Source organism: Diplotaxodon limnothrissa, linkage group LG6 (genome assembly GCF_057381915.1).
Source record: "Diplotaxodon limnothrissa isolate DT_005_m linkage group LG6, D_limnothrissa_male_GT1.1, whole genome shotgun sequence".
Lineage (NCBI taxonomy): Eukaryota > Metazoa > Chordata > Actinopteri > Cichliformes > Cichlidae > Diplotaxodon > Diplotaxodon limnothrissa.
The window spans coordinates 29,809,825-29,881,913 of NC_140601.1; the positions used below are offsets into that span (position 1 = coordinate 29,809,825).

A 72,089-nucleotide genomic window follows, 5' to 3' on the forward strand; every position below is an offset into this window, starting at 1 on the left:
AACAGCAACAAACACTCACTGTTAGCGGACAATGAGAGCCTTTTTATTTGTGCAGTTAAGTGAAAACAATACATGTGTAAAACAATGAAAAGAAAAGTGGATGGTAGGACGGATGAGGTAACAATAATTAATCATAATCAAGACAAAGAGAAACAAGAAAGGAAAACAAGGCAGCAAAACCAGTCAGACAGAGAGAGAAATTAAACTTTGCAGGTTTTAGCGTTGTGCAGGTTGTGCTGTCGCTGTCTGCTCGCTGCAGTTGCTTGTTGGTTTTCTGCCATGCTTGAGGGGAAAGCAGTGTCTGCCTGATCCACAACTGCGGTTCAGACTGAAGTATCAAAAACTGAGTTTATATATATATTTAATGATGTAATATGCACTCACCAGACATTAGATACTGTAAACCTTGCTGGTACCAGGTTGGACCCCCTTTTGCCTTCCTGACAGTGTCACACAGCTCCTCTTCCATGATGTGAATGTCCTGTTTCACCACATCTGGATAACCTTGGATGCTATGCTCAAGAAACCACTTTCAGAAGACTTGAACTTTGTGATATGGAGCAGCTGGAAAGAGCCATCAATAGGTGGGTACACTGTGGTCATAAAGGGATGGACATGGCCAATAGCAATATTCAGGTAGGCTCTGATGTTTAAAAGATGTTCATTTGGTACTTAGGGACCCAATGTGTGCTGAGAAAATATCCCCCACACGTCAAAGCACCACCAGCCTTAACCATTAATATAAGCAGTGTTGGGTAAGTTACTTTAAAATAGTAATTTAGTTACATTACTAGTTACTTCTCTCAAAAGTAACTCAGTTACTTCAAGTTACTCGTTACTTTCAAAGTAACTAGTTACTAGGGAAAGTAACTTTGGTTTTACTCAGAATTCTCTTGTTAATGTGTTTCTTCCATAACTTTGCCAGTCTTCTAGCTTGCTTACTTGCCACAGTGCACTGTGCCACCTACCAATAGAAAGGAAAAGATAATGTGCACATTTCCACGAGAGAAATCCCACGCCTGGACCGTCATTGACTGCTGCCATGATTCTAGCCTACGTCACAGCGTCATGTGCGCCTTTTACATCCAACACAAAAACTGCAGTCGTGGTGCTTTCGATTGTACTCAGAACTCGGAAATTCTGCCTTCTGAATAGGAAGATGTAGGTAACACCAGACTGCAGATGAGCTGCATACAGGGCTGGACTGGGACAGAAAATTGGCCCGGGCATTTTGACTAGAGACCGGCCCACCATTATAGGAAAAATCATAAAGCCTTTGAATGAAAATAAACACTGTTGTGACAGTGATGTTCACTGTTTTGATGGTATATATGCATCAATCTATCAATCGTTTGTTGTAAGATTCAGATAATAATTTTTTTAAAAGCTAGACATTTTAAATGAGAATAAGAAAGAAAAGTATTTCTTTGTGCCCCCCATTCCCCGTTAATGCCCTACCTGCCCCCCTGGCAACACTTTGCTAGATCCGCCCCTGCACAGTTACCAGCTGTCAGCTACTTAGAAAAGGATCCTGGTGTTATTTGTCTCTCAGAAACAGTTCATAACTTCCCTTCAACTCATTCATGTCACCTAAAAGGTAAACCTGTTTCTCCATCACAGCTCTGATGATCCAGTAAGGACATCTCCTGGTTTCATCTTCATGTTTCCCTCTCACCAGATAACCAAACCATATCATGACCAGCAGGTTTACAGCTGTGGCTCCAGCAAACATCAGCTGATACTAGAAATTAATATTAAATAAATTCTAACAATAGCTGATCAAGCTTAAACGTGCTGCTGTTGTTTAGCGCGACATCCGCTGATTTCTGGAAACCAGCGGTGAGTAAGCGATAAACAAACAAGAGAGCCGATCAGCTGATCATTGATCAGTTTTCATGATTGAAGTAGAAACGGGAGAGGGAGGGGGGAGAATGAAAGAAGAAGAGGCGGCTGTGCAGCAAAGACACAGAATAACTCCAGCTTTGTGCCTTTTTCATTGTAGCTGAATTACGGGACAAACTGTTCCCTTTCACCTCAATAAGAAACGCGTAATATTTTCTCTGAATACCAGACGGGACGGTTGGCAACTCTAATAACTTATGAACAAAATAAGGTTCAACATCAGTAACTTCATAGCACCACCCAGCTGTATAGAAACTCCGTCATGCTAGCTAGCACGCAGTATGGAAAAAGTCAGAATAACGAAAATAAACTCCACCTAAACTTGGTTTATATCTGACCCAAAGAGACTGCAGGTCATAACTTCTTACCTGAAGTTCAGTTCACACTTGGCCCGGCGGCCGCCTCGGGTCTCTTTTCCTTCTGCGTCCCTTTTCCTTCATCCACCTGCTGCCTCCACCACCTGCTAATGTTACTGAATCTGTGGAAGCTCCGCGATAGCCACCACACGAAGTAACGAATAACGAGCCTATCTAAATCCCAGTAACGAGTAACGCGTTCCTGATTTTGGCATAATAACTAGTTACTGTGCTCGTTACCACAATAATAACGTAGTTACTGTAACGCGTTACTTAATAACGCGTTAGTCCCAACACTGAATATAAGGCAGGATGAAACCATCCTCTGCTAATTTCTGACTGTGCCATTTGAATGTTGCAGCAGAAAGACTCAAGACTGATCAGACCACGCAACATTTTTCCAAACTTCTACTGTTCAATTTTACTGAACCTGTGTAGCTTCGATTTCCTGTCCTTGGCTGACAGGTGTGGTCTTCTGCTACTGGAGCCCATCTGCTTCGTTTGTTGGTTGGAACAAGGGATTATTTCAGTTACAGTTGTGCTATCAGCTTGAAGCAGTCTGGCCATTCTCCTCTGACCTCTGACATTTCTCCCAGAGAACTGCCGCCCACTGGATATTTTCTCTTTGTTGGACCCCACCTTCATAAAGCCTAGAGATGGTTCAGTGGAAAAATCCCAGCAGATCAGCACATAAATATTCTGAAGTACGCAGAGTAGCTGATATGGCACCAGCAACCATACCACATTCAGAATCACTCAAGTCACCTTTTTTCTAAGTTTTGACCCTTTGTTTAGAACTTCAGCAGCTCATCTTGACCATGTCTCCTAATTGACTGGGCTAATGCAATATGATTAGCATAATTAGCATCTTCTATTTCTAATACAGTTTGAAACCATAAAATATGCATTATTTTTTGGTATAGCAGAAATATGTATCAGCACAGACAGACAAAGAGCTCAACCATGTATCCCAGTGTTGCAGCCATGTCATCTTGCATACTTGCTGACATTAGAATTTAAACACATGAAAAATTCCGAGAGGAGGGAAAAAAAACTGTCAATCTAATAATTAAAACACTTTAAAAGACTTCTGAAATCTCCCACGGTAAAAATGATCCTGCTGCTGCTCCACAGGCAGCGACAGAGTGCAACTGAGCATGTGCAGAGTAATTGTCACCACTCTACTTCGTTTCTATTAAGGGTGTCACAGCAGCCTCCACTGCAACTGCCCCCTTATGTTAACATGCTGGCATCAAAGCACAACAGAGTCCCTGCAGCTTCACTGAGCTGCTAACACTACACAGGCATATATATTTAACTTTCCATGAAGCACACAGCCAATGACAACTTTATTAATTTTAAATGATACATTTCACAATGCGTGGGTGTACATTTCTCATGGTTATCACCATTAAACCTATGATTTCAGAGCTAGAAATATTTCATTGTTTGCCAGCAAGCGACAGCTTTACATAAGTCTTACATAATTATGGCATCTCCTTGACAAAGGGGAGGGTGGGCATCCGAAGAAACAGAGCAGAATTAAGGGGCAACTGAAGGAGAGTCAGGCAGACAGGCAAAACCTTTCTGCGAGCCATCAGTGCTAAGCGACCCAGACAGGGAATCTGTCATGTTGGATGCCAATGCAAACTAAATTCTGAGGTATATGACATTCCTTCCTCCCACTCAGTTATCTGTCACTGTGTTTGTGTGCGCGTCAAGGGTGTGGGGTGGTGGTAGGGCAGAGTAGCTCTCTGAGTTGCACGTTATATAAGCAATAATGAGGGTAATGTATCGACTGTATTGATATGCACTAAGCTGACATCTGCACCGAGTTGCCCTAACAACAGATAATGGCTGCTTATCAGTTATTAAGCTTGTGCCAATGGGTTCATGCTCAGGAGATGAAACCAGATGGTGTGGATAGCTAGTGATGGCAATTACATCAAACCAGGACACGTGGAAGCATACAGCAAAGACACGATCGTGTTCATTGGCCTTTTTGAAAGGAAACCTCTCGAAACTATATGCTCAATCTCTTGTGGGAGTGACAGCAGTGTCTCACAAGTGGCATGAAAAACACCGTGTGCAGGGACGGCCCTCTTCCCCTCCTTCAATACCAAGCGGCAATAGTGCTCACAGCTGGAGAAGGCTGGAAGTGAGACTCTACTGGCTCCTGTGCCGCTCCTCAGCTGTGCCATTTTCAATCAATAGCTTTTAGGAAATAAGCATCTACCCTGCAGTTTGGATTGAAAAGGCTCTTTTGTTGTGAAGCCCAGAGTGTGAGTAATGATTTTGCGTTGTACGTTTTTCAGAGGCATTTTCTTTTCCCCTTGCAGTAAATTACATAATATGTTCATGTTCATAGTGAACCCTGAATGTCAGCAGAGAGGGGAAAAAAAATTATTCACAGCTAAAGCAGCAATAAAGGTGATGCCTGCCTATCTTCTGGTGTGAAGTGGATGAAAAGCTGTGCAATTTTAGCAGCACAAGACTTGCATGTGAATAAGATCATCTCATTTCCCCTCTGGCTCCAGGTGTTTACTGGGACCACTAACTCCCATCTGTATAGCTATATGTTTACCTCCTCCTCCTCCCACTCCCCTCCTTCCCTCTGTGGATGATGTGCCAGTGCCGGGAGCAAAATGTGAGAACGACTTTGATTTGACCAAGGAGAAATCAGGCAACTTCTTATTATCTTCTCATCTTTCTCCTGCAATAATAAGACATAACGTATGTTGACAGAAATGTATTATAGCAGCGCCGATGACAAAATACATTATGCACTGCACACTGAAAAGTAATAAACTCATGTACTGAAAGTGATCTTTTGCACAACAAATGCACCTCGTATGATGCATTTGTTGTGCACAACAAATGCATCATACGAGGTGCATTTGTTGTGTGGAAGGTAATCAGGTAAACCGCCAGTGCTAGAAAACATACCTGAAACAACTGCCTTTGAGGTTTCCAGATATCATTTGTGAAAAACGAAATAAAAAATATGTTCATTTGCACAGCTCAGAAATTTTGTTCAGTTTTTCATGTTGCTTGGTGGTAGTCACATTTAAAAGTCTGTGTACTTTAAACCATCTTTTGTGGCCATCAACTGTCTTTTTCTAAGGCTAACACTGCCATCTGTTGGCCATCTGAAGCAGCTGCTGTGTTCATATGATAAGAAAGATTGAATACAACATTTTTATTGTACCTGCAGAGAGGAAAAGAAAGGAGACTAAAGATAATAATGCAAATTAATCCACAGGTGTTGCATTCAAGAAAGAAATGGCACCTGTTGAGCAGCCGTTCTTAAGGAAGGGAAACAGGACTGAAACTGGACTGAAAATTAGTGGAAACAAGTCTGATGGAAATATGAGGAGAAGGTCAACAGAGAGGCACCAGAGTGAGTGTCTACAGCCATCTGTAAAACTCTGTGGAGGCTGTGTTGAGTTTTTTTCTGGGCTTCATTTAAGCCGGTAGTGATGGAGATCTTGTTCAAATTGATGGAGTTATGAACACAAAAAAGTACCACCATGCAATATTACCTGGAAAGCGTCTGATTGGTGTACTCTTCAGCATGACCATGATCCCAAACACACTTACAAAACTGTGCAAACTCTGGTTTTTCTTTTCATGCTGCATTTCCATGCATGTTTGCACGTTTCAGTAAATACAGCTAAAATAGAAGCACACTTCTGTATATTTGCTACTAGCCTCATCAAGTAAAAGCCAAACGTTTAGAGTTCTTTATATTTTTTTAAATGGACAGCCTATCATTACACCAGCCATTATGCTGTAAATGAGAAGATAATGTAATCCCCAAATGACACAGTTCAAAACTTTTGGGTCTCTGGTACATGTTTATGCAATATTCTATTCTAATTCCTTTTTGTTACATTTTTATTTCATGCTCGTTTAACTATTCATGTTTTAGAATAGTTTGTTGCACTACTCTGCCTGGTTTACACTCAATGTCATTTACCCTTACCTGAATATTGTATATTGTATATTGCATAGCTTTCTTGTTAATTTGTATTGTATTTATTTAAATTTTTACTTTTTAATTATTTTATTTGCATTTTTTTAATCACTCTCTTATATTTAAATGTTCATTTGCTATTTCATCTAGGGTTTGAGAGTAACGAAATTTCTATTCTCTGTATGTCCTGTACATGTGGCAGAATTGACAAATAAAGTTGACTTTGACTTTGACTTTGACTTTTGTTGTTATACATGTATAACAAGAACTTTTCCAATTCATTAACACCGTGGGTCATTAAAAAGAATAAGTATAGTTAGTTGAGCTGTGACAGGCTGGCGACCAAAAGCGAACACATACAAAAGTGTGGACTCATAAAAGCACAAAGTATCTCTAACTACAGTAGAAAGAGAAGAGGAAGCCCATAGTACAAAACAGACTAACAAGTGCATCTCCAGTTAAAGAAACAGGTGACCTAACAAGTTTTCAGCCAAAAGCTTCAATACATAAAATACCCATCAAAGTGTCATGATTCTGGGATTTGAATCTGAGGTTTTATTCGTTTTAGAAATGTATGAATCCAAAAACAGAATTATTGTCTGTTTTTGGATTTCAGGGTGTCTTGTCCTTAATGTTGTTTATTGTGTAAGTGTGATTTCAAGCTTTTTCACTTGTATTCTCTTACTTTTATGTTCTGGGTGTTTTTTCTCTGTTAGCAGTTTGAGTTTATTCGTTCTTTCAGTCCTTCATCTGTTGCATTGAGGAAATCAATGACTGGTTGTGCCACAATTTTCTCCAGCTAAACAAAAACAAAACTGAGGTAATAGTCTTTGGCGCCAAAGAAAAACGATTACAGGTCACCAGAGAACTTCAATCTATACATCTAAAAACCACAAACCAGGCGAGAAATTTGGGTGTAGTGATGGATGCAGACCTAAACTTAGAAAAACACATTAAGACAATAACAAAGTCAGCTTACTATCACCTCAAGAATATATCAAGGATAAAAGATCTGATGTCTCAACAGGACCTGGAAAAACTAGTCCATGCATTCATCTTTAGTAGGCTTGATTACTGTAACAGCATCTTTACAGGTCTACCTAAAAAATCAGTCAGACAACTACAGCTCATTCAGAACTCTGCTGCTCGAGTCCTCACTAAGACCAAAAAAGTGGACCACACTAGTCCAGCTCTGAGGTCCTTACACTGGCTGCCTGTCCGTCAGAGGATAGACTTTAAAGTTCTGATGCTGGCCTATAAAGCTCTGAATGGTTTAGGACCAAAATACATCAATGACCTCCTGACCCAGTATGAACCTTCCAGATCCCTCAGGTCATCTGGATCCGGTCTTTTATCAGTTCCCAGAGTCAGAACCAGACACGGAGAAGCTGCATTCAGCTTTTATGCTCCTTATATCTGGAACAAACTCCCAGAAAGCCTCAGATCAGCTGAAACACTCAGTTTATTTAAATCCAGGTTGAAGACTCACCTGTTCTCAGCTGCATTTGAATAAAGCACCAAATCCACACTTTAAGCTTAAATTTCAAAACTTACATTTAACTACTGATTTTATCTACTGTTCTGATTTTATCTGTTTTGATTTTATATACTGTTTTGTTTGTTTGTTTGTTTGTTTGTTTGTTAATTAGTTAGTTAGTTTATTTGCTTGTTTTAATCAATTTTAAATCATGCTTTTTATTTGTTCTTGTTTCTAATGTCTCTGTAAAGCACTTTGAATCACCTTGTTGTTGAATTGTGCTATACAAATAAACTTGCCTTGCCTTGCCTTGTAGTCATCCATTCTGTAAAGTCTCTGTGAACACCTGTTTCAGTTTTTGTTTCTTATTTCCTGTTTTATTTTGGTAGTCGTGTATCTCCTGTGTTTTGCACTTATTTTTACTTCCTCTGTGCCGTTATCCTCATTAGTTTCACCTTTGTCTTGTTTCCTCAGCATCTCATTCTATTGATTAGCCCTCAGTGTGAGCGAGTGAGTGAGTGAGTGAGTGTCACAGTCATGTCATTCCCTTGTGGACTTTTACAAGCCGTCTCATCAAACTCACAGTTTGCTCACTTTTTGTTAATTCTACTTGTCTCCAGAGTCTTCTTTTGTGTCCTTGTCCTGTGAATGATGACTCAAAGTCAGCACTGATGAAATGGGTTCTGGATGCTGGACTTGTAACGTTGCAAAATGGGCCATATCTGAGATTGGAAAGAATTAAGCTAGTTAAAGAACACAGACACTGGAGAGAGGATCTTTGATAAAAGTTGGAGGTGTTTGGGTCAAAATGTGGAAAAACATAAACGGATACTGGACGAGTGCTGGACTCCATTTGATGAGGGTGATGGAGGAAATGTTTGGTGGTAAAGTGCGAGTTATGCACAGGATAAAATTGATCTTGAACAATAAAGTCTGTCATTCCATTTTGCAAACCTTTGCCAAAACACTGTGGCTGCCACTTTGTTGGAGACAGTTTTCTCAAACAACAGGACAATGACCCAAAGCACAGCTCCAAACTATGCAGGAACTATTTAGAGAAGAAGCAGTGAGCTGTTATTCTGTCATGCAGTGGCCTGTGCGGTCGCCGGATCACACACTGGTGGAGGCAAGCTACAGTAGTAGCCACAGCTGCCCTGGGGCAGACTGGCAAAAGCGAGGCTGCCATATCGTGCCATCGGCCCCTCTGGCCAACACCAGTAGGCGGTAGGGTAAAGTGTCTTGCCCAAGGACAATAAAAAAAATACTATGATCGTAGCTTTTTCTTCATGTTGGGAATCCACTCTCAGGTTTTCTCTTAACGTTTTTACAAATGTGCATTCCCCAGAAGGTTTCAGTAGATCTATGGACTGCCTGCTTCTCACTGACCATAAAACAGACACAAAGACAGGCAGTTTAAAAGGGTGCAGCAGCAAAAGAGACAAATATTTCCCTTTTGAGTATGTAGAGCGCAGAAAACAAACAAACAAAAACAACAACAAATGAAACGATGTGTGTAAAGCATCACATCACGTGAGACCCACTTTCAACAGGTCTGTGGTCACAACAAAATTTTGCTTGGCCCAAATGGCCCCACAAGCGATTATCAGAAAAGGGCATCCTTAATCCACAATAATTATTCATCGTTTTTCTTAACAAGTGGTCTCAGATGAAATTAGACTCCTCCTCTCTGTTTCTGTTTTCCAGCCCACAAAGAGATATTTGAGCTAAACTCATTTTTTTAAATCCATCCATTCATTTCCATTTCAGATAAGAAAACAAAGTGGGAATGCTGTTTGAACAGCGCCATGTTAGGTAAACCAAACACAGCATATCAGCACAAACACACACCAAGCACGGTGGTATAAAGGTAAGGATTTGGGCTTGTTTTGCATCCACGGGATCTGGACACCTTGCAGTCATGGAGATCATGAACTTATCTACATACTAAAGTATTCTACGGGTCAATTGTGAGGCCAAAACTGGGTCAGGTAAAGGAAACAATTGCAATCACAACAGCAAAATTACAACAGACTGGCTAAAATACCTCAAGGTGTTTAAATGGCCCAGTGAAAGTAAAGACTTTAATCTGACTGAAATGCTGTGGCAGGACCGTAAGAGAACTGTGCATGAATGAATGTCCGCAAACATCAATGAAATAAGCCAGGTTGTAAGAAAGATGTATTTTTTAAAATGTAGGTATTTTACAAGCTGCCACTTAAAGCAGTGATGTCCTTAACTATTTTATTGGCAAGCTATATGATGTTTATATTTATTTATTGTTTTGGGTTTTTTTTTACATCCTGGAAAGGTATATAAAATAAAGTAATAATACTATATATTAAAATTCAGTAGAAATACTATAAATGTTTTATAGTAACTTGATATAAAATTTGTAGACGATTTTTTACAGTGCACAGCCGCCTCCAAAGGAAACATAAAAAACATGTTAAACATTTCTCTATAGGTGTGTTCAGGACAAGTAAGTTGTGCAGGTAGTTTCTTTTTTAACTCTTAAGTTATTCTTCATGTGCTTGTTTAAAAACCTGCATTACTGAATGCCTCAGTGGTCAGTGGTTTTCTGCTGTGATGACAGTGATGACAGGCGCGCATCTGTTCTATGTTTGTGTTTTGTTCGTAATTGTTACTCAGTTCAGTTTTATTTGTTCAGGGACTTTTTTTTTTTTTTTTTAAATTTTACACAGTTACTCCACTCTCATAAACACTAGGGGGCAGCATACTGCGACTTTTGCAGCCGGAGAAAACTACTGCACAGCAAAGTTCAGTGAAAACTGAATATGAAGCCAGCGACAGACAAAGAAAAACACCGACAAATGTGGGGATGAATTAAAAATAAAAGCTGGATTTTGCGTAATACAAATCACATACAGCGGATGATGAGGGTATATCTGTAAATAAATAAATAAATGTGCATGTTTCACGGACCTGAATAAAGCTAAAGGAAAACAGGTTTTGATTTCACCAGGACTGTAAATGCCATTATCTATGAAATCGCATAAATAAAAACTCGGTAAACACAAAACAAAAAATATAAGGTTTTTGATTTAAGTCGATTAAGCAATGTTAAGTTGACTGATTCTCCTATAGCAGAAACTTGTTTTTAGCTGGCAATAAAGGAAAAAGAAATAACATTTTATTGGAATATCTTACTTTTTAGAGATATTTAATTGTTTTTTTCTTAATTAAACTTTCAGTCATCAATTAGTTATTTTATCTTTATCCTGTTAGTAGTTTGAAAATACTTTTAAAATTTGGATTTCATTTAGTCATATGATCCATGAAATACCAGAAATGGCTCCACAACAAAACAACAAACTTACATTTTTGTAGTGTTAAATAATTTTATTTATATTAATATTGTGACTGCGTGAAATATCTACGTTTTTATTTTCTGACTATAAGCCATTGACTAAACCCTGGCAATTCCTAAATAACTATAACTTGAAACCTTAGGCAGCGTCCCACAAGGAGCTGCAACGCTTTCAGTGTTGGGGCTCTTATTTTGAAATGTCACCGGATATGTAGCGTTTGATTCCGTCAGCCTTCACAGCGGTCCGGAGCAGCCTGTCAGTCCTCCGGTCTACTTTGCTCGCATCATTCACGTTAGCTATGTGACTGTGTGGCTGCTTCTTCTGCTTCCCGGACCCCCTCTGCGTCCCGGTCTCTCCGGTCCGGCGTCTGTTCAGGATGGATCAATGCAGAGCTAAACTGGAGTCCACCAGTCTGGTGAAGCTGTACGGGGAATTTACGGGGACCAGTAACCGAAAAGGCAGGTGTGCCGTCATCCTGACCGAGAAGGACCTCGTCGTCCAGAGGCTCACGTCGGCACCTGTCGGACGGAACAAGGTGGTGCTCAGTCTGAAGGACTGTGTCGGCTGCCGGGCTTACCGGGGAAATGACAGTGCGGATAAGGCAGCGTACTTAGTCGCCTACTTTTACCCGCTCAAACGGCGGTGGATGAGTTCCAAGGTATCGCGGCAGAGAGTGGAGCAGGGCTTTCGGCTCGCCTCGCTCCAGGACCCGCAAGCTAACCTGGAGGAGGCAGAGAAGTGGGCTCGCGCTGTCCGAGAGCGCTCTGCCCGGCAACAGTTCCCTAGAAACGGTGAGTGTTGGATAGCAACGACAGCGGAAAGTTTGCAGGTAGTGATAGAAGCAGGATCCCACGCTGCAATTACATTCATCTCTGAATGAGTATACCACTGTGATACTGAGGCAAATATGAGTTTCAGTCGTCACCAAATGACTGTTAACCCACACCTTTGCTCACTGGTGAAAGAGAAAGGTTAGTGAAACGAGAAAGGTGCCGCCTTTTTTATGTATATTTTATCAAAAAGTAGGCAGTTTGCGTATAAGCAAAATGCTAACATGTTAAAAGCTAGGCTTAATCTAAAATCAGTATGCTCAGTTGTCCTCGCCTCGTTTTGCTGATATAATTTAAAAAAAAGACTAAAACAAGACACTTTTTAATATTTTATTCTCTTTTACTTCGTTTCTTCGTTTTGTAAGTGCAAAACATCGTGTAAGTCACCTTCTATTTCTATTTCTTCTATTTCAGTTAATTACCACCCCCCCCCCCCCCCCCCCACACACACACACACACTATTTAACCTACTTCAAAATCTATGTAGGTGTTGACCTACATCTTCTTTTAATCCAGCATATAAAGGCTTTTAGTGGCACACAGTGCACTGTGTTTAAAGGTAAGCTCAAACATATTTGTGGTCTGTAAAATGTTAAACAGTCCAAAAAGTTAGAAGTTTGCTGTCATATGAAAAAGAAAAGCGGTGCATCCTCACAAGCTGGAAGCTTTGACCTTAAAATGTTGAACATTTTTGAAAATTAATTGATTTAAAATTAATTTTACTCAGAGTAGCTTATTATCTTGTTACAGTCATACTGTGTTATTTATGGTCATGGATTGTAGTGGGAGGAGCTTTAACTGCTTTTACCCTATGATTAAAAAAGGTGATGAATCACTAAGTCTGTTCTTTGTTGTTGTTGTTTTTTTTTTTAACACAATTACACAAATACCAGAAGCATGATTAAATATAAGGTGGCTTTTATTTCTGTTCAGTTTCTGTTAGATTGTTAAAGCCTTAAGTGGTTATTAAAAGCAATGCAATGTACCATTGATGAGTCATCACCTTAAAACTTCACCTTTGTCTTCCTTTTTTTAAAATGCATTTCTCACTTTTCAGGTTCTATGAAATTGTAAAGTACAACTTAATGTTTACTATACAGGGCCCACTGGTTTTTCTTTCTTGGCTTATTCTTGTATCACTAAATTTTTCCCCGAAGCACCACTGTTACTTAGCTGTTAGTATCCTTATTCATTTCCTATACCAAACAGGTTTCTTGGCACTTTGTCAGATCTCTCCCGAATACCTTTAAACTAGGGCTGAACGATATATCGCATTTGCGATAATATCGCGACATGATCAAGTGCAATTTTCTAACCGCAAAGGCTGCGATTATACTCTGGACATGTCCAAATTCATGGGCTGCATCCTCCTGAGGCCGCATTTGTAGACCGATTACGTCACAGCGACGCGCCGAAGGCTGTCCAAATTACTACCATATCCCAGAATTCATAGCGCGGCCCAGCCAAACTCCAGTTTCCAGCAATGGCGGCCGCTACTAAGTTTTAAAATTACTCATACTAATCTTTCTGGGTCACAAAATAAACTTTTAACATATTTTCAGGCGAGAAAGTAGTTGTGTAAACATCAAATATCTGCTCGGTTTATCAAGATATCCCATATTTGCAAAAGTGCTTCGACGTTTTCAGAGGCGTCTGCTACCCACCAGCTCGACAGCTAGCCGGGAGCTCGAGGGTTACTGATGCGGCCGAGAACGGCACAACTCCCGGCACATCATTTTCAGATCACCGCGGAGTTTCGCTGCTCGGGTTAAACGTAATATATAAGTCACTTAGACAACCTAAAAATGTTATTGTTGGGCTTTTTTCAGTGTTTTGTTTGTTCGTGAGTAAATCGGTTTGGCTGAGATTAAAGTTATTAGATTAGATAAAATAAAACTTTATTAATCCCCCGGGTGGGTTCCTCCTTGGTTTTCACACAGCTGACTAAACGTCAAACAGAAAACTTATTAAACAGAAGTATGAGACAGTCGAGAATTTACACCAGTGTCTGGTTATATTTTAGATAGCAAGAAGCAGACGGCCGAGTTTATTAAACTCCACCGAGACAGCGGTGACGCTAATCAGAACTAGACCGTCCAATTTCACGCCTTTAAATTTTAAAGGCGTGTTTGTGTGTGTGTTTATACAATTGCTATTATGTTTGCACTTTATGTGTAATGTTACTGACTGCAGAGATCAGTAAGATGTGTGTATTTTTTATTTATTAGTTTTATTTATTTAATATTATTTTTTAATTGAATGACTGTCTAGTAGTTCACAGATGTCGAAAAACTGAGTGTGGTAAAGCCACTGATTTTTTTTATGTATATTTCTGCAATCTGCACATTGTACTGACTTTCATTTTAATGTTTACACCAGGGTTCCTTGTCAGCACTTTATGCTCAGATGTTTGTAAGCTAAAAATAAACTATTGTGTATGTTCAAATATACTGTTGTGATTGAAGAAGTTAAATAAAAATGTCAGTCATCAATTCATGCATCACCTCATGTCATCATAACAGAGGTCTGTCTTCCAGGAAAGAACAGTTTAAAATTAATGTAATATAGTATTGGCCATACTATATGATGTATTGCTTGTCTTTGTTTAATAATACAGAAGACAAAGACCTTAAAAAATAATCGCATATCGCATCGCAATCGCAATATTGGGGCAAAAAATCGCAATTAGATTATTTTCCATAATCGTTCAGCCCTACTTTAAACTGCTCCTTGGATTAATAAAACAAAAGAGCCAGTCTAAACAGAGTCGTGTTTCAGGATCTTTTAAGAAACCTGAAAAAAACCACAAGGGATTATTGCTGCTATTGAGTTAAGGTCCAGTGAAGAGGTATGTCTTGTACAGAGTCCTTACTATCAGTTCTGCTTCATCATATTTAACCTCCTGCTTACATGGATAAAACAATTGTCCTGGTGTGTTATGGAGAGTCACTTTTCAGTTCAGTATTTTCAGCCTCCTGCAAACAAACCCACTTGACATAAAAACACACCTGAGAAACATGAGACAATATTGATTGCTTCTTTTGTTAACGTAATGCTGAGACGTATGATCATTCCAGTGGGAGCTATTCTATAACCCACGATTATACTAAAGATAAGTAAAGAAATTATTTGTCCTTAAAAAACAAAAATCCAAAACACTTTTTCCATTTTCTGTCATACATATTATTTCCTTCACACAGAGCACTGTGACCCAGTTAGCATTTTCCACAAAATTTATTTTTAACAAGACAAAATATACTGCAATTCTGCTCTGCCTGTCATTGCCAGAAGAGAAGAGAGTAGACTTTTAGTAGCTCTGGAAAGTTTTATTTGCTTTGAAATGTCTTGTAATATAAGTGCACGGGTTGTAATCCGATACAGTGACTGAATGAGTGTCCCAGGTTGGGACAGCAACCCAAATAAAAGAGGCTCAATGACTTCACCTGATCTAGCTCTGCCTCTCTTATTACTGGTTTATTCAGACCAATGCTTTGTTTTTGGCCTAGTTTTTGCTTCTCACGCTGTATACTACTGACTAATTTAACACATCAAGTGTCATTGTTGCAATGATGGTTGCTCAGTTTCAAGCAAAAGTAAAGAAAAGGAGATAAATCATTTTGAAGTTCCACTGAATGCTATTTCTTTTTGGTTGTAGTACTTGTAGTTTGTTTTTTTTTTCATGTTTGCATGAGGTGTTTTGTGAAACAATAGGTTTGATTTATAATATAATAATGATAATAATAATGATGATGATGATAATAATAACTTAGATCTGTATTGTGCCTTTCAAGAAACCTAAGGATGTTTTACATAATAATACAAACGAGATGGGAAAAGCTTTGTTAGATAAAGAGTTTTTTGATAAAGATTAAATTTATCTCACATGTTTGTAAGAGGCGTTGATGTGTAAACCAGATAAAGAGTTGCTGAGTTTTTTCTAATCTCTTACACTTACCTTGACTACCAAATACATAGGTTTTACATAGTCAAAAACTTTCCTATTTTTGGAATTCTTCTTCTTTTATTGTTGTTGTTGTTATTGTTATTATTATTGTTCAGTAATTGTTCAGTAGCACCATCACCTCACAGCTGGGGCCTCTCTGTGTGGAGTTAGCATGGTCTCCACTTCTCCACAGTCCAAAGACATGCATGTTAGGTTAATTATTAGGATAATTGCGTGTTTGGTTTACTGTAAATTGGCCATAGGTGTGAGCGTGAATAAATCTGTGTTAGCCCTGTGACAGACTGGCAACCTGTCTCACAGGTGGGGTAGACTCCAGCTCCATTGAAGATGGATGAAGTTAAGATAACAAACACTGAATATTGTTCTTGATTCTTATACATTTTCCAGTTGATCTTGATTGCCTCTTTCCTTGGCTGTTTTTGCGTGCAGTTGGGATTCTCGGTCTGCGTCCATGGCCAGCTTTTCTGCTGCATTATGTATGCTTACTAGGGATATACTCCCTGCTGAGGTTAGATCTGGATGCTATGCTTTGGTTGCTACTGTTGGTTGCAAACTAGTTAGCTGGAGCTGTTACAGACTTACAGTATGTATATTCCTTTCTTACTTTCTGTGTGAGTTGGAAACTGTTCATTACACTGACAAGCAGTAAAAAATAGTATGCACGAAGTATTGTTTTTACATTCACACCACTTCAAATGTGGAAAAATAGACAGGTTGATTGTGGCAAACTGTGTTTATGCTATATATGATTTGCTGGGGTAATTTTTTAGTCAGTTGGTTTATTGGTACCTTATATTATAATAAATTGTTGATATTTTAATTTTAGTTGCTAGTTACTGATTTGGGGGTCTAGAAACATTGGAGTGAGGAAGTGTTCCTCTTATATTTGATAGTTGTAGTAATAATAAAAGATTAATGACTCCTCGATGAAATCACCTGAATGCTGATTTTCAATTATTGTCACCTGTCTGGGTTTTGTAGGATAAAGAATCAAATAGAAGTACTGAGAATAAAATATCAGCTGAAAATGAGTCTATTTCAGCGCTACCTGCTGATGTGTTAGATTTCTGAACATTTTCACAGTCAGTTGTGGTAATTTCAAACCTCATTGTAGCTGCAGGGTCTTTGGTATCTTTGGAACAGGCTAATATGATTGCAGCCTGAAAGGGTGTCTCCAGTTAGTTACTCATTGTGCCCGAGGCCTCATGAACCATACTAAATCATGTTCAGGAGCTCTGCATCCAAACCATTACTCTAAATGAGGTCAATGCAATCCTTTCTGACCTCTCCATCAGTATTGATGCTTGTGTCATTGGCTTAATGTCAGGTGTGCTCAAAGAGTTATTCAGAAAACATCTATTTTCTATACACTCATTTTCCTTGTGTTTGTTTCCTTGTGAGATAGCTTATATAGGCATATTTCATGTCTGCTCAACTTGTCCAGTATTGCTTCTCTGCTCTAATGGTTGACACTGAGTCAGCTGCACTTTAGATCACACATACTAGTTTGCATGATAATGATCATTTATCCAAACATCTGTTAGAGGCATGACTGAAACCACCACTTGGTGCTTTTTTTGTGGCTTAGAGAATTGGTTAGGTCACAGGCTGATCATGATACCGCTGTAATTATGCAATGAAATAGTCTGTCGTACTTATTCTCACTGTTGTATTCCAATTAAAGTATTTTCATTGAGAGACATTGAACACAGCGTTGCTTGCTCAGAAAAAGGAAGTGAACAATACATTGCAGGTCATTACCAGCTGTCGGTTAGCTCTGTGGTGTGATGATGTGAAACCTTTGAAAAAATGACACGAGGTGACAGATGAGTCAACAACTCGCCACGATGGCGCCAAAAAAGACTGATACATTCCTTCTTTGGAAATTACAACTGACACCTCAGCTGCATTACCTGTGTTTTTTTTCTTAATGGTATTGTCCTGAGGTTACAAACATAAAATTTGAATGAAAAGACTGAATTCACTTGTTGACAGCATTATGATCATAAGGAAGGCGATGGTATCAGACAGAGAGGTTACAAGTATTGATTAAACCCGACAGAATATATTGTCATCTCGCTCGAGCATGTGGTTGCTGATGTCAAATGATAATGAACTGCAGCACTGCAGTGCAGTGTATATAGTGGAAGTGTAATCAGCAGTTATTGTAATTCCATTTAATCTGTGAACGAAAATGTTACTGGTGGCTACACAAATTTCCAAAAATGGCATAAAAACCTGAAGATTGTGTGACACAACAACACACATCTATGAGAGCTTTAAAATTAGACAAAAATGATGAAACACAAAGAAATGACAATGAAAACAGGCTATTTCTCAGAAAAAATGGGCCCGTGAAAGAGAACAGTGTGCTATTCAAAAATGCTGCTTAAGGATACAAAAACCTTAGCTCAGCAAACTGACCCAATCAAATTACAGAGATCTCAACCAGGTGGTGTAGCTGTAGCCCTGTGGTTGCTCCAGTCTACATGCCCATGTATCTTGCGTTATATAAAAACAAGTTCATTTACCATTGCCATTTATATTAGCAGAGCAAATCATAATAATGGTAAACAGGGAAATTAAAGGGACAATAGCTAAACTCAAAGAAACTCTATTCCCCTCCGTATTGTCACAGCAGATGGTTCTGTCCATTTGTTTGGCATCTTTAGTGAGATTTTGCAGACATAAGTCACTTTGTTCACACAGGTTGAGAGACCTGTACGCAATCATTTAGTAACTATCAGTCATGAGGGGAAAAATGATCATTCCCCAACTGGCTGTGTGTAATTGGTGGAGGTTAATGGCAGTCTTTGGCAAAAGGATCGCTAAAGTCATGCATGACTGCGACTTGAACCACCAGCTACCACCAGTTGCTAGGAAAAAATATATATTCCAATTGGTTGGGAAAAACTTCCTTGTGTGTTTGGTCCCAAGTATATTGCTGTGGACATAGTTTGAATGGCTGTAACAGTATAATATAGTGTAGTGTGATAAAGGGTTTTGGAACAAATCGACCATATTAGCAAAACCAAACAAGCAAACTGTTTATTCACAGGGATGACTGAATGGGGCACATTGTAAACCTGAATAGTGTGTCCTTGAGGAACAAACAAAAAAATGAAAACGTGATGATACTAGATGGATGATAATATGGGAGCAGCTTGTTTTTCGTGATGTTGGTGGCTCAGTGTCAACTGTAGAATGATGTGCTGTTTGTGTAGAAAGAGACACTTTTTGCTTAGCATCATGCAGTCACTAAGATTGTCACTAGGATTTTGCACTAATTTGTAGAACAACAACATCAGCCATTGAATTTTTCTAACATTTAGTTTAGAGTTGCAGTCCTACCACTACTACATTTATTTTAATTAATTAATATAATATATATATTTTTTTAGTATGGGTTTTGTAGTCAGTCAACATCAGTGCAGAGTTGAACTCCAGGGCAGAGCGGTGTCATTGTTTGGCCTCTTGAGACAATGTCATTGTCACTTGTAGTTCCTCATTGTCTGGATGATTTTGCTTGTGTGTGTTTTTACCATCAGACGTTTTTGAATTTCAGCATCTGCTACAGCCATGACCCCAATTTCTAGTTTTCCTTTACAGCCTTCGTTATTTGGACGATAATTTAGGTATTGTGTGTATAGAACAAACAACACTGCTGTGACTGTTATTATTTATCTCTGTAACTGAAATCATGAGTAAGGGTTTTGTTCAGGTAGTACTGTAGTGATACACTGAAGGTAATGTTTTGAGTCACTACAGGGATAATGATTTGTGCTAATGCAGTGTAACTGAATATGAGTGTGAAACAATGCAAATGGCTCTGAAGGATCTTATCTGACGTTCTCGAGGGGACTGGCATGGCTTCTTTTAGCTGCAAAATCCAGGCCTCTCTCAGCCAGTCGATGCCGTTACTAACACGTTACCTCAGGCTGAGAAAGTTGAAGCTGGGACACTGGTTTTTGTCCTGCTGCAATAGTTTATAAGTGCAAAGTAGAGTTCTATGTTATATGAACAAGTGATCAATCTTTAGAAGCGACCATTTGTTCTTATTAGCAAACTCAATGTTTTTATTCTTGGACTGTACCAGAGATTCACATCTGTAAATAATGCTTATTTGTCTTAAACTGGGTCTTGGTGCTGCACTCCCGTTCAATCACTGTATGAAATAAGCAGTATTAACTCCTCTCCATTTAAGCCAGCTTTCTTCTAATTGGCTGCCCATTACAAACAGAAGGTTTGAACAGCAGGTGGGTGGAGCTGTGTATTTGAGATGACTGCATTAAGGAAAAGAGAAGAGTAGAAACCATCTGTCAGAAACCAAACGTTTAGAGGTATTTGACTACCAGGGAGTGCTCACAGGATACCTTTCATAGTTAAAATCACGTACAGCATTGTGCTACTGTAAAATCTTGAGTCACCTCTCATTTCTTTATGATTTGGTAGGAAAATGGGACATGGGTAGTAGTTTATTAAAATGTGCAAACATACATGGAATGACTGTATAAAAGGCAGAAACAGAGTTTGAACAATGCTAAGAAGCTTGAAAGTCTATATTTAGTATGATCACCTTTATTCTTCAACATAGTCTGAACTCTCTCACCCAAGCTTTCTTGTAAATTCTTAGTCAGTTTATCGTCATTTTTGGCAAGATCTGCAACACCACTTGCTGAAATGGAGGCTCAAACTCTGACAGAGGCTGGATCCATCGTTGTTGTTGTTTTTTTGTTTTGTTTTTTTACAATTGGCTGTAGACATTCACTGCTGTACTTCTCCTGCATACCAAAATTTTCAAATTTGGGTTCATTACATCATAAGACCTGTATTTTAAAAATACATATTTTAAAACGCAGATCTTTTTTATAATGTAGTAAATACGTACACAGTAAACACAAAGTACAAAAAGTGTGGGTGCATATGCAAACACAATAAGTACATTTGATAATTAGACACAAAAAAGAGCAGGTGCCATTATTTTACAAATACATGTATTTGTATTTCAAGAAATTTATGTTTTCATCTGATTTTTGCCTTTGTCAACTTTGGTTTGTCTATTGCAAGTCGTTTGAGAAAGTGCACTCATTTCTTTGACTTTTTTTTTTTTTTTTTTGGGATGGTCATATTTGAACTAAAAGTTATGTACTGTAACCAGTCTTTCCCCTAAATTAACCACTACCTTCTCCACCCTGTTTGTGGAGGGGAAGCATACCTAGACACACAGGCTAGGCAGGCTTTTTGGTGACACTAATTTAATGCATCATTTTCAAGCATGTCACCCCTAAATATGATGTTCTCAGCATAACCCTAACACCAAGTCTTAACCCTTAAAAAGGCATATTTGCATTACTTTATAGGAATGTAGTTACACGCGTTCTATGTTTGTCTTTGGTTTCCTGTGACAAATGAGTTCAGTCATTCATTCATTTTTAGATGAGCGGTTCTCGAGAAAGCTGCAGACTGCAGTCTGCCCATCCTGCACGTCTACGTTTTGAACAGATGCAGTCACACATCGAACACACACACACACACACACACATCGAACACACACACACACACACACACACACACACACACACACACACACATTCAGCAAGTTTATCGTTATAGCTGTCCTATATTTAGAACAGTAACTCTGTGTTTTCTTGTATGTTTAATGGGCATCTGTAAATTGTAGCTACAAAAAATAAGATAAGTTACGCTCACTAAATAAGCTCTGCATTATTATTGTCGTAGCCACAGTCTCCACTGTAATTCATCCCAAAGATTATCTGTTCTTTTTGGCCAGCCAAATTCTTCCACATCAATCTCACTCATCCGTGTCTTTATGGACCTGGTGTGCAGTCATGTTGGAATAATGACAAATTGTTCAAATAAAGAGGGGAGCGTGAAATTGTCCAAATTGTTTTGATATGCTTAAGCATTCAGGTGCTTGACTTTATAAACCCGTGGCCATGGAAGCGATTTGAGCACCTGATTTAGATTGATGAGTGAATAGTTTGGGCAGTATAGTGCAGTTTTACTGTTCTTCAATCGTGGCATTTGTTTAGTCAGATTGAAGAAGTTCAGAACAACAACCCGGGTGTGGTTTTTCTCACATTTAGAAGCATGTTTAATTTAGGTTCACACTCTTCTGATGAATCGGTCGTGAACTGTCAGTAGTAATAACGCTTCTCAATTCTTGGAAGTGAACCTACATATTTTATTCATAGCAGGTTGTCTGTGTTGTACAGGATCAAAAGAGAAGTCTACAATAAGCAGAGCTTCATGAGTTCTCACTGCAGCGTTGGAGGCATTGGTGTGTGCTAGGGCTGAACGATATATCGCATTTGCGATAATATCGCGACATGATCAAGTGCAATTTTCTAACCGCAAAGGCTGCGATTATACTCTGGACATGTCCAAATTCATGGGCTGCATCCTCCTGAGGCCGCATTTGTAGACCGATTACGTCACAGCGACGCGCCGAAGGCTGTCCAAATTACTACCATATCCCAGAATTCATAGCGCGGCCCAGCCAAACTCCAGTTTCCAGCAATGGCGGCCGCTACTAAGTTTTAAAATTACTCATACTAATCTTTCAGGGTCACAAAACTTTTAACATATTTTCAGGCGAGAAAGTAGTTGTGTAAACATCAAATATCTGCTCGGTTTATCAAGATATCCCATATTTGCAAAAGTGCTTCGACGTTTTCAGAGGCGTCTGCTACCCACCAGCTCGACAGCTAGCCGGGAGCTCGAGGGTTACTGATGCGGCCGAGAACGGCACAACTCCCGGCACATCATTTTCAGATCACCGCGGAGTTTCGCTGCTCGGGTTAAACGTAATATATAAGTCACTTAGACAACCTAAAAATGTTATTGTTGGGCTTTTTTCAGTGTTTTGTTTGTTCGTGAGTAAATCGGTTTGGCTGAGATTAAAGTTATTAGATTAGATAAAATAAAACTTTATTAATCCCCCGGGTGGGTTCCTCCTTGGTTTTCACACAGCTGACTAAACGTCAAACAGAAAACTTATTAAACAGAAGTATGAGACAGTCGAGAATTTACACCAGTGTCTGGTTATATTTTAGATAGCAAGAAGCAGACGGCCGAGTTTATTAAACTCCACCGAGACAGCGGTGACGCTAATCAGAACTAGACCGTCCAATTTCACGCCTTTAAATTTTAAAGGCGTGTTTGTGTGTGTGTTTATACAATTGCTATTATGTTTGCACTTTATGTGTAATGTTACTGACTGCAGAGATCAGTAAGATGTGTGTATTTTTTATTTATTAGTTTTATTTATTTAATATTATTTTTTAATTGAATGACTGTCTAGTAGTTCACAGATGTCGAAAAACTGAGTGTGGTAAAGCCACTGATTTTTTTTAATGTATATTTCTGCAATCTGCACATTGTACTGACTTTCATTTTAATGTTTACACCAGGGTTCCTTGTCAGCACTTTATGCTCAGATGTTTGTAAGCTAAAAATAAACTATTGTGTATGTTCAAATATACTGTTGTGATTGAAGAAGTTAAATAAAAATGTCAGTCATCAATTCATGCATCACCTCATGTCATCATAACAGAGGTCTGTCTTCCAGGAAAGAACAGTTTAAAATTAATGTAATATAGTATTGGCCATACTATATGATGTATTGCTTGTCTTTGTTTAATAATACAGAAGACAAAGACCTTAAAAAATAATCGCATCGCAATCGCAATATTGGGGCAAAAAATCGCAATTAGATTATTTTCCATAATCGTTCAGCCCTAGTGTGTGCAGTCAGACAGCAGTGGCAGCAGCAGTTTTCTCCCAGTGGACCTTACCCAACATACGCAGCAATAGAACTTGATGTGCTGTCTGTAGCTCGAGTTCAGTGTCTCGTTCTCTCACCGGAGCTCACTGTAGGTACTGAGGCTCGCTGCAGCTTTGTGTCCGTAATGCCCCTCTCTGTCTAACTATGAAAAAATGCAAACAGTACAATACATTTCAAAGAAACCCTGTGAGACTTGGATATAGATGCAGGAGCTGAATACAAAACAAGAAGATGACTCTCTGTACATTATAGCGGTGAGTGCAGAAAGTTTTCTGTGCTTCGCCAGATTTCTATTCTCAGAAAAGGCTTCTCAAGTCATTCTTTGATACGCCGACAGCAGCAACCACAGTCCATTCAGGCTACAGCAGAGCAGCTGCTACACCTAAGAGTAAGTCAGTCTTTCCTAGTTTAAAAAAAAAAATGTGGTTATGGGTTTTTTTTAAGGTGGAAAACATTTACATTTCTTCCAAACAGCAGCAGTGTACACTTTTTCTTGTATATTGCTGCATTTTAGTTTTGTTTTTTGTGCTCTTGTCTTGTGACTTTACGTAAAAAAAATAAAAAAAAATAAATAAATTTGAACTAAAGGCCAGTTTGGATAACGTTAAGTATCTTACTTGTTGGTTGTTTTCTAACCTCCCTTCCCCAATCTCACTCTAGGGCCTAAAATACACAGACAGACAGCTATTAAATCCTCTTTCTCCTTTCACAACCTTTCCATTTATCTCTTAGCTCAGGATACAGTAAGGGCAACTGCGTAATATACATGCAGGGTGATTTCAATTCAAACCTCAGTGTCGTAAACTCTCTGCCTTACTTAATATAGATTTACAGAAGGCTAACCACTGCCACCTCCTCCTGCTCCTCAGCCTTCCACACCCTTTGTGGTTCTGGCTCAGCAGAAATTTGCTTGTGAGCTTGAGGAGCTTCCACTCTTTGATTTACAAACCGCTTGAAGAGTTATCACCTCAGTGCAGCTAAGTGCTCCTGCAGTTAGCTCCAGTCAGACGAGATGTGGTTTCTTTAAAGGCAGAGCCTATGATTCAGTTTCAAAAGGAAAGTCTTAACCTAAAATATCACTTTAAAATATTCTGTCAGGGCCTTTAATGGACACTTTGTTTTCTGAAGCATGGAAAGTTTCATTTATTTAAATTGGTAAACACAGATGGTAAAGCTGAGTATACACTGTGCTGATGAAAGATGACTAGCGTGAAAGATACTGTTTGTCGTGGCTTCGAAACTCACACAGTCTCCTGTATGAGGTCGATCTTTCTACAAAAAGAATTTTAAACAATGGCAGAAATTTGGGATGATCAACTCACAATGTGACTGCCACTATGACCTACAGCTGCTAACCAGCCAATAGGAAAGCAGCAGCAAGCATGCAATAGTGTGATCAACGTCACAAAGACACAAACAATAACAAACTCAAATGGAATGTATTGTAGTAAAATATGCAAAACCAAGTGTTTGGAATTCCAACAAAGAAGAAAATCTAGTTTAGGTTTGGTATCGGAAGCTCGTCTGCACGATATGTCATTTAACACTTATCCAAAGTTAACTTTCTAAAGAAGACAAATAGTTGAGGAACTGTTCCCACGATGGAGCCCACAGTTCAGCTGGGATTATAAACCATACCATATACATGCAACAAACTCAATGTCCTAACAGTTTATTAGCTTATTATGCTCCACAGTTTGTCTTGTAATGAATTTATAGGATCCTAATAAGTATACTTAAAGGATTTTGCACGTTGATTTGACTGCAAAAACATAATTAATGGCAACATGGAAAATATGGTGATTTTTGCACCCTTTTCATTAAGGCTCTCATTTTGTTCAGTATTGAGATCACGTTTATTTATCATGACTATTTATTGATTTTAATGACATCTCATGTAAACAGAACACTGCTCTCACGTCTTCACATCTAAATTTTGTATTTAAAAAAAATGGTCATCTTTATTCACATAGCTTCTTAGGTAGGTAGATGGATAGATATTTTGGCGAAGGTATGTGTTTGTTGGAAAACACATCTCTTGGGCAAATGGGTGCGATTGGTTGGCGGATTCAGTGCATCTTTGCGATCTGGATGGATACACGGATGCACTGCTCTGGTTTGCCAGTCAGTTGAGTCTGTTCACCTGCAGGTAGCGTTTTCAGTGGGAGAAACATTTTGTCACTCGTCCTTGTGATGACTTCAGTGACCAGAATAAACTTTCTGGGATTTCCTTACCTGGATGATTGAGCATGTATTTTCAAAACCTACACAGGCTTATTTTGATGGATGTCTGAGGTGATGGTAGTTGATTAATGGTAGCAACCACTTCATTGTTTTTCTTGGGCTTCATGCATTAATTACAGTGCAGTTTGTGGTATGTTTTCAGGTGGTTCTATCTAATCTGAAGTATTTCCAAACAAGCTTGTCAAGCCCTGTTGTTCTGTTTGTATATCTGTCTTTTAATTTGTTCTTACTTATCTAGACTAGTCCAGGAACAGCTGTGATTGTCACATTCTGATTTAGAAAACGCTTGAGTTTCTATTGCTTTGCGTTTCATGTAGAAGTAGGTGCATTTTAAATTTCGCTCCATCATGCTCATTTAATTGTGGGAAGCCAAAATCATGAATGAGATTAAAATTCAATTAGTTGTAGAACCCTAGAAACATTTCTCTCAGATGTAATCACTAAAGTGGCTTCCACTATTTATTTAATTTTTGTTTCACCTCATGTTTTTGGTAGGCTACGTTAAAATAAAAAACCCATTAGAGCGACATAAGAGAATTACTGATTTTGAAATAGTTTAACTCATTGAATCTGTCACATTGCGCAGAGCTGGAAGAGCACGTATTGTGTCAAATACAGTACGAAATAGATGTTAATCCAATAATCTCTTAAATGTGGAAACTGGATTCCTTCCTAATGGGTGTTGTCAAGGCTTAGAGTGCAAATCTGCACTGAGCAACAGGCAGAAGTGTGAGCACAGCCTGTGGTGTATCTGTCTTTCCTTCTACATGTTCTTTAGGTGAATTTTATGCAATAATATTAGCTACCAAAAAAGGTCATGTAATGTTGTCTGGGATTTCATAGACTCTTCTGTGGGTTAATTTAACACAAATATATGTAAATATATGTAGTTACCTATCTCTTAGTTTTGAATTATAATGGGTTTTTTTTACTTCTTGGCTAGTTGTAATCATTGTCTGAACCATGGTCATCTTTTCCTATATGTGAAACGGACATTAAGACTTAGAGCAAAATATAACCCGATGTCTCATCTCTCTCTTTAAATCCCCAGTTTTCACTGAGTTTTGACAGTTTGACTGGTCCCATCTGCAGATTTATGCTGGCCGAGATGCGGGCTCAGCAAAGCGTAATGAAAAGCTCGGAATTTTTCATCAAAAATTGCAACATTATAATTTCCTAATCACAGACGGTTGATGCTTTGTCATACTTCACTGCTGAAGGGGAACTGAGATACCGGAACTACTGACTGATGAGTGCAAGTCATCACTGTTAGTCAGACTGAGTCGTAGAGCAGTGATCACACTTCAAACAGAAACAGTGACCATGTAAGGTCATAGAAATAATGAAGATGCAGCTTGATGAATATCCCTGTGTCCCTTCCTAAATACAAACACTGAATTTATATAACTTCAATTAAAAAGAGTATTAAAAAGACTGGAGAAGTTTTCACAAAAAAATTGGAATAAGTGCATTTGAAGTTTACCATGAGACATTCATGTCTGTGTCTGGTTTATACAAGCAGATACAGCAGGAAAAAGAAAAAGGAAGCTGTCTGTTCTCACACTATATATGCACCCAGAAAGCTACTATAAGAAACCTTCCCAGAAAATGTGTTTTGTTTTTTTTTTAATGTTTTTTCTTTTCTTTTTTTACTGCTCCTGGGTTTTCCCTTTCATTTAGGTTGTTATTTCCTGTGGCGAATAGCTCAGTAGTGATTATTCCATTAAGATCTGGAACGGTTCCAATGCTGTTGGTTTGAAGAGAGGAGATGAGACGTCTGTAATCACAGATCAAGTAAACGTAGTTGAGGCGCAGAGCATAGCTTTGTTGTTGGAAGTTTCCTGTCATTTTGTATCTTGATTGTTGTTTGTGAGGTTACTTTTTAATTTACACAGTTCCCTTAATCGCCTCATCCAAGATGCTGAGTTTCTTGTTTTCACCAATTTTCACCAATTGTGTGAAGATGTTCCAGTTTGACTTCTGCTGCAATTGTTATTATTTTTTTTTTATGCTTTATTTTTTTATGATAAATTGATTGGCATTTGCGTCAGCAGGGCTTTCATCAGGACTATACAGATCATCAGCAAATAAACAAACACGACGCTTATCTGCTGTCATAAAACTCCAACCAGTAGACTGTTTAGAAAAAAAAATATATATATATATATATTTGCTACAGTCTTTTGCATCTTATATTAGATGTTTTGGCTCAGTGCCATGTTGCTGCTGCAGCAGAGTTAATGATAGAGGAGGAAACCCAGAGCGTGGACAGACAGACGAGAAGATAGTGTCCTCTGGAATGTTTGTAGAAAAGCGCTATATAAATACAGGCCATTTACCATTTAGAAGAGGAGGGGTGCCACACAGGAAGCGGCATAGGACTGGGTTTAGCCAGCAAGAACTGCTGTGTGGGTGTTGGGATGCACACACACACACACACACACACACACACACACACACACAGACCAAGGTCAGGGCGTTCGGTGCCAGCTGTCGTGCAGCTGATTCATGAGGGCACTTTCTTGTCTTTCCCTCAGGAGTCCAGTCGCTATGATTTTGAGATTACTGCATCTGAATGATACAAGGAAATGTGACGTTAACGCTCTGCATTTATAAAAAGACATAACCAGCCTTTCTTGAATGCCAGTTTATAGACTAATGTGATTATTGTGTACCGTTACATACAGGTTTTACCTGCCATTACCGTTACCCGAAGGACCTTCTGCTAACCCGAAAAAGAAAAAAGAAAAGTGTAAATGTTTTTTTTTTTTTTTTTTTTTTTTAATTTATATGCTCTCATTTTATATGAGCTCAGAGTGATAGGCTGATACGTTTTGCTTTCATTTAGTCACAATAGTTTCCCTCCCTGTATGTGTGTCTGCATATGTAAACCCTCTTCTCAGATACATGAAGCAGAGCCCAGTGAAGTGAAGATAACCTTAATTACTTTAGGTTATGTTACTGTGAAGGTAATAAAACAACGGAGAGAGTAAGAAAAAAGTATTCCTGTTTCCTGGATCCATCCATCCCACAAAGCATCAGCTCAGGGGAAACCCTGCACTTAATTGTGCACAGTTCACTTGTTCAGGCTCGGCCTTGGCCACTGGAGCGCCTTGAGGCGACTGTTGTTGTGATTTGGCGCTATATAAATTGAATTGAATTGAGTTGGAGCTTATTGTACCAATGCTTTGGTGGAATTGCAAGCATTATCTTGCAATTCCACCAAAATGTGGTGTGGCTCATTTCTGAAGTGACACAGAAACTGCTCTCACACCGGTCAGAGTAGTCCTGGGTGTATTTTCAGCAGAAGCCTCGTCAGTTTGCACAGAGAGGACGAGGAGTCAGCAGGTCAGAGGAAGGATAGAGAGTCTGGTCGATTAACAAAATAGAGGAACCTGTGCATGTATTCCTGGAATTACTACAATCAAGGACACGGGTATTGAGTAATACTTACCAGTTCTTCTGCTTTACTGAAATAAAAGGAAAAAATTGAATTCTTGGGAAAAATGAGAAGTAATTAAAATGAAATTGCATACTTGAAGTGAAAATATACAGAAAACCACGTCATATTACTTCTTAAATCAAGTCCCCAACCTCTCCTTAGTGTCTAGAGCACTGATGACCTTATACAGGAAAATAATAGTGGGGATAGTGTGGGTTGTCCTCTATTAATGGATAAAGTTTTATTTGTCACTAAAATACTTTAATATATTTAAAATTACTCACTTTGGGGATTCTGATTCATGTTGATTTATTATACTGTGATTTAAATGTAGCTGAGCATTGTGACACTTGTATTTTTCCTTTATTTGCTGTTCCCTTCTGAGTTATTCCAGCAAACTAATAATGAGATAACAAATGAGAATAAATTAAACAAGCAAATATACTCAGGTGTGTCTATTGGCTCTAAAGCACGAGCAAAGATCGAGCTTTGCACCACATAGTCCAGATTCCAGAATTACCGGTTTAATCCACAGATGCTGCAATATTACTTAGATAGTGCTAATAAAGTGGCAGCAGTGTGTATAAAGTTATGGCAATGGTTCAGTTCAGGATTACTGAAAAAAGACTTAACGCCTGAAGAGTTCACCTCAGGTCAAACTGTTAAGGTGCCGTAACGTGTAAACCTCTTTCCGACCGGTTTCTCTGCATTCCAGCGGTATCACTGTCAATTAGGTTTTTAACCAGTTAGACACACTCATCACTAAAGCATTTCAGTTGTTCAGCTGTCAGACGTGCTAGGATGAAAATCCAATCAACTGCAAGAATCAACTGTGAGAATTCTCAGGAATATCACTGTAGGGTTTTTGGATATTGAGTTGAAACAATATAGCATGACACCCAGACTTTTTTTATTGGATCACACTATTTTTAGAAGAGTTTATTCCCCCCCCCCCTGTACCTGTTTGTAAAATGATCCCTTAGCTGCAGCTTGTCAAATGTAGCGGATAACTTCACCAGAGCTTTTTTTTTGCCTTTTATTTTAAATATTTCCCATCTGACCTCCAACAAAAACACACTGAAAGGGAGAGGAGGAATGAGATGGAAAATTCATGAAGTAGTTTGCTTATAGGTTTTGTGTGGGGAGGCAAGAAATGTTCTTTCTATAACTTTCTAAAACATTTGAGATATCACCATGATATCATCTTTCGTTTCTCTCTCAGAGCTCGTATCGTACTTTGCATATTAAGTAATAATCTTTCAGATAAAATGGACCTTTTAGGCTAATGTGTAATTTTTATATTAAAATGAGCACTTATTTACCTTATACTGGTAAATACAAAATCCAGTCAGTCAGTTCTTTCCCTTTAAGTCAGCGTTCCTTTAACTGGGCGCCCCTTCATAAGAACTGCAGGTGGATGCTGCTGCTCTGATTAGAGTCAGAGCTCTTCAAAAGGACGTCCCCTCTCACTTCCATCACGAGGATTCGAGTTTTAAAAACTGACTGAAAGAGCACTCTGAAAAGATTGCATTCAGGATTGCTGTACCTAATTAGTCCTCCTCAGAGGAACAGAAGGCCAGCAGCAGTTCTTCTCTGTTTTTTTTAAGCCCCCACACCCAGTCTTCTTCACTGTGTTAAAAAGATCACTGTGAGATCTTTGTAACCCTCTGATAACTGTTTCAATCCCTAATTTGCATCAACCCCGCAGTTAAAAATTTAGCAAAGAGCTCAGAGCTGTGCACATTCATCTTGAGATGCAAGCTGTGTCATTGGACTAAGTTAGTGTGTGCCACTGACCTTTGTTTCTGCTTGCGTCCACAAATTTTTCTGTCAGGTCTGTGCACAAAGTCTCCTTATCAGTGGGTTCTTAAGTAAATGAGCTGTATTTCATAGCAGCTGCAGGTACATTACAGGTAATATCACAAAATTAAATTCAGATTAAATAAAGTACATTTATCACATTAAAAGAATGCACAAAATTTGCAAAAGATCAGCTGATGCAGAAAAAATACCAAAAACAGTGGGTCAACACATGCATGCATCAGCCAAAAATCAGTTCACATTAATGTGCAGAACATTCAAGGCTCTAGTTCATGCTGGAAGTGTTTCTGTGTATGGCCCATGTTTCTGTCGCTGAAGGCATTCATTATCATGACCTTTTATCCCGCTGGGTCTATGCAGGCGATTCAGGCTTGCACTCCATCGGTTCCTTCCTGTTGCGGTATTAATGAAATATTTTAGCAGTAACAATCGTTTTGCACCTCCATCCTCTCCTTTACACGAGGCCAAAGCTGGTTAGGAGAGATAAGGCTACTGTTTGTGCATGCATCTCCAAATATACCAGTGTGCAGATTCCCAGGTGTCCTGGCTTCTGGCTTTTCTTATGTAGGAACATTTAGTGCTGTGTCTTTTGTGTTTAATATTTTATGACATTTCAACAAAAACTACTTCCTTTCTTGGTACAATGTGTGTACCCTTACTGAAATGTCTAAATGCTAGGGGGTGACCTTATTATTAGCCAACTCAATGCAAATTTGCATTTCAGCTTGGCACAGTGGATGTAAACACATTACCCTGATTAACCTTGCATCGTGTGTGCATAAAAAAAATAAAAATAAAACAAAAACTATTCATCTCTCCATCTCTGTTTTTTCATTTTATTCACAAGCATTTTTTTTATGGCACTACAGAACACATACATCATCCTGCCAGGCCGTCCTCCCACTGGTGCTGAAGGGGCACAAAACACTAAAGAAAACAAGGCGAGAATTATGATGGTCTATCAAAGATATAGTATAACACAGAGACGTGTGCAGTATGAAAAATATCCGATATAATATATAATATATATATTTTCTTTAAATCATTTCTCAAAGAAGCAGTCAAGTTTCAGTTTCCCAGTATACAATTTGTGGTGTATCTTCAAACCCGTCGTACTTATTCTGATCATATTTGTGGATTCCTTTAGTTACATTTTCTTTCCTCTGCATTGTAGGGGTGTTGATGAGCCAAATGTCCCGCCCGTGCCAGATGATGCTGCTGGTGAACCCACAGAGTGGGAAAGGACAAGCACTCACGCTGTACAACAACCACATCCAACGAATGCTGAATGAAGCCGGCATTAAACACACTCTGGTTATCACGGGTGAGTCGCAGGCACATATTCTACGCTCATTTTGGTTTGATTTTTAATAGATGTTTATTAAAAAGAACTTCACATGTGCACTTTGAGAGCAGAGCTGCAAACAAACAAAACAAATCAGTCAAGCTTTTTATTCCCAGAGAATTCAATAACTGTAACTAATTCATTCAAGTCTGAAAAAGACTTGAAAATGTAAATTAATATTCACTCTATTTTTGTCTGATTTACCCTCATTTGAAAAACGAGACAGACACTTGATTTGTGCCTGATGGATTGATGAGTATCTGACTTTTAAGATAAATTGGTAATATTTAATGAATCCATCCAAGGAGGAAAAAGTCCTTGAGTAAGATCTCTGTTTGCTCCACAGAACTGAAAGAAATCATCTATTATACATGAATCAAATCATCTTCTGGGATATTTGAATTGCTGGCTCAGTTGACTGAGTGCTTAATAAAATAACGGAATAAAAAGACACTGAATTGGGAACGTTTATGTGGTTAGCTTAAAGATTCACAGTCAGCTTTCTGCACAGAGTTTACATGTTCTTCCTCCCACAGTTAAAAAGATGTTGTGTATGAGGATTATTGGCGAGTCTAAATTGGCGAGCTTTTTGTTCTTTTTGGTCAGCCGTGGCTTGGATGCCATCTTTGCCCAGATCGTTCTTGCTGTTGAATCATGAACTCTGACCTTAACCGAGGCAAGTGAGGCCTGCAGTTTTTAGATGTTGTCCTGGGTTCTTTTGTAACCTCCTGGATAAGTCATTGATGCGGGCATGCAGTCTTAGCGTAATTTTGGAAGGCCAGCCCCCCCAGGAAGGTTCATCACTGTTCCATTTGTGGATAATGGCTCTCACCATGGTTCGCTGGAGTCCCAAAGCCTTAGAAATTGCTTTGTAGACCTTTCCAGACTGATTCCAATGACTTTGTTTCTCAGCTGTTTCTTTGCATGATGTGTTGCTCTTTGTCAGATGTGTCGCTCTTTGAAGTGATTTCTTGAATCTGGCACTAATCAGACCTGAATTTGACTACTGAAAATGAATCAGCTTTCCTAAAAACTGCGTTAATCACAGTTAATTCCTGATTTAAGAGTGGCAAATACTTTTTCACAGCACTGTACAAGGGGGTTATCAGGTGTGGGTTTTGATGTTTATGGGCTGATAATATTATTTTATATGTTTGGACCACCTTCAGATCTGGTGGGTTTTTTAAAAGGAAGTTCCATTCTCTTCCCTTGACCCTGTGCCTCTTCTCCAGTGTGTCAGAACCGTTATTCTTTAGCTTAATTTTCAGTAAGTGGATAAAGTTACAGGGAGACACAGCTGGTGATTAGGCAGGTAGTGAGCAGCAATGATGTTGGTGTGGCCAGAAAAGTTACAGTGACACGCTAAATGTTCATCCTCAGCACCTTAAAGAAACTGCAGTGAATTGGAGGACTAATTCATGGAGCAAAACATAGTCAGTGTATTAAAAAAATGATAAGCAGATTTGTCTTGGCATCTCTTTTTAGCTGAGACGCTGAATTTATGCTTAGGCCTTAGACGTGGGTTTGATCATTTTAAAAGAGAAGTGGATGCTTAAAGTTTGTGGTGAAATCACATTGCGAGGGAACATTGCGAGTGGTCATAATAGGATTTCCAGGGAGGAATCTAAAAATAGCAGATGCACTGATATCGGTCCGGAGGAGGGTGAGTCAATGATCTTAAACAGGCCAGGTTTGTAATTTTTATGGATGTATTGCTGTAATTTTTTAATCACACCTCATATTGTAGCAGTGCATACTTACAAGTCAACCTCCCACTAGCAGGATGAGTCAATGATGACACCAACCAACACACACAGCTCAGCAAAGGCCACACCTCCATTCATGGATCTGCTTTTCTTTCCCTCTCTCTGTCTCTCTATCTACTGCTGCCCAAATCCTCTTGTTTTCATGCTGCTGCCACCATTATGTTGACCAACTGCCTCTGAACCGTAAGCATGCTGTGCTGTTATGTAATAACTTTGTGTGCACACACTCAAATACACATATGGATAAAAACAGGTCCATCATAAACACACACACATTCACACAAAATCCCCTTTAGCTGTAATGTGCTTTGATATAATCTCACGGGCCCCAATTCTGACATGTTCACCGTTGACTCTGTAATCTACTCTGGATAGTAATGATCTTATAGTGCGTTGTTAGAAACTCATCTAAAACTGTATCATGGCAGACAGATAATTCATCAAATCAGTGGAGTTTTTTTTTTTCTTTGAGTGTCTGTGTTTGTTCGTGAATCAGTGTCGTGTAGGTTAACAGGCAAAAAAAAGTGGTTTTCATCACAGTCGGCGGTGCACCAAGAAAGAAAGGAGGGCAGAGGGAGAACAAATCACAGTCAGGAAGAAAGAAGAAGAAATCCTCTTACGGTGCCGTGCAGAGAATGTCGAAAAGACAAAAGACTTTTTATGATTTCAGAGATGTACTTTTAGACAAGTTAATCCCGGAGAACGAATAAGAATAGATTAATCCTCAAATCTACATCTATGTAACAGCATGGCCACTGACAGGAGAACTTGATTACAACAGCGATGGACAATCTGATCAACTTCTGAAATAAATGTTTCTCTCTAATCTCTCTCAAATAGCCTACAATTATGTCTCAGTACTAAATATCTCCACCAGGCATGTTCAGAGACCAGAGGTCAGGTGGTTAAAGACAAAACGTCATTAAACAGGGCAAAATAGTGTGTGAGCACGATCCCCAAATAGCACTGTGGGTAGTTTTACAGGTGATTTACAAACGTGATGCTTTCCTAACCAAGGTGTAGTCAGTCCAGTTTAAAGTGCAAAAAGTAGCACAAGCCTTTTTTCTGCTTTAAAGATCTGCATTCCTGTTGTAGTATCTGTACACTGGCATTCACAGTTTTTTGTGTACTTTGTGAACCTTTTATGATTTTTCAGCAGGTGAACGTAAAATCAGTGTTTTCAAACTCTGAACATACTTAATTTTGCACACTCAAGGTGGAACATCACAGTGAACGAGCAGTGACCGAAACTCATGTTTGAGTTACTTTAACTTTAAGTTCAAAGTAAGGGGGCACGATATGGCCTCAATATTAGATCGTAATATCCCTTAAAGCCATCCTTTACGACCATGTAACCACGTCAGTAATACGGACTTACTGCTTGCCTTTCCTCTCATATGGAATGCAACTACTGACGCTCAGTTGAGTCATTTATTTACATTTGGTCCACACCTTACCTGTGCCTGACGTGTGATTCTTGCTCATTCCTGGGTGTGTCTCTTTGTTTGTCTGACATTTTTACATTATTCATATATTTATGCCTCTTTGCGATATGATATGGCACAGTCCTAGTTCAAAGATCACTGGAATACAACAACTGCTAATCTGCTGTTTTTTTGTTTTGTTTTTTTAAAAAAGAAAGAAAGAAAAACAGAAAAAGAGTGTTAACTAAGGTGCAGCGTCCGAGTCGAAAGATGAAACCAAAACAAAAGTGCCAAAAACTGCAGCTCCTCTTGTGGCAACTTGAGGCTGGTTTCAAAAGAGTCGATCACCACAGATTCCCATGTTAAAATATCCCACTCTGCTGCATTAAAAAGCATGATGACAGCCTGGTGCGAAATACTGTACTGGCCTCTGGACTCTGCTAAGCCTCATCCACTAGTTCCAGTCATTACATTAGAGCTCCTCCACTACCTGTGACTATTTTGTATTATTATATGTTTTCCTGTCATTTAAGAAGGAATTAAAAAGTGGTCAATTTAAGTTGTTTATACCCATGTGTTAGCTCATTGCCTGTGAAAAATATGCTTTATAATGTGTTTTTTGGCACCCTTACTTTGTAACAGCATGTTTGTCTGCTCCTGTGTGTTCGTGGCATCTGTATGAAGCATACGGCTGGAAGCGTTTGTGGATGCTCTTGTAAGCGGATATTAACAAAAGTGGACAGAGTCATTATTGAATCTTGCTGTGTGGCAGCTGCGGGCACTGCCAGGGGTGGAGGATGGATGAAGGATGACTGCACTGCTGTGGGGGTCCAGTGTAGAGGAGAGAGTGTGTTGTTCTGTCTGTGGTTGTGTTCTTGTTAGTGCACATGTGAAGAAGGCCTGCTGATTCCTCACAGGCACTCTGAGATGACTGTCAGACAGTATTAATTAAACAATGTCATGCTTTTCTGCTCCGGCTCATAAACTCAATACAGACTACAAATATTTACCAGAAGAGATGGCTATTCCCTGAAACTGCTCTGTTGCTGTCTTTCTTGTTCAGTCTTTTGTTCTTTCATTTATGACAGCACTCGTCATGCTCTTTTGAAATCTGCTGTACATCTCGGAGCTCTTATTCTCTGTTGTGACCCACGTGAGGATGTTAAAACATTTATTGCATGAACACTAGAAGAAAGGGCAACGAGAGAACAGGAATTTTCCTAGATCTCACAAAATGTTGAAAGGAAACTGTTTAAAAATCTATCGCAGCCTCCTGTTAAGCAGGAATCCAGGAAATCACACTGGAGCTGTGCAATAAAGCTGCACAAAGCGAGTGACATTTTGACAGCTGCTGTAGACAAGTAAAAGGCTCAAAATAGTAAGGAGACATTGATCTCAAATGCCAGAAATCCTGGGAGATAACACAGCATACCCGGGTACAAAATTGGCTGGGCAGTGATGCTTAAAGGGGAGTGCTGCCAATTTTACACATGAAGATACATATTACAGTGTTTGACAGTCCATATTTTGTGGCGACTCTCAGGAGGGACCAGAAATGAACCCTTTAAAGCCTGAACGATGAAATAACTGACAGAAAAGTAGTTTGTCTTAAAAATGTCTTGTGCAATTTATTTAGGTTTTTACTGCTTTACTCATGTCTCCTAAACCACAACCAATCTAATATTATCAGACTGTTAATCTGGAATACTGAAATACTCTGAAAATCAGTTAAGAAAACTATACTTTGTCTATGTCGATACTTTATCCTCTATACTCTAGCGTTCATGGAGGCACTCATTTTTAGGCTTTGAGAGCTGCGTAGCCAGTGTAGATAACAATTGTGGGAATACTTGTTTGATATGGAGGTTTCCACTTAACCACCACATAGTTTGTGTTAAGCTGCAACTAACTTGTAAAGTTGGTCCACGGCTTTACTGTCACTGAGTCGAGGTACGTTTTCCTCGGACACACGGAGAAGAAGGCGGTGGTGTTTAAACTCCTGTTGGCTGATCTTGCTTGAGGCCGAACTGAGGGCGGGAAATGTCTGTCAGCCCATCTGTGTCTCCATGGATCTGCGATGAGATGTTTTTCTGTTACTGTTACTACAACCTCAGAAGTGCTGGGTCAGTGGAGTGAAAGCCAAGAATTAAACAGAGTGTGCGTGTGTGTGTGTGAGAGAGGGGGGGGGGATATAATTTTTACAATTGTGTGTGTACAAACTTTGGGTGGCTTCACCGTCAGGCCGCTCCCGGCAGCTGAGAAAGCTGTCGCAGTGTTTAGTGTTTCCTGCTCTACACACACACACACACACACACACACACACACACACACACACACACACACACACACACACACACACACACACACACACACACACACACACACACGTTCTGTATGTTGTGCTGTTTAACTGTCATCACCTGCTGTCATGTTGCCCGAGGAGTGCAGCTGCTTAAAGATTGCTGCGGGCAGGAAACGTAAAAAGCAAGGTGGAGGTTTATTAAGCTGCCTTTAGCTGGAAGATTAAGGTCGACAGGAGGACGAGGCTTTCTGTTACCTTACATGCACTTAAACCATCACAACAGAGGAATTTGATATGTGGAGAACTGTAATGTCATTTGTGAGGCTGTCATCTCAAGAAGAATGGCATTTAAGGAAGTGCACCCAAACAGGATTTGTTTATTTTCAAGTGACACTGTGCTCTTGCAGCTGTTCAAGCCCTTGCAGGAGCTGATGCTTCAGTGCCACAGATGGGCCGGTCAGTCAGCTGGTGGCAGGATTTTACTGTAAGCCAGTAGGCTGAGATTGATGATAAAGTCTTTATAAAAGTAAGTCTTACCACTTCTCAGCCATTATAGTAATGCCTGCAGGCCCATTTGTAAACGAATGTGGAGTCTCTCAACTCTAATTTCAATATTCAAAGGGACCTAAAAACTGCATATATCATATCACTGACCATCGGGTTTTAACAAACAATTGAAAAGTTTGTGGTTTGGTGACAGCATGCAGTGCAGAAAAGAAAATCACACAGGATGTTGACTTTTACTACAATGTTTTCTGTGAAACAGCATGTATTTGATTATGGGCTGGAATCTGTCTTCATCGTGATCCTCTCACAGTGGCCTGTAATCTTCTGTTGTAGCCATCTGCTGCCCTCGTTTTCACAGCTCTGCCAATCTGTGCCAATCAGTTCCAGAGTCAGTCAAATGTTGCTCAACATGAAATTGCAGTCGGTACATTGCTGTTAAGTACCTGTTCAAAGCTAGAAACACAAAAGTTCAACAGCACTTGATTTTGTCTCCTCTCCACTGCAGCAACTACTATAAAAACCATAACAAGCAGTTCCACCATCCCCTAATGGTTTGACCGATGTGAGGAGCTATCCTTCAGCCACACCGCTTTGTTGCTGATTGGAGGCCTTTTAAACCTTTTCAGTGTTCAGACTCTGCGCAAATAACTAAATGTGATGTGACTGGACTGATGAGGAGGAATTGATCCCTTCATTCTGTGGGTTTCAGGGAAGAGGAAGTAGAAAGAAAGGAAGAAAAAAATAGATCCGTCACTAGAGAGAAGTGCATGTGTGTCTGTGTGCTGGGTTAATTAATGCATGGAATCTGCATGTATCTTTGCATTAAAATCAGAACTTTAGGCATTTTTACAGAAGTAACCCAGTAATGAATTACTTCATATTTCTTCATATTTCACGTTCTGCTATTTATGGTATGTAATGATCGGTTCTCAGAGCTGTGAAAATGTGGTCTGGTCCGAAAAGACACCAGGACCAAACTGGCTCGCAACGGCACTGGAGGCGTATTAGTGTATTAGCATAACTAACAGGCTGCTGAATGAGAGCAGTGTCTGGTTTCTGTGTTCCTATTTAAAAAAAACAAACCCATCTTCAACAAAGCAGTGTGTGGTGGTATTAAAAAAAAAAAAGAGTTGTTCTTAATAGCTTCTTAATAGCTTTTGTAAGTATGAAATATAAGCACCATGTTGAATATGTAATACTAAATGTCTAAATACTTGATACTTTTAGTGGGGATACAGTGAGAAATCCAGTGATTCCATTATTTCAACAACCTAAAGTCCAACTTTACTGAAATGCTTCATCGTTACCTTAATTTTTTTTCTTATCTAATCAAATGAGAGAATGATTGCTGCTTTGTAAAGAAAAAATAAGAAATATGAAACACAGAAACACAAACCAGTGGTGCTGCTGTGTGTGTGAGTGTGTGTTTTACGCCTCAGAGCACTTCTTCTGCCCTTTAACCTTGAAACTGTTGAGAAGGAGACTCTGACAGTGAAAGAGCGATACAGAGGATTCCTACAAGAGCAGACAAACGCGAATGGAATATTCAAAAACCTGATTAAGAAAACTCACGAGGCTTGTGCAATAAAATGTTCAGATGTGACACGCGTGTGTAGGGCTGTTCGATATAACGATATATATCGGATGACGATATAAAAACGTCTATGTTTTATTTTACGTTATCGTTTGTTTCGTGGTGTCGCAAAATAAACTCTTTACGGCAATATTTTTCCATCGTTAATTTCTTAAAGTTCTCTCTGTCTCTTATATTTTATATAACCACACTAAGGACGGACAAGCGCCTGTTTTTATGTGTTGTGGTTAGCAACAACGATGGTAAAACCATCGCGTGTCCGCTTGTTTATGTTCCACATAAACCTTTCACAATAAAGCTCAAGATCCTGTTGAGACTTTTCAAAATAAACTGAATCACATGAAAGAGCAGATTACTTACGGATGAGAAGTAAAAAAAGAGCCGCCAGGTGCTAAAAAATAGACCTTAGACTCAAACGTTAGGACAGGCTTTTCCCCGCAGCACGCTGTGTAATATGTAATGTGGGCGATCGTGGCTCAAGAGTTGGGACTTCGCCTTGTAATCGGAAGGTTGCCGGTTCGAGCCCCGGCTTGGACAGTCTCGGTCGTTGTGTCCTTGGGCAAGACACTTCACCCTTTGCCTACTGGTGGTGGTCAGAGGGCCCGATGGCGCCAGTGTCCGGCAGCCTCGCCTCTGTCAGTGCGCCCCAGGGTGGCTGTGGCTACAATGTAGCTTGCCATCACCAGTGTGTGAATGTGTGTGTGAATGGGTGGATGACTGGATATGTAAAGCGCTTTGGGGTCCTTAGGGACTAGTAAAGCGCTATATAAATACAGGCCATTTACCATTTAATAAATACTCACAAAGAAAACGGTGGCCGTTACAACTTATGTCTAAAAAAGTAAAGTTTCATGCATCTGTTAAAACACTCGACTCCAGCTACATGACGCGCAGCTGGAAACACTTCCCGCAAGTCGAGCTGCCCGAGATTCACAGAATTTACAGAAAATGTTACATTTTTGTGATTTATATCGTTATCGGGACGATAGAATTCTTATATCGGGATATGAGATTTTGGTCATGTCGCACAGCCCTACACGTGTGACAGCCTTACAAACACAAAACCTTCTAAATACTCGTGGTTTTGATGTTGTGGTTTGTTGGTATGTCCACAATAATTAGTTTTTGGGGGGATTTGTCACCCTTTTTCTGAACTTTTGTACACGTGTACCTGCTTTGTACCCATCTGGATTTTTTCTCCTCATTTTAAAGTCTAAGCTTTAATCATGAACACCAAAAAGTAGAAAAGTTTACTCCTGTACCTTCCAAGCAGCTGGCCCATTAGCGACAGACGCGCATCAGATTATTCATTCTCGGAGTAATTTGACAGAGTGCTCCTGGTGTGACAGGCGCTTCATTTAAGAGCATATATCAACTTTCCCTCCCACGGTGATACTTTAATTTGGAAACTGAAGGGAAGGAAGACTAAAACTACAGGAGGAGCAGGGATCTACTCAGACTGCCTCAGATGTTCGTGTTTGTGTCATGTTGCTGTCTTTTGGCCGTCCTCGCACAGCTATGCTATTCAGCTGTAACACAAGTAGCTACACCTCTGAGGGCCAACCATGACCTTCCTCTGAGGAGGAATGAAGCTGACATTTTGAGAAGGTGTCCCCCTTTTCAGATTTCTCTTCCAGGAAAGACAAACCTGCATGAGTCAACATACTTTACATATTTTCTCTGTTTGTCTTGCAGAGCGGCAGAATCACGCTCGGGAGATGGTGAAAGAGGCCGACCTGTCGCAGTGGGACGCTCTAGTCATCATGTCAGGAGACGGACTTCTGTATGAGGTAAAGACACACACGTGCACTATGTTCATAACCAAAAACACCACCGTAATCTCAAAACCAATCCAGCTGGAATATATGAACTCAGCTGTTTATTTATTCAAATATACTTTTTATAAACTGTATGTATGACAGTCAAGTATGTTTCATTTGGCCAGATTCTATTAAAAATAATGTTTTACATCGTTTTATATTTACATAAAAGCAAATTATGTGAAATCAGCATTTTTGGGCATAAATGTTTTGATTGTATGGTCATTTTTTAAAGACATGGGCAATTTCTGACATTTATTAGACAAATAACTAAAAATGTAGCCTGCCAATCAAAAAAGAGCAGGCCAGTAGAAACAGCAGTCAGCTACTCAACCCACCAAATTCACCTCACAGTCATCCATCACACAGACAGTGTTAGGTTAAATGTACATAGGCTCTGCCTGGGTTATTTCGGTCTAAAATGGTTAAAATTGCATTCCTAAAAGGTAAAATGAGTGAGTACAATGGCGTAAACACACTAGTTTTCTATTCTCTCTGTGAGCACATGAATATTAGCACTCCACAGTACTACAAAAGATTGTGCTACCAGGCTGGATGCTGACTGTTGGAGCCTGACCAATACCGGACTTTTGGAGCTGATGACAATGACGTGTTAGAGTTGAAATGGGAAAAATCATGGGTTATTGTTTCTCCCCACCACAGTATTTCATACAATACTTGCTACATAGAATATATACAATGCTAGAAATTTCAGCAACACAGTGTAGCATTGGTTAGCGTTGTCAGCCCACACAGAGGTTTCCTAGTTTGAACATTTCAGCCAGCAGGAGCTTTTCTGTGTTTTCTCCCCTGCCTGCATGGATTTTGTTCAGGTCTTTGGTTTCTTCCCACGGTCCAAAGACGTGCGTATTCGGTTGATTGGTGATTAATTTATGTTAACCCTGTGATAAACTGGCATCATGTCTCAGGTGTACCCTTCCTTTTCTCCTATGACAACTGGGATAGGCTCTAGGCCCCCACGACCCTGAATTGGACAAGCAGTTAAAAAAGTGTATGGATGGATTGGTGGTTGGAAACTTGCTGTGCAGATGCCATTCGACTCTGCTGCACTGCTGCATGCACTGCAGGTGTTTCTAAGAGTATCATAAACTGTTGATATGATATCAATATTTACAACCTGCATTACTGTACTTTCAGCAAAAAATACATTGTAAATGCAAGTAAACTATGGACAAAATTGGGCCACACTTTCTCTTGATATCTGAATGTAGCTGCTTTCATCAAACACCTTGTGAAAAGAATCATTCTAAAGAGCTCACTGAAGTCAAGCGTGTGACTGTAACAGGATACCGCTGCTGCAGCAAGTCAGTTTATGAAATTTCTTCCCTCCTAAATATTCTATGATCAGCTCTAAGTGCTATTATTGCAAAGTGGAAGTGTGTGGGGACCACAGAACCTCAGCCTTACAGTTCCAAACCTCCTCTTGCATTAACATCAGCGCAAAATCTTAATTGCATGGCTTTCCACGGTCACCAGCTCCTGCTGGTTTGATGTGCAGGTGGCCCCGTACTTTGGTCCATACAGTGTATATCTGTCACTGGCTAGCTGACACAGTAAATTTTTCAGGCCACCTTACTGAGGCTGTATTTTCTGTGTGCGTCAGGTGATAAATGGTCTGCTAGAGAGGCCAGATTGGGAGGAGGCCATCCGGACACCGCTGGGTATCCTTCCTGGTGGATCAGGCAACGCCTTGGCTGCATCCATACATCATTACTCTGGGTGAGGCACGCACACACATGCACAAATCAGTCATCAGCACTCTGTAGAAACCTCAAAACCTTGAACCTTTTTTTTTCCAGTTTTGGACTGTTGGATAGATAAAGTAAAACATCATCTTAAAAATAAAGATCTTTTGGTTTTGCAATTTTAAAATTACGCTAATAATTAATGAGCAGATTAATCGGTAGTAAAAAATGATTCGTTTCTCACGATGAACCCCTGGTGTAGAGCTCCACCGAAACCAGTGCAGCCAGTCTGTGAACATACCAGCCTGAGCCACACCATTACACGAGCAGCATGCACATACCTGTGGTTAAGTGATTTAAATCACATGCAGTGTGTAGTTTCAACCAAACAGTAGCTGTCATTAGTAATTACTTTCTTAGCAAGTGATTGTAGCAGGAGGAGGTCTGTCTATTTTTATTCTCACGTAAGAACAAAGATCTGCAGACAAGGACTCTGAATCGTGGCTCTGATCCCTTTAAGTGTGGTTCAGTGGGGCCTGTTGAACCTTCTGTTTCTCATCAGTCATATAACAACAGCTTTTTCTGTAAAATGTTGTGGACATGTTACAGAAATCAATAGGACGTATTTATGTGCAGCGTTGCTGTAGATACAGCATCTTTTGCACAGCTGAACCTCAGACACACATGGTCCTGACTCCTTTTGGTGCTTTTCGTTGTAAAATGCACTCCTCTCATCTGAATTAATTATTCATGACTCATTCAAATGGGTTATTGTTTGGAGATCATTCAGCCTGAACACAGGACAGAAAGAAGAAGTCAGAGGGACAGAAGATAAAGGAACTCGTTTACTCTATACATGCAGTGACATTTATTATAACACAAATACATACAAGCAGCTTACTCGCGTATCACACACTATCCCTGCAGTGACACAGTTTGGTCTGTAGTTAGTGGGAAACTCAAACACTCAGAACACAGTTGATGGGAGGAGTTTAAAAATCAGTTAACCACATATCACCTAATAATAAAGCTGTCCTCAGCTGATATCAGCATATGTATCAGACCACGTTTATCTGTAAATGTTCATGTAGCATAAACTGTTACTAACTACTGTCTAAAAAGAAAAAGACCAGTGGCGTTGTTTATGAAGTACAGTGTCATCGGTTTGAGTCTGAAACCTGCAGTACATCAGGGGTCAAGGACATCGTAATGATCCCTGAGGGCTACAATCAGCAGAAGTCACTCAACCATCAACCAAACAGTTAAATGCAATAAATATAACATCATAACACGGAAACATCTGGAATAAAATATTAACATTAAAAGCTGTTATTTAAAAGGTCAGTGGCAGCAGATGTTATGTTTTCCTTTTTTTAATTATCTGTGCAATAATAATGATGATGATGATGATGAGAAGAAGAAGCATACCTTGTTTTTTGTTGTATTTTTTTCCAGTTTGCAGTAAATACTGAACCATTTATTGGTTACATGACATAATTTACTCATTGCCTTCATATGCTGGGCCAGTGACTCCTAAATCATCTTCTTGATGTGTCAGGACTCTTTATGCACTCATACTTCCTTGTAATTACCAGAAGCATAAAACAGGACTGTCACTCTTAGCAGGGCACGATGCCAAATCATCACTTTGTGCGGCCGTTTCTGTTGCATCTTAACATGATGCTGCAGTCACATTAGAGAAAACAGTGGATGGACACTGGGGCACGTCCAAATTATTGCATTTGTGTGCAGTGAACGAAACAGTCTTGACAACAATCTTTTAAATGGTCAAGTCAAAGAAAGAACCAGGTATGGGCGACTCGCAGTCAGTTGCCATCTTCAAAGCAACTGGATTTGAAGATTTGAAACATGATTAACAAACACAGCCTTGATTTTATGTAGGAATATAACAAGAGTGCAACCAGTTGCAAACCAGTCGAGGCCCCAATTGCAAAGAGATGTTTTACAGACAAGTTGCACAAATCAACACAGACTGATTGATTGATTGCAACATGTTGCCCTCAGGGTGTTGCTGGTTAAGTTGACCAGTTGGTCACTGTAGCTACTTGCAGTTGGTCTCCAACAGCCATTGCCTACAATTGTTTCTTGGTTAAGGACTTGCATCTCTGTTTAAGTGGCTCGTGTCAGGTGTTCTCAGTTCTTCTTACTGGTATTTATTTCCACTAATAGGCAGCTCACACCACTGGAGAGTGTACGTGCCTAAATCATCCCTTCGTTTGGTACCAAAACATGTGACACGCAGTTAATTTTCTTACAGGTGGTTGGTTTGTTTCATAAAGATGTGGCTTCTTGGTCCATTTCTATACAAATTTGCGTCCCTCTATGTAAACAGCTTTTGAACTGTGGCTTCTATTTGTGTGTTTAGATATTCTGCTCTTTATACTCTAAAGTCACCATGTGGGAAATGGGGAAAAAAGCTTGTTTAAGTGCTTTGAGGCGCTTCCTTTTCAAGCTGCTTCTTTTTTTGTAGGTCACATGAGCTTTATCTGAGCGCCTCGCTGTTTTATTTAATTAAATAATTTTTCACTCAAGTGTTGTTTTTTTCGGCGGGTGTTTTTTGTAGTCAAGCAGTTTTTTGTCCTGCTGTCTTGGATTTAAAAAAATAATAATGGGGGGGATTCCAGACTGAATAAAAGTTAAAGTGAATATAGTCAAACTGAAGAAAACACCTCTCACTGGTGGTTTATTCTTTCATCTGCCAATCAGCTTCTCATCTCAAACAATAGTCTTCCAGTGAGAGCGGCAGCAACAATGGGAGGAAGGGACCAGATTCTGCATTGTTTACTCTCCTCTCACAGTCCCGGGGCATCCAGAAAATCTCTCCCTCTCTGTCCTGCAGTAGCCCTGGCCAGATTGTATTTGGTATTATTCCCAGCTGAATGTCGGGTTCACCGAGGCTACGTGGATCAAACGAGCGACAGCTAGAATGTATTTGGTGTTATGCAAAACACTGGCAGTGTGCAGGTTTGCTGGCTGAGGGTCTAATTTGCTTCTGAGCAGGAGCTACAACGTCATCCAACCATCAATGGCAAGCCATACAGTTCTATATCGCTTGTCACAACGGTACCACCCCCACCACATCCGTCATCCCATCAGGAGAGCAACAGATTTATTGCCCACTCAGACAGGAATAACAAGGAAATGACAGAGAGCAAAGCCCACAGCGCCAGGCGCACCACTGATGCTGTGGACACATGACAGAAGACTCCGTGGAAGCGGCAGGCCCTGACAGGAGTCCTGGATGGGTGCAGCAAGGCTTCGCCGCTTAACTAACACCAGCAGCTTCAATATGTGTCTGTCACAGGCTGTAGTCTCCCAATGCTTCAAAGCTACCACCATTATTCCAGTTTGAAAGAGACCAACCACTTCAGTGAGCTACACTAACATTCAGACCTACTGACTGTAAATAAAAGATGGATAGATATGGAAAACGGCCCATTGGCTCCCTCTATCCATGACTTAATTTCACACTTTCCTGATGAGTTAGTTGTTGAATACAGTGGGATGTTTGTGTTGTAAAATGTGAATAAATATGTAAGTCAAAGTCTAAGAGGATAAAGCACATTTTTAGTGCAGTTGTACTTTTATCCTTCTTTTGGACTCTAATCTAATCTATTAGTTGTAATCAATGAGATTTTAAACTAGTGATTGAGAACCTAAAGCAATTAGAAAATGTTTACACAGGTCAAGTGATCCAGGAGGTCATTTTTATATGTTCTTATCCATGAGTGAGACCCACAAATAGACCTTGATGCATCATCAGTGAGCAGAAGAGTGTGTGTTATAGTTAATGTCACTGCATGTTTAATATAGGAGAGAAATTAGTGCATTGAAATGTGGACAATAAATGCAGTTTAACCTCGGTGTTCCTCAAGGCTGCATACTGGGACCCCCTCTGTTCTCATTCATGTTCCTGTCCACTTCACACACAGTGAATACGGCTGCGCACGACACCACAGAAACAGTAGTTCTCAGATTAAACTCAAGCGATGACTTATGTGCTAAACACCTTTAAGACACTTTGCTTTTCATCGGTGGACATCAGTCAAAGGAAGATGGCTGCCGTTCTTGAGCCTCCATCTGAAGCTTTTTTCTGTTAACACCGAGCTTCTCCTCCACATTGTTGCTGTGCACTTACTCTATACTTTAAGGTATTGTACAATGAAGAGCTACTTTTGGCTGGTTCCCTATTCACAAGGTAGGCAGGTAGCTCCACATGTTCTGTTTTTGTTTTTTTGACATCAGATGGCCTTTCTGGCGCAACCCCAAAGGGATTTGTGTCTCCTCCTGGGATCAAACCGGTGAGCTTTCTTTTGTTAGGTAAATCACTAAACTTAAGATCGTGTACCATGATTGGCCAAATATTTGACTATTCAATATTTGTTCGTTGGGTAGGCATTCAGTTTTTCATTTTGGGTATTTGAATCTCTCTTGTTAACCTGCTTTATTTCACCTCATTGTTGCTAACATGTTGCTAAATGTTTGACATTTTTATGCCACAAACAGCATCCTGCTGCTCTCTGATCGCGTCTTGCTCTTTCTTCTGACATTGACAGAACTATCTCTCTGAAAGTAAATGTTGCTGAAATCTGCACACAGTTGCACGCTGCTCACAAAGGTTTATTTCTTTGCTCTTTATTACCCCAAACAATCCAAGAGCACGTCTATAAATCATGTTGTGGTTCGGTGCTCTATAAATTGAATTAATACCTTTAACACATAAAACTGAGAGGCAAAGCAGGATGAGCTGGAAATCGCCTTATAATCAGATTATTTCTTGACCTTTTTACCAGAGCGTGATTATACAGTAACAGAGCTGTGAAAATGTAGATGAGTTTGTTTGGAAAGCTAGACTGATGAATAAATTCAGGATGTTGAATATGGAGATATCTGAGCTCCGCTGAGACGTCCATTCCTCGCTGTAATTGGCCGTTGGCTGTAACAGCCGGCAAATCTGTGGGTGCGTGTTAACGTGACCTTCCACCTCTGTATCCGTTCTCCCAGATGGGGTCGTCTTTGTTATCTGAAGGCCCACACTGTCCTTCGCCTACACCCCCACCCTCTGAGCTTTGTAGGGGCTCCACCTCTTCTCTCCCCCACCTCAGTGATTTCAGATAGCACAACAAGGTCACTGTTAGCCCTGTATTGTATAACACCACTTTTTAAAGTTCACTTACAAAAACACAAGGATGCCTTGACCCACTTCCTAAAAATACAGAAGGAGCCTTTCTGTTATATTTTGGTGTCTTTATCTTGTGTTTGAAACCAGATTTTTTAACTGCCTCCTCCTGCCAGACTGATGAGGGGAAACTCTGTCTGCAGAGTCTCAAATGATTTGTTGTTGATATTTTATGAACTGAAACATAAATCAACACTGAAAATCAGCTTTAGTTTAGTTGAGGGTCTAGATATGTTTCCAGTTTGGATCAGACGCCTCTGCTTTACATTACAAAAGCCCGTCGCTCACATTTAAATAGATTTCATTGCAAATAATGATTAAATGGAACCAGAATGGAAGCTGTTCTGAGGTGGATGTTTCTCTTTTTATAAATAAAGCTTGGATTGTGGATCAGGAGGTAGAGCAGGTCATTTCGCAGTAAGTCTGTGGAGGAGATCTCCACCTCCACAGTTTGCATGTTGACGTGTCCTTGGGCAAAATGCTGAACCCTTAAACCTGCTCCCCTCCCATGTGACTGAGTGTGCAGCAGGAAATGCATAAATGTGCTTGTACAGAACAAAAAACACAAGGAGAATGTGGCCTGTAGAGGTGATTTCTAAATTAAGCTGTAGCAATAAAATAAATATAAGTGGTCTTTGGGTTTTTAAATGTCTAACTTGCATATTTACATGTCAACGTTTCAAAATCTTGTCGTATATTTACTTTAAGGCTGAATATTCTGATTATTTAATAATATGCACACTGCTTTCTTGATTAACTGATATATTGTTGTGAGTTGTTATTTTTAAAAATCACATTTATCCAACAGCTGAAGATGTACAGTTAACAACGACATTAATTAATCACCACAATACATCCTAAATAATTTACTTGCAAATCACTTATAATTTATTCATGTGGTTGTTTCAGCCTAACTGTGGTCGTGTCTGAAAGCAGGAGCTGCCATGAAGTGTTTAAATGTCCCCTCTCCTCCTGCAGAGCCTCTCCTGTGACCAGCGAGGAGCTCCTGGTCAGCTGTGGCTTCCTGCTCTGCAAAGGTCTGGTGTCCCACATGGATATAGTCTCCGTCCATCTCTGCTCCAGCCCCCGTCTCTTCTCCTTCCTGTCTCTGGCCTGGGGCTTTGTAGCGGACGTCGATATAGAGAGCGAGAAGTACCGTCACTTTGGCGCCGTCCGCTTCACCATTGGCACGCTGGTGCGGCTGGCCTCTCTCCGTGTCTATAAGGGCAGGCTGGCTTACCTGCCCGCCACCAAGGACCACAACAGCGAGGAGGCTTTGAGGAGTAACACAATGCTCTGCAAGGATCGGGTCCCCCCCGTGACACTACCTGCTGTAAGAGACTCCTCCTTCCACAACTCCTGCCACTCCAACAACTCCCTCAAAGTGAGGCGGGTGGAGAGCACGCCTTCCCGAAGCGTCACCAAAGCCCTCCCCGGCCCACACGATTCCCTGCTGCCACCTCTGGATCAGCCGCTGCCCGACGACTGGGTGGTGGTGCCGGAGGAAGACTTTGTCCTCATGCTGGCCATGTACCAATCCCACCTGGCGGAGGATCTCCTGGCGGCACCAGAGGCCACCCCGGACGACGGCGTCATTCATCTTTTTTACGTTAGAGCGGGGATATCGCCCACCGCGCTGCTGAGGCTGTTCCTAGCTATGGAGAAGGGTGCACATCTGACTACTAACTGCCAACATCTGGTGTACACTAAGGTGCGGGCGCTCAGGCTGGAGCCGTACTCGCCCAAAGGAATAATTACAGTAGACGGAGAGGTGGTGGAGTACGGCCCAGTACAGGCCGAGGTGCACAGAGGCCTGTCGAGGTTAATCACTGGATGAGACTGAACAATCTCGACTGCCCGCTTTCATCTCTGCTCTGTGACGGCGTTTAACAATAAATGTGTTTCACCTGTCGCATCAGGAGCTGTGCAGCTGCAGGAGCAAAGCAGCGGATTCAAGCCTCCTGATGTTATTACATTAAAATGAGCGGAGTGTTCAGTATTAGACAAATAATGAAACAAACTCCAAATAATGCCATCAATTACACTAAAAATGACTTTTTTTCAAGCTTAGGTTGATATTTTATTATTAAACATTCTTTTCACAATAAGAGATTTTAGCACAGATATTTTGACCTGTAAATCAACACAAACTGAGTCCGTTCAAAGTTGATGCAATTGGCTCATTTCAAGCTCCATACTAGAGTAACATCAGTGGCTCCACAGTGTAGTGGTTTACACGCCCCAGTTCTAATTCCAGGAAGAGACACAAATCTCTAAACATGCGTAAAGCCCTGTGTGAAATTTGGGAACAGCCAAAACTGACCTTTTTATTATTCACAGTTAGCTTCCCTTCCCTTAAAACTGCTCGACGACATCAGAAAGATTCAAGAGTAGAGAAACAAATGTCTCAAACTGAGTGTTCAGCTCAGTTTTTCCTCATTTCCTGAAGTCTGTGAATATGTTTCTTTAATGGTTTTTGTTTTGTTTTACAACATTTGAAAAAAGAGGAAATAAACATTAATTTAGCAGCACAAACAATTCAAAAAGATCTGATGTAACAGGCTGTTATTGTGAAAAGATTTCATTTAAAAGTATTAAGCATCATTAGGTTTTTAATTCTGATTATTTAATGTGACTGTTAATTTAATACTGAACACTCCGAAGCCATGACTGTGTGAACTGACGGCAGTCCTGCCTCATTTGAGCTAAAACACAAACACATAAAGACCCACACGTTTCATCATCCATTCATCAAACGTTCAGCCTCCGGAGAACGAAAATCCATCACCATCTTTTTCCCGGCGTCTCGTTTCATCGCGGCTGCACGGACAGCGACGTTTGTCTGCGTCGCAGCAAACACATCAGCCAGAATTACAGCATCTTATGCAACGACGGGGGATTAGTTTTCTCTGGCCTTTACACTCCTCTGCAGTGCAGCGTGTTTGTGTCTGTTTGTGTGAGAGAGGCTGAAACTCGTAAATGAAAGCCTTTATGGACCTGACCTTCAGGAGGGAAGGTGCTCGTCTGTGTCACGGGCGACGCCAAGGCAGGAAAACGTCTGTTTCTTCATGGTATCTTAAAGTGAACCGCAGCTAAGCACATTGTATAAATAATCATTAGATATAAGTATTTATATTTAATTTATTTATATTTATTTTATCATGTATCAGAGCTTCGTGGGGCGCTCCTGCACCAGCGTTCCTGGTTTCTGATCAGAGGCCGTCACGTTGTTTCGCTCTCTGAAGAGTTTCTCATTGTTGCCTTAAACTCGTTAACTTGATCCTGTTTCTTAAAAGCACTAAAGGGTATTTCACACATTCAGTAGCGCCTCCCCAGTTCCCGATTTTTAAACCAGCCACGTTAACTTGTCCAAGCAGAATTGCGTTCAACATATCTTCATCCAGCCTAGAGGCTGTGTGGGCCTCAGCAAGTGAATCACACCAAAATTTAAGTAGAAGTCCTACTGGAACGTTGGGAAATTGAGTTTCAGCTGTGGAAGCTGCTGCCTGGCATCAGTGGATCCAGACTTGTCTGGGCGAGAGAGGTTCCCTGATTGCCAAATTTAATAGATTACAAATACGAATATGTATTCCATCGTTTAAGTGAATCACGGGTTAGAGTTGGGGTCACTGATGGCGACGGGTGAGAGTGAATGTAAAGAAGCAATCCACCTTAAAACACAGTAAACAAGCGGTCACACCCACAGAAATCTCACACAGCTTTGGCACCGTTTTCACGTTCATATTTCCCTCGTGACTCAGACTTTCTTTTGGCACGAGATTTTCATAAAGCGGCAGGAAAACAGAGGAGGAAAATTCGTTAGAGGTTTTGTTGACATAAACAGGGTGTGAAATCTGCGAGGCGATTGCTGCGCTTCCATCTTCACTTGCGACAGTTTTCAGTTTTTGTGTCTGTTTTTTTTGGTTTCGCAGGATGAAACCGCTCCAGTGAAAAATGTTCACAGGCACATTTTGTGTGGATGTGAATTCTGATTAAGCCCGATTTGTTTTTACACTCGCAACAAACAAAACTCCCTCAGCCGTGTCGTCGTGCTGCATGCCGGACCTTAAAAGCTGCAGAGCTCTTTGCCCGTTTAGAAAAACCACTACACCTCCAGCAAGTGTTTAAGTGCTCGCGGGTGGAGTTTCTCCCTCAAACAGCTGTGGCTCTGCTCCTCCTCACTTACGTGATGCTTCAGTTTGTATTTTTTTTTCCTTGCCTCGCTCTCTGCCATCCCGTCATTCTCACCATAGCACCCATCATCTTCTTCTGCTTTCAGCCATCTATTTGTTGCTTTTGGTGCCACTGCAGAGCAGTCACAGCGCGCACACACAGTGGCAGATTTATCATCACCGAGGTGTCCTTAGCATTGAGCTTTAAATCACAGAAAAATGGCTGCAGATTTCAAAATGTTTGTGAACACTGAGGAGCCTTAAACAGGGGTTTTGGGTGGAGCTGGTTACACAGAGTGTGAGGGAGTGGACATGGAGGAGGAGAAGGGGGAGATATTGACTTGTTAAATGCTGCATGAGGTGGGCGGTGTTGTGTTCCTTCCCCCTCACCCCGGGAAATCATTGGGGAACATTAGTAGACTGTCCAGATGCAGTGAGTCAGAGGAGGACGTGTTTCACTTCAAGCTGAGCAGTAAAATGAGGGAGGGGAGAGGCGACGGTGATCTTTAAGTCCACATACGAAGGAAAGTTGTGGAGCTTCGATGTGCCTACAGAGTCGCAGTAAACATGCTGATGTTTCCATGTTTTATTCAACACGCCAACGACTGTTTGAATCTGCAAAGGCTCAATCGTTAGAGACCAAAATTTGTTCCCTCTTCCGTGTTTTTTGCACAATGTACGCTTGTTGCCAACGCCACGTTAAAGCCTTCGTGGGACGTCGAGGTTGTGCTTCCATAGTATAAGTGAATCACGGGCCCTAATTTAAGTTTGTGCAATCGTGCTGGAAACCTGCTCGGTCCAGCTGGGGGATGAAGCAGGATCAACCTGCTATGATGATGTTCAATTATCTGGAAATTTGACTAAATTTAGAAGAAAAATAAACCTGCTCTTAAGCAGCAGCAGGTTTTCTGCTCTGTCTGAAAAAGCAAACATTATGTAACATTTTATTTTTTTTTCTAATGCAGAGTCCATTAGAGCACTTACATCTTTTATTTTTAATTTTTTTTTCAGTGCAGTCAAATGTTTTATGTCCTGTGGTAGTGTGCCTTGATTGTGCTGCCCCCCGGTGGTTTAAGTGTGGCAGTGCAGTTAACTTGCTGCTTTTGGGTCAACTGAAGAAATGCTCATTTGTTTTTTTGGACACATTTAGAGACACCGATGAAAATATTTTATTATGAAAATTAAAAATATGCGAGAAATGGATTAGCTCTGACACGTGCTGACATCAAGTCTGCTGAATAATCTTATTGACCGATCTCTGATCTGTGCGGGGGAAACCATGGATATGGGCTCAAATTGTGGTCATAAATATTTTGTACTTATAAATCAGGATTTGTATGTGTAAAAAGAATTTGTGTTTGTGTAAAAAAGATTTGTGTGTGGGCTTAGCTAAAAAATACGTGTGAAACTCTGCACTCAAGTTTCAAGTTACAAGTACGAATTTTGACCCCATTTTTCTTCCTTTCATCTGATTGGCCAATGTCACGTCAATCACAAATTTAACAATCCAATCAGAGAACAGATGGGTTTGGCTGTCATACAAAGTATGTACAAAATATTTATGATCACAATTTGAGCCCATACATGGAGAGTCAGACCAGTTTTCCTCTGTAGGTCGATGTGACTGAAAATCCGAGTGATAGGGCGATGAAGGACCTGACAATTTGCTGTTTGTCTTTATCTGCTGCTTCTGAACCGCTGTCATCTTCTGTGTTTCAAAGTTTACGGTGAAGGGAAGACGAGTTGTTTTTATTTTATTTTATTTTTCAGTCATGCTGATTATTGAATGATTGATTCTTTATTCTAAGAGAGATCTATTTTTCCATTTAGATGAATGTAAGTTTTCTAAACTAATCAAATCACTCTACTGACGTGCTTTTGACTGAAACAAATAAATTGAATTATGACAAAAAAGACAAACTAGTGTTTGGTTTGTGAAACGCTGGCTGCGTCCTCCTCCTTCCTGCTGTCAGGATGAACTTCTCCAAAAATCAGATGTTCACTGAAAGGTTTGCCTGCACAGCTTATCTTATATGTAGGTCAGGGACACAGTAATTGCGTCCACGTGGCCTGAATACAAAGGAGGAAGATATCATCATCATCATCACCTGCACAAGGACAGAAAACTCAAAGGAGAAAAGTTTAAGTCATGACTGGGTCATGCATCCTGCATCTAGCTGCATCACAGGGTGATTTTGCAGGTTTACTCTCAGGTGTGTTACTGCTTCAAAACTACACCTGAAGACATAATCTATCACTGACAGGAAACCTGCAACGCAGTTCTTTAAGATTAAATGTTCAAGTTGCTTTACAATTTCTGACATTGGACCAAAATGAGTGGGTAGGTATGCAGCGCTGCAAACCTCTGATCTGGTGTGTTAATGAGGGATGTGTCCAACTCAAATCCACCCTAGGGAGGATTATTGAGGACAAATGTTCCACATTCAGGGCTTTTGATAAAAAGTTATATTAATCTTGAGTAAATATGATAATTAAATAGTTGTTGAAATTGTGGAGCTCATGTCTCCACTTTACCAAGATCTGGAAGAAGACCTGGACTGCCATCCTCAGATGAGAGGAAGCTGGTTTGGTTGTTCAGGAACAACCCAGGAGCCACTGAAGCTCAAGGAGTTATTAGAGGGTGCCAACCAAGAAAGAAGCCCCTACTCCAAAATCATCATCTTCAAGCTCGACTCGGCTGCCCACACAAGCCAAACGCCTTCAGGAGAAAAGACTGAGCTTTTTGGTTAGAGGAGTAAATGTGAGGCTTTCAAAGAACACTGTACCAGTTGTCAAGCATGGTGGTGGTAGAATCATGCTTTTGGGCCGTTTTGCTGCCTGTGGTACTGGTACATGACACAAAGTGGTGGAATAATAAAGAAAGACTACCCCTCCAAATTCTTCAGCTTCCCCTCAAATCAAGAGCTAGACAGTTGAAACGTGGACACAGATCTTCCAACACACTAATGATGCCGAACACACAATTATTTTTTTTTAAAGTAGATAAAGGCGGATACATTTTAGCCCTGGGTGGATTAGAGAAAATCCAACATAAATTCAAACTAGCACACCTAATTCTTGTTTTTTAAAATGATTAAAGATGCTGTACAATCATCCCAACCCTAGAAAAAAAGAACTCATCAAGAGCCCAAAATTATGACATTCATGCCCATGATGTTCATATGACAATCTCAGCTGATGGGCTGCAGGAAAATCAATTTGTTTTATTAAATTTTCTGCCTCTGCTGACTCGAAATCTCAGTTTCACAGATACGGATTTATTTTGGTTTAAACACCTGGAGACGCTGGCGCCTTCATTTTGACCTCGACCCGGTCTGAGAGCATTTCAGCTTCATCATCTGGAGGGAAAAACAAAAAAAAAAACCTACAACACAGCATCTCTCAATGTTTCAAACCATTCGTGTGTTTGAGGCAGTGTAGCTGAACTAGCCCCGAGGCTTTGCCATATTCATCTCTACAGCAGCCATAACTCTTTAATTCAACCCAATGAAAAGGGACCAATTTCTTAAACAGTCAGACCAGTGCATTCAACCACCAACTTCCTAATCACCTGTCCAAGTAGGATAACAGGTGAGGCTGGAGCTCATCCAAACAATGGACAAGAAGCAAAGTTCCCTCCGGACAGGTTGATAATCCAGCGTTAAGAAAACGATCATCCGTGCTCATGTGCCGCTCCGTACACCTGCATACTTTGTTTTTCTTTCCCGTTCACAGCTGCATCAGGGTTTGGATACACAGGTAATTGAACCTGTTCATTTCCAGCATGTCCTCCACTACAGCAGCAGGCTTGATTCACACTGGACCTTTTAGCTCCTCCCCCTTTAACCCAACTTTTTTCTGATTGACTGCAACTTGCAAACAGAAGGTTTGAACAGCAGGTGGGTGGAGCTTCTGTGCCTAAGATAATGATATTCAGGACCTCCCTTCTTTCTGACATCATACAGGTACAAAAAAATAAAAAGTCACTGTAAGAGCTTGTATCTGACAGAGAAACAGGTTAAAAGTGGAGCAGGTCGCCTTTAATAACATTCATTCATTACCGAGTTTGTACTTTTCAGGTGATTTCCTCCTTATTATTTTTGTATCCGGCACAAATAAAGCCACAAAGCTTCTATGGTAATGCTTGCAAAGTTTAATACATCACTGTACAGTCGTCTTAAAGCAACAAAAGTAAACCATTAAAAAGATGAAACAATAAGTACAATACACACTCAGCATTTTGTACATACTCTACGCCCCGACTCATCACAACTCAAGTTTGTGTTAAATATATACTGTATGTATTCATATATTTCAATATAGTCATGATGTCTGTACAGAGGGAATCAGGCTACAAATTATAACTGAGTTCCTTTTTTTTGTTTGTTTTTTTAAATATTATATCAATAACAGGCCACTGTGGAAATGTAGACATCGTACAGTCAAGTCTTGTGTGTAGCCCATTCGAAAGGCTTAAAGCAACAATGTTACATGCTTTGGCTGTAAAACAAACCTCTCGCATTAATAATAATAATAATAATAATAATAATAATAATTTCAATCTGAAGAATATACACACATACACAGAAAATTATACAAAGCGTCATGGGCTTGATATCCTGTCGGACTTTTATTTTGAGATCTAGAGATGGATTCACATTTTCTGTTAATGCTTCTGTTGATAAATGAGGACGAGGGCGAAAGATGAAGATGGCGGGAGTAATGTCACCTCCTGGTTCTCGGTGGAGCCGGGGAGGGAAACACGCTCCTCTTGAGATGTGCGACATTTTACGAACAGCAGCATGATGACAGGAGGTAAAAAAAAGAAAAAAAAAAAAAAAAAAAAAAAAAAGAAGAGGGAAACGATGCTAGAGGCAGCAGTAAAGGCAGTGAAATCATGAAAAAAGTAAAATCTGAGAAGAGGAAAACAAATCACGGATGCCTGATTTCCACATCTGATACAGGGGGAAGAAAAGAAAAAAAAAAAAAGGGGGGGGGGGGTAAAAAAAAATGGAAGACAATACAAAACAAAAAATACCCTCATGTTTATTCGTTTATTAATTATTATAAGTCTCTAAACGCAGCGGCTCTTGGCTTGTTGTTTCTATACTTTCATACTCTTCTGTTACTGCTTTCTCATCCACAAACACTTCTCAGCATCACAGATCAGCACAGGCAGCGCTATTAAAGCATCACAGGGCATGTCTGACCTGTCCAATAATAATAATTACTAATAATATTTAGTAGAATAAGAATAACGAATGCAATTCTTTCAAAAGTTGTAAACACAGAATGCAGATTTTCCTCAGGAAGCACGATTGGACCCAAAGGTTTGAGTTTCACAGCTTTGTGGAAACTTTGTAGCTAAAACCCCTTTTTTTTCTCCTTTCATCCAAATGTAAGATATTTACTGTAGAGGCGTCATCCCATTGGCCACTTGAATCAGAAAACTAACTAAAAATGAACAATTAGGCAGATTAATTATATCATCAACATTCATACTCGACTGCAGTTTACGTTCTGATCTAATTCAACTGGGCACGTGCAGTTTGGAGGGGGAACGAATCAGAACACGGCAGCGGTGGGAAGGGGAATGAGAGAAGGGAAAAAAACAAAAAACACTGGAGCAGGATTTTAGTGGTTTTTAATGCGTGTCCAGGCCTGCGTGGGTTAATGAGTAAAGCAAGACACAAGCAGCTCTGTACACAAGAGATCATTAAGAACAATTCAAGTAAGGCAACATGTTGACATGAGATGGCGGAATGGATGCCGTGTGGATTTTTTTTGTTGTCGTTTTTCATTGTTTAAGTTGTGTCATCTGCAGTGATGTGGGGTTGACTACAGTTCAGTGAGTAAAACCACCTGAAATGGATCAAAAGTTCGACGTTGGCGTACGAACCGCCTTGATAAATCCTCCGACTAAACTGCGCCACATACACTCGCCCGACTGGCCGCACCGCGTGCTCCTCTGCACGCACACCAAACAGCTCCAAACCTCCGGAGGTTGATTCGTATGTAAACTTTGCCACTCGATGTTCGCCGCGTGCTCCGGTGATGAGCGAAGGAAGATGCCAGCGAGCGTGTGGTGGTAGAAGTGGTCTGTGGTTGGCAGTTTTACTGACGTTCGGCCTGTTCTTCTGTGAAGATTCGCGTGAGTGTGTGAACAGAGAGAATTTGGCAGAAAGCGTAACAACCGGTGAGAAAAAGTGGTTTTATGCGCGTCGCCTCTCCCAAACTTGATTGTCCTTTCGTTCGTTCGCTCGTTGTAGTGCAGGATGGTACAGTGATAACATCAGTAGTGCTACAGATAGCTGCAGTCGACCCGTCGCTGACCGGGAGCTGGGCTGTGCAGTTTTTCCAGTGGTACCCAGTTACTTCTTCATCCGGCAAATCCCCCCCCCCCATACGGCAGAGGATGCTGGAGGCTAGTGGGATCATGAGAGGGGGTGTAGGAGAGGACATGGCACTGATTCCTCATCTCACTCTTTTTTTTTTTTTCTTTTTGCATCCACGCCACCACAGTTCTTACTGGCGCCACTTTTTTTCCCCCTTTTCTGTTTTTTTTTTTTTTTTTTTTTAACCTGCGTCCATGAAAAGATGACAGTGTGTGAATGACGAGGCAGCTCCCTCAGGTGTGTGTGCAGGTGGGTGAGTCGCTCTTTATGCTTCGCACTCGTCTGCAGGGACACTGAAGGAAACAAAAACATGATCAAATCGTCGTCCCGAGCAGAGCCCGCTCACGCTCCCGATCAAAGGTGCGGCTCTCTTGCAATCGTGGTTCGATTATGGGGGCAAGAAAAGGCAGAATGTTGTGGAGTTCAGGGCAGCAGGAGCAGTAAAGACTAAGAAATGGAGGTAAAGGTTAAAAATGTGGGCAGTGCTGGGGGCTTAGTGCAGCTCTGGACAGGGGTACAGCAGACAGAAAGCTGTAGCCCCCCTCTCCCAGACAACAAGTAATGGATCCTCCTCAACGGCTTGAGGCGGATGAAAAGGTAGAAGAAGAGGAGGAAAAGGAGCAGGGAACAGTGCAGTGGCATACTGGGAAAGGATGAGGAGGCACTTACTTGTCCTCTGTGTGCTCGGGGATGCCTGCGGCTGCCAGCGCAGCTCGGTACTGCTGCAGCACGCCTCGGACGCTCTTCACGAATCCCTTTGAAAGCGGGAAGAGCGGGAAGCCGATGTCGGGGTAACCGCTGCCCTCCGGGAGGAAGCTTCGGTAGCTCTTTCTCCTTTTCTTTGGTCTCACCACTGGCTGGCTCCCCGAGGAGCCCGCCCCTCCTGCGCTCGCTGCGGCAGAACCCAACTCGGACGTCCCGGTGCGGCTTACGGAGCCGGGCCCCGCAGCGCTGCCCCTGTTTTCACTGCCCAGAGAGCTGTTCCCCAGGTTGCTGTCGCAGTCTGAGTTGTTGCCCAGCTCCTGCTGAGAGGCTGCTGTGGTGGAGGGACTCAGTCCTGAATCCTCCAGCTCCTCCTCCATAATACTGGTGACGCCTGCTCCCGTGTATCCCTCCTCCCCCGCCTTACCGGGGCTGCTGTGGGCCACCGCCACGGGCCCCGATCCCAGGGCCAGCTGCTCATCCAGAGGCTCCACAGATGAAGGTCGGTCCTTGGAGTGCTGAGCCCTGGAGTACGGGTGTGCGGCCTGCCCTCGCTCCGCAGAGTCGTGCAGCTCCAGCCACGACTCCAGCCGGTGGACGAGCCGCCAGCCATTAGAAACAAAGTGCTCCTGGATCTCCTGCTTGAAGACCTCAATGGGATTCTGGAGGAGTTGCGTCATAGACTGCACCATCTTGATCAGAGCCATCTCATTGTAGCAGCGACTGTTCTCGTATCCCTCCTGGAGGCCTCGGTCACTGTCGAAGCCGGCCTCGTTGTAGTAAGGCTCATTGACGAGGATAAGGCCTGCAGGCACACATCGAATCAGGATTTGTGAAAAACAGAAAAATAGCTCAAGACTGTGAAATCTGCTAATTCAACTGCAACATTTGAAGCTAAAAGATATCCGAGATTTAAAACCTGGATTCTGTTAGTCTGGCAGCCTGCAGATGTTGTATGGACATGGTGTCATGTCTGTGTGTGAGGCAGATATATTTAGTTGAGTAACTTCTGAGCAAATGAAAACATGAATAAAACATTTTCAGCTGCAGAGAAGAGAAGCAGCAGTGTGTGTGTGTGTGCTTGGTATTACAGCAATCTGGGGACCTACATCAGTTTCATGTTCACATTGTGGGGACGTGTCTTCCTTGTGAGGACAATGTACTTTGTTAAGTTAGGAATGCAAGCTTTAGAGGTCAGAGTAAGTAAAGGTTAGACCAGGGTGAGAGAAAATCTGCAGGAAATGAAAGTGAGTCAGTGTGAGGTCCTCTGTAGTGATGGATGCACAATCTGTGTGTGTGGGTGTGTGATTGCACTAACCTTGTATCGAGATGAGGACTTGCAACAGGCTGGACTTGCTGGTCCATCTCTCAGTGCCCTGCAGATCACAGCAGCATTAAAACAGCTCAGCACTGACGTCTCTGACTAGTGAACAGTTCACTTAACGCTACAATAAGCTAAAGTAAAGTCGTCCCCAGATTACACTTTTCTCACATTAGATTACAATAAAACATCCAAAGGTACTGTGTGTGTGCAGCCCGGACACTTTAAACCCCAAAACATTCAGCAGTTATACAATTCGTACTTTAGGTTCATATGTTGAGAGTTTAACTGTAACTATAACCTGGTTGGTTACAGTTACAGTGCTGTTTCTAAGTTAGTCCTCTATTCTTTTCATTAAAGGTGAAAGAAATGTGTGTTATTCTCCGTGTCTCCAGCTATCTTGTCTCCCTCTTCTCTTCCCTGAGCCTGGTTCTGTAGGAGGTTTCTTCCTGTTAAAAGGGAGTTTTTCCTTCCCCCTCTTGCCAAGAGTCATATATCCACCCTGAAATCCACACCACTCTAATCATCCATAGTGGTTGAATCAGCCACACTGAAGCAACAGTGGAAAAAAACAAAACAAAAAACCAACCTACTACAATCAGGAAAATCTGAAATGTGACACCTCGTACATCAGACACACCAGAAAGACTCTACTGACTGCCAAGTCCAATTAATTTAAAAGTTTAAACTGGTTTAACAAAAACACTTCAGGGTGATCAACTGAATCTTTCAGGCTGAAGTTTGGAGAAACACACTTCACTGATGTTGTTTATGATTGGGTGATGAAGAAGAGGGACAGATTGGTGAACACCGTACTGCAGTGACCTGATAAAAGTCCACTGAGAATACTCTGAATCATGTGCTCGGGCTACAAAGACCATCTTGAGGCTGTCCACACCTCCGGCACTCACCTTGCCTATCCAGGTGCCCAGCAGGCTGACGCAGACCTTGCCGTTGTCGTAGAGGTTGGGATTGAGGCGGCCGCTGCACTGGGACAGGTATCGAAACAGAGGCGGCACAGCTGGGTAGATGTTAGGCAGCTGGATGTCAAACAGGAACACACCGTCCTCGTAGGGCGTACGAGTCGGCCCTTTGATCAGAGCCGAGAACAGGTCCTGTGGTGGAGCGACAAAAGAAAAGTACAACATGTTTGATGTTGTAATCTAAAGGAGGCCGATGTTCAGGCGTCTGCAGGAGAATACGTATGAGATAGCAGAACAAAGTACAGCGCAGCAGACGTAAGAGTAAAGCCTGGCTGCTTCTACCTTTCATTCCCTGTAATTTTTTAAATATTTATTCTTTTATTAATACTTTTAAACCTCATGCTGGCATTTGGGTTTGAAAAAGGCCCATTAGTGATCATGAGGCTTTTAAGAACTAGCAATTTAATTTTATGCTGTCAAAACGACTTTTTCCAACTTAAAAATGTAAGTTGTGTAAAAGGAATGAAAATATTTTCTGCACATTTGTGGCCTTGAATCTCTGCTGAAGGCATTTTTTTAATACAGCGGAGAAAAACAAAGGCTTTTGAATTACTACATATCTACAAATGGTTGATTTCACCTAAATATGAAGGTGGTGGTAAATTTGTGTCCTTGTTTAGTGTCTTTTAGTAAATCTACAGATTTTCCAGCATTAAATGAAACCGTCCAAATTTGGAGCATATTACTAAAGAAGAATAATCTGTTTAATGATTGGGATCATTTCCTGCTCCATATTTTTACTCTTTGACTCCACTACACTAGCTTTGCATAACCTACAGTTCAAAATAATCCTCAGCTTTTACGCAACCTTCAACTCAGCTCTTCAATTAATCTACACTGTAAACAAGACAATTTAGCTCCTCCCCTTTTAAGCCTTCAGACACGCTCACAAACTTTCTGTTTCCGAGAAGAAACCAAAGGTGGAAAATCAGGAAAAGCAGAAAAGTTTAATTCTGAAAAATGACAATAAAAGCATGCACTGCTTTACTTTCCCGGCATTAATGACAGGAAACCCACCATGCGGTCCTCAAAGGTTTTGACCATGATGCCATCAGGCAGCGATGTCGCTAGCAGAGCCATTTCCTTCCTCACCGTGCTGAAGAACTTCTTCGCCTCCGCAGGCTGGAACTCCATTTTCTTAAACGAGTGAGTTTCTGTGAGAGACAGAAAGGAGGACGGCGACGAATGATGACTGAACACGACCACAGTAAGAAAGAAATCTACACAATTAACTGAGCATTCAGTACACAAAACGATGCGTTCACAGGTGCGACTGTGTTAGTGAAAACCATGCAGGGAAAAAATAAATCCTAAAGCAGCAGATCAGGCTGATGGTGATCTGACCCACTTCTGACACGACGTGTATATTTATTGTATTTGCCGTTCATCCTCTGTCCTCCTGAACGATCTGCAGGTCTCTACTGGACTTACAGGTTCAGCTACACCGATGATGTAAACCACCCGATTGTGCCCATAAACCATATAAAGCAAACATGGACTCAACATCTGTGTTTTGGCCGCAGCTGTGTTTGTGTTTTGGAGCCAAAATTGACCATATTTGGATGAGGGGGCGGGGTGTTTAGTTATCAGCTACGGCGAGTTTGGGAAACCATCCGCAGAGGCCATAACGGTTTTCCTGCAGGCTGTAAATAAACTTCTGTTGTCTCTATTTTTGAAGCCAGCTTAAAGGAAGTGCACTTTTTTAACATTTCAAGTTTACTTCATTTTTCAGCTCTGGAGAAAAACCAACAGCAACATCTCAGCGCATTTATGTGGTTTGTCAGTACTTTTTCTTTGTAAAGTTAACAGACAGAAATTCCTGCCTCAGACAGTTGAGCAAGGTTCAGTAAAGATCAAGACACTGGAAAAATAAAACCAAAGGAGATCTGGAGGAGGATAGATGGTGTAAAACAAAGACAACAAGCGTGGGGGGGGAAGAGAGTCACAGGTTACACATCTGAATGTCTTACCTGGTGCCCACTCTAGCACCGAGAACACCTCCCCCTTGGCACTGGTAAATGTCACACCGGGTTTGCCGCCGCTCTGCTGGCACAGTACCGGCGTGTCACTGAGAATCTCACTGGGCCACTCCTGCTGACCTACGGGTGTCTGCGCCTCCTGCTGGGGCTTTTCATCTCCAGCTCTCTCTGCCTGTAACGCAGCGACAGGTAAGACGCGGTCTAATGAGCGGAGATATCTAAACGAGGTAAGAGCAAAATGATTGTACACACCTGTTTAACACCCGCCTCCATCCCTGCTCCCACACTCCCCACTGCCTCCACCACAGCTTCCATCTTCTCCTCCTCCACGATGGCCACGTTGTCCAGAGTCTTCCTCAGGTTTTCCTGGAGCTTCTTGATATCGTCTAGGAAGCGTTTCTCCTTGGTCGGTTTTTCTTGGGTCGTCGGCGTCACCGAACTCGCCACGTTAGTCATGGAAGCGGGTTCGACGGAGGTCGGGGAGGTTGGGGAGCCACCGGTCCAGAGCTGCTCCACAGTCATATTCTTCAAGCTCTCCAGGATCTTCAGCGCCTCTTTCAACTCCCTGAAGCCCCGAGAGGCTCCATCCTTACCGGGTTTCTCCGCTCCGTTCACAGCTCCTCCTGCAGCGGTTCAGACACAAGCCGACAAAATGACCACAAAAGCAGTTTACAGCAAAAGACAGAAACTGTTTCTTTGATGCGAAAGCACCGTGTGATTTTGATTATTGACTGCATCAAATTTTTTTTATTGTTTTTGCTCCATTTGACTTATTTTTATTTTTTTATAAGGGGTTTAAATATACTGTTTTATATACACAAACTAGTCAAAATAAATGCAAATAAATCCATAAAATGTGGTCAACAAATTCCACCAAAATACCAGAAACGACGTCACATTATATATTTTTTAATATCTTCACTCTTTGCATGAAAAACATCCACGAGTCTTCAGTTTATAGGTTAATTTCATTTTTTTTTTAAACAGCCAGGTATCATAGTTTTTAGCATCCAGTATTCAAAAAAGAAGAAAATTTGAACATGTTGAGGGTTATTTTCAGATTAATAAACAAACATGCTGATCTAACAAGTATTTAAGGCAGCAGGACGGTGGATGAGTCATAGTGAACTACAACTAGAGGCGAGAAATATAATACAGGAAAATGCCATCAAGATAAATACTGAGATGTTTTGCAGAATTTTAGAGCAGCGTGTGACTGGAATACATAATACTTGCCTAAAGACATGAACTGCACTATAAAGTTTGATGGCAGATGTATCTGAGAGCTCATAAACCAACATCTGTTGGTTTCTTGTTTCTCTGTGGTTCGTCACATGGTCCATTTAATGGCTGACTGGTTACAGCTCCATCCAGCTGCAACCAGCAGCTTTTTTCTGCAGCTGTTGATGACAGCTGTCTGAAATAAGCTCGTAAGACCAGACTAATATTTTTTTTGTGTGGATGAAACTTCTTCCAATGAGTTCCTACCTCCACCAGAAGCAGGACTCGCCATAGACGCTTCGCCCTCCTCTCCTGAGACTCCTTTGGTGGGGCTGGTAACCCCGGCTTTGCTGCCCTCCTGCGGTGGGATGATGAATGTCGTGGAGCCAGTGGGCGTCGGGGTCGGCGTTGCAGTATCCGTGGCATCCGCGTTGTTCACGTGGCTGTCGTCCTCTGGGGTCAGACCGTTGTCTGTCTCCCAGCTGTCGCTCTCGTCCTCCCACTCCTCGGTCGACAGAACGCTGCTCGTTTCTTCCACCGAGTCGTAGTCCGTCTCCTCGATCTCCGATTCCACGTTGTAGAGGTGCTGCAAGAGCGATCGGGGGTCAGAAACAAACGTTTCACCTGCGATTACGCAGACATCACAATGAGCTTCAATTGCTTACCTGTGGCAGGACAATGGTCCTCGAATTGTCTGCCCACACCACCTCTACTTTGCTGCTTACATCCACCCTGTACACCTGACCGACTGACGTCTGAAAGGAGGCAAATATAGGGACGATTATCAGCAACAATACAATATGAAGACTAAGAGGGACAAAAGTGCAGCAGCTAGTGTGTGAAGTACTGCCTAAAAAGCCTTTTTAGGATTTGATATTGACTTTTCCCCACGGAGAGGTGCAAAAGAAGCAAACTGTTTCGAGGCTGGGAATCAGTAGAGGTTCACTCCATGTAAAAATCACCCAAATCTGAAAAGAAATTTCCACCTGACCTCCTCAGAATCAGCTGTTACGATTTTTCTGTATAACAACTTGATGAATGAAGCCCTGAAGGCCCTCAACTTACAAAGGTGGTGGGCTTAACATGTGGACTTGATTTGTCTGGATTTGAGTTCTCATAACCTTTACAGTCCAGGAGAAAGACACGCGTCATTTTCATGACTCTTAAAAAAAACAAAAAAATAAAACAAAACTGAGTGTTTCGTGTGTTGGGCGGTCGGTCGCATCACTTTACCTCATTTTCACAGTCGTTCTGTCCGTTTTCCGAGTTCCATATTCTGATGACGATGTCGGTCGTGCGGAAGTGAAAGTCCGGATGATCAGCGATGTCGTAGACACTGACATCCTCCTCCAAACCGATGACCTAAACAACACAGAAACAAACGTTTATGGCCTGTTTCTCCTCGTACCTCTGTCGCCCACAAACATTCAAACATTAAAGCTTGTGATTTTCACAAGCTTTAAATCACAATCGCTGTTTTTCCTCCTGACTGACCTCCACGTCGTCACTGGTGGAGTTCAGTTTGATCCATTTCACCACACACGTTCTGCCTTTGTGATCGCCAGACTGGATCATGCCGTACACCCCGGGGTCCTGCAGCGCTTGGGCTGAGGTGAGCACACATGCATAGCTTAGAGATCAAAGTAAACTCTGTAAAACACAAATATCTGTACTTTTTGGATTCCCGTTTTAAAGAATATTATGATGTGAAGTTAACCTCTATGGATTCTACATAAAAACATTTTCATTTGCCGAATGGCACTACCGTACATGACTGTAACATCACCATTGTGATGTAAATCCCGGTGTATTCAGTCCATTTTACAGAGACGCTTTGGCACAGTTACAGAAAATGACCTACATACTGCAGGTACTAAGTGGCAGAGAGGCCCATACACAAAAATACCCACCAATCTGAGATCAAATCTGAGATAAAAGCTTTTCCTTACGTCGTTTATCTACTACAAAGTCGCCGGGGCAAAACTCGTGGCTGTCCAGGTGCTGGATGGGGTAGAGGTCGTTCGATCGGATCCCCTTCTCCACCCGGCCGTCCTTCCACATCACATCAGCCGTGGTATTCGTGGATACGACTTCCACTGCCACTCTGCAAAAAGAAAAAAAAGAAGAAAAAGACAGCAGAGACCTCAATCTTCTCTCCGATTTCTCAGTTTTCCTCAGATGACTTTTATCCTGCTTCACTGCCATCCGTCTGGTCCTGCTGCATCCATTGTGATAACAGTGTGCAGTACAAAAGTGGAACACTCTTACACTTAACCTCAAATGCAGCGTGTGAGCCGAGTATGAGTGTGTCTGTGTGGTTGAGGAAATGACACCATTACTGAAAGACTTGACGAATCGAGTCGCAAACCCTTAGACAAATGAGAGCTGGATGGACAGACATGCAGTCAAAGCGAGAGATGGCAGGTCTTTCCGAGAAAGCAGCTGCAAATTTAACAGGAACAGGTGTCATTCCCACGTCTCTTACAGACAACTCTAAAAACATAAACAGTGGACTGCTAACTCTGGTGACAAACAGAAGAAACTAGATGGAATTTACTCTCGTGTGCCGGCGTTTGTGATTTTAACCCACCGGTCTCCGGGCTTGAATTCGCGGGAGAACTTTGTCCTCTTCTTCTTGTGCTTCCTCTTCAGGTTGCGGATGGAGAGCGGGATGCTCTTCTTGCGGTTGGTTCCCAGACCGCCGCTCTGAGAGGAGGCTGTGGAGCTCGCTGATGACGTTAAAGAGCTGCAGCGAGGGAAACAAGTTCTTTATGCAAATGCAATTTTCTGTGTATTAAGCATGCAAAAACTCATTTTTCCCCTCAGTCAGGCTGTGCAGTATTAGGTTTACTGAGTGATGTCTTTGGTCTGAACTGTAATAAAATGATGAGAAACAAAGTGGGTCCAGTGTTGAACAATAAATTTATGCGCTCAACACATACAGGAAACATTTTAGACACAACTGTGCAACAGATCTGCAATAAATCCCACATTTATGAAGCTTTTAAGCTCCACGTGATGTTGAAGTCACATTTAGAGCAGTTTTTCCCGCTCAAATTTCCACTTTGGACTGTTTACTCACACGCGCATACAGCACTTTATTTTGTGCACTCTAAGCATTTAGTCTTCATGTCCATGACCAATTTAGAGTCACCAATTAACCCAACATGCATGTCCTGGGACCGTCTTTGGTTCGAGACACGATGATTCAGCTGAACTGTTACTTTCTCTAAACCAGGCTTTAGTCTCTCTGGTTTCCAACAAAACACATTTACATCCCTTTCAGTTTAATATAATACAGAGTTAAAATGTGTAGAGCTGTCCGATATCTCACTTTCCCCAGAATCTCACACTTACGCTGTGTTTTCATATCTTTGTGGGGACATAATTGACATAATGCTTTTTCTAGCCACTTAGCCTAAACCTACCCATAACCTTATTGCAACCCTGACACTGAAACCACATTTTGAGTCTCAAAATGCCTTCAAACTCGTAGGACCTGGATTTTGTCCCCATAAGGGCTGTTGGTCCCACAAGCATAGTAAACTTACAATTTTTGGTCCCCACAAAGATATGTAAACACACACACACACACACACACACACACGACTGATTTTAATTAACAAGCAGCTCAGCTGTATTAATGATGTACACTGAACCTAAACATCTGCCGGGCATCTCAGCTGATTAATTACAATAAGCAGAATAATTAGCAGCAACTCTGACATAACAGAAAGCTGACTTTTTATTTCCTAATGCAAAAAAACCCCCTCTGTAACCTCTGTAATCTAACTGAACCACTCACGAGGATCATCACAAATATATATTAAAAGCGTTTCCTACTGTCAACCTAATTCTCCTCCATTTAGTTTTAGACCAAAATGGTAAGCCCTCACTTATGTTTTCAAAAAAAAATTAAATATCACACGAATTAACTATGAATTTTAAAATTATTTACATCTACAAAGAAGCGGTTTGTATAGATGTTTGTTTTAAAAGCACAGAAATAAAAGATGAAAAAAAAAAAAAAAGACATCGTTGAGATTCTACCAAACCATAACACAGAATTCATTCAAACATGCCTTACATTATAAATGATACTTTTCTTATTATTAAAGGAAACTGACAAGGATTGTGTCAAGTTTTTAATTTCTTAAATTTGAATAAAAATGACTCAAAGCTATAATAAATTATATTAGAGCATTTTAGAATTGCTTATAGATAAATTAGACAGCATAAATGTTTTTGTAAAGGGTAATAACTAGGACCCTGACCTGGTGTCGTCGGTTTCCTCTGCAGCCTCATCATCAGCGTCCTGCTCGCCGTGTTCAGCCGAGGCGTCGTTCTGCGAGTCCGGAGCGTTCTGAACAGGAACCGCGGGACCGTTGTTGTTGTTGGGATGATTCAAGTCGGTCTGTTCAGATCTGTGCTCGCCTACAGGGAGAAACAAAGTAAAAAAATAAATAAATTTAAAAAAGGATTATTTACATTCATCCAGTCAAAAGGAAAAATCATCAAAATTCTATTTGAGAAAGAATTTAATTAGCAACAAAGAAGTTATGGTTCTGTAAACCAGGTGAGGCTCTATAGTACAAAACCTGGTTATTTATATACGCTAGAATTGTATATAAGAGCCACTGGAAATAAACAATATAAGGAGGTGGGGAGATTATAGACTCAAGAATATTCTCCTTAAAAAAATGTTTTTTTAAATTAAAAGGGACTGAATCCTTCCACCTCTTAAAGTTCTCTGAATCTGATCTCTTTTTGATACATGCTGTATTACTGGGTGTGTGTTTTATGATCTTCTGGATGTTTTGGCACCTTGTAATTCGGCGTTCTCTGTCTTCTTCCCAGAATCCTTCTTGAACATCCTTTTCAACTGCGCACACGCACACGCACACACACACACACACAAGCAGTGAGATAGAGCAAAGGCTTGAAGATGATCAAAGAGTGTTTTTAGGTGCTATCAGTCCTTCTAACACTGAGTGTTAACAAACATTCGAGAGCAACACTCTGAAAATACACCAGCATCAGAGATCGTCCCCGCTCTTGTGTAAAGCAGCTGGTTTAAGGTGCTAATGTGCTTCTCTGGGGAAAAAATAGCTCTTTACAGAAGGAAACAACCAATTAAGAACACATGAAAAGACCAGTGCAAGTTTATCCACACCTTTCTGGCAACAGGGTCTTCAGGCAAAACAGGGGCGCCCTCAGGTCCATCACAGGTGATGCGTGTGGCATCACCTTTGGCCGGGAATACGTAGAGGGCCCTCTCTCCCAGCTGCCTCTGGGTGTGGTCGTAGTAGCCCAGACGCCTCACCCTAAATCCAAACGGGAGAATGACTTTAACTTAAAATCTAAACGATATCAATACACGATGCAAACTGCACCCAATAAGCAACGGTAACAAGAGCAGCTTGTGTACGGAGGCAGACGTAGCTGCAGTGGGCACGTGTGGATGAGTCACTGCACTGACCTGCAGAGGTTTTCCTGTGTGATGGTGGAGGCAGGCGGATAAACGCTGTCAGAACCTTTGGGCGAGTAGCTCTTGGTGATCCACGTCACTTTCAGCTCCACCACCTTCACCTGAAGGAAGCAAGATGACATCCAAGTGAGTGTTTACATTCATGAAGAAGTACATTTACACAGACTCCAATTCATTAAAAACAACTGAACGTGTTAATTAAAAGAATATTGTTCCATCTGCCTGAATTCATCTCTCGAGTGATCGCTAGCTTTCGCTGTAAAAGTAAATAAACATTTTAATTACAAAAAAATCCCCAAAAGGCTTAAATTAAGATAAATAATTCACTTAATGGTTTTACTGTTTCTTCCCATTTTTTTAGAAAGGGCCCCAGGTGGTCCAACAGCTGTTGGTGTGATTAAAATCAAAGAGCATTTTCTTATTTTATACAGAAGGGAAGAATTCAAAATGTTCATCCAAAGATTTTAATTTAAATTCAGTCGCTTATTATTCAAAGGAGAAAAGTTTCAAGGCATAACAAACTTATATAATAACCAACGAACCCTAAACGAGTTGCTTTCCATCTCACATAATGTGGCTGCTGCATAAAAGAAAAGATTGCGTACCTCTTCTACCACCACCCTGAACTTGCACTTCCTGCTGAGCACAGGTTTGACCCCTGACAGCCACTGGACATTGGAGAAAACTTTGGCGGGACCAATCAGGACCTGTCCCGGGTAAAAGCCGTACGCCTCGTCAAAGAACAGACCCTGGATCCCAAAAACAACAAGAACGTCACAAAACCAAGAAGTGAGAGCGCAACATAACAAAGATACAAGTACATGTATGAAGCTTCATCAATGTAACTTTTATTAAACACACAATGCCAAGTACATTTTTAATTTGTTTTTCTTGAAGCTGCACAAAACCGTGAGGAAAGAAAAAAAGTCAGCAATGGGATGAATGATCTATACTTCATAATGATGCTCATCAGGGAAAGACTAAAACTTTGGGCCTCTGAAAGCGCAGACCCTCTC

The 72,089-nt window shown here is 40.9% G+C and overlaps 2 protein-coding genes across 2 annotated transcripts in view; one reads left to right on the forward strand and one right to left on the reverse strand.

Annotated features, from left to right (window-relative positions):
- The first annotated feature begins 11,416 nt into the window (after positions 1–11,416).
- On the forward strand, positions 11,417–50,649 carry LOC146630814 (sphingosine kinase 1-like). The gene is made up of 5 exons (XM_085356118.1): positions 11,417–11,831; positions 32,323–32,472; positions 41,782–41,876; positions 43,531–43,646; positions 49,791–50,649. Exons 1-5 carry the CDS (start codon positions 11,417–11,419, stop codon positions 50,647–50,649), a joined length of 1,635 nt encoding a protein of 544 aa, XP_085212244.1.
- An 8,857-nt stretch (positions 50,650–59,506) lies between these two features.
- Positions 59,507–72,089, reverse strand: part of ube2o (ubiquitin-conjugating enzyme E2O) — a 45,069-nt gene continuing 32,486 nt past the window's right edge. Inside the window, exons 6-22 of the mRNA XM_085354971.1 lie at positions 71,679–71,822; positions 71,065–71,174; positions 70,759–70,909; positions 70,410–70,467; positions 69,860–70,019; positions 68,176–68,331; positions 67,535–67,689; positions 67,080–67,192; positions 66,819–66,947; positions 66,251–66,340; positions 65,853–66,171; positions 64,617–64,987; positions 64,356–64,536; positions 63,403–63,539; positions 62,314–62,517; positions 61,400–61,457; positions 59,507–60,886 (exon numbers count right to left, since the gene is read on the reverse strand). Of these exons, the coding sequence (XP_085211097.1) occupies positions 60,045–60,886; positions 61,400–61,457; positions 62,314–62,517; positions 63,403–63,539; positions 64,356–64,536; positions 64,617–64,987; positions 65,853–66,171; positions 66,251–66,340; positions 66,819–66,947; positions 67,080–67,192; positions 67,535–67,689; positions 68,176–68,331; positions 69,860–70,019; positions 70,410–70,467; positions 70,759–70,909; positions 71,065–71,174; positions 71,679–71,822 (3,378 nt within the window). The 3' untranslated portion in view covers positions 59,507–60,044. The remainder of the gene's footprint in view (positions 60,887–61,399; positions 61,458–62,313; positions 62,518–63,402; positions 63,540–64,355; positions 64,537–64,616; positions 64,988–65,852; positions 66,172–66,250; positions 66,341–66,818; positions 66,948–67,079; positions 67,193–67,534; positions 67,690–68,175; positions 68,332–69,859; positions 70,020–70,409; positions 70,468–70,758; positions 70,910–71,064; positions 71,175–71,678; positions 71,823–72,089) is intronic.

Excerpts from the sequence above, each read along its gene's own strand:
- LOC146630814 (XM_085356118.1), top strand. The coding sequence starts at position 11,417 with ATGGATCAATGCAGAGCTAAACTGGAGTCCACCAGTCTGGTGAAGCTG. Across the intron at positions 32,473-41,781 it reads ACACACTCTGGTTATCACGG|AGCGGCAGAATCACGCTCGG; the intron begins GTGAGTCGCAGG and ends TTTGTCTTGCAG. Across the intron at positions 41,877-43,530 it reads GAGACGGACTTCTGTATGAG|GTGATAAATGGTCTGCTAGA; the intron begins GTAAAGACACAC and ends TGTGTGCGTCAG.